The sequence below is a fragment of the Saccopteryx bilineata genome, chromosome 4 (genome assembly GCF_036850765.1).
Source record: "Saccopteryx bilineata isolate mSacBil1 chromosome 4, mSacBil1_pri_phased_curated, whole genome shotgun sequence".
In the NCBI taxonomy this organism is placed as follows: Eukaryota; Metazoa; Chordata; class Mammalia; order Chiroptera; family Emballonuridae; genus Saccopteryx; species Saccopteryx bilineata.
The window spans coordinates 127813249-127884894 of NC_089493.1; the positions used below are offsets into that span (position 1 = coordinate 127813249).

Sequence of the window (71646 nt, forward strand, 5' to 3'; positions counted from 1 at the left end):
ACCATGCCACAGTCACAGAGCTCCAGGGAAAAGCAACCTGGTCTCAACTCTCCAGGCAGAGGAGAACAGAAGCTCCATATCCATGCATACTGCAAATGGCTTTTTCCAGTCTACCTGAATCATTACCAGCTAGAAGCAGTGGTCATTGGGACTTGGACATGAGCTGCAAAGTGTAGAATGGTGACAACAATTCCAGTGCCACACGGACTTTTCCTGTGGGGAACTTTCCTGGACTCCTGCTCCCTGTGACAGATCCTAACAGACTGAACTGTGGTTGGGTTGCATTTTTCAGGGATTTGGCATGGTGATGGGGCCAGCTTGGACTTGGGGAACATGTTAAGGACACTACTCTTTTAGGGATTTTTGCTGTATTGGCCAAGAGTTTGCTTAAAGGCTTTTAATTACTGTAAAAAAAAAAATAGAGGACTGGATGAAGAAGATAGGGCACATATACACCATGGTATATTATTCAGCTAGGAGAAATGGTGACATCGGATCACTTATAGCAGAATGGTGGAGTCTTGGTAGCATTGTGCGGGGTGAAATAAGTGAATCAGAAAAAAACAGGAACTGCAGTATTCCATACATTGGTGGGACATAAAAGTGAGACTAAGAGGCATGGACAGGAGTGTGGTGGCTATGGGGGGTGGGGGGAGGGAAGGAGAGAGGGGGGGAGGAGGAGGGGTACAGAGAGAACTGGATGGAGGGTGGCAGAGGATGATCTCTCTTCGGGTGATGGGTATGCAACAGAACTAAATGACAAGATAACCTGGAAATGTTTTCTTTGAATGTATGTACCCTGATTTATTGATGTCACCCCATTAAAATAAAAATTTATTTATAAAAAAAAAAAAAGGGCCTGACCAGGCGGTGGCGCAGTGGATAGAGCGTCAGACTGGGATGCGGAAGACCCAGGTTCGAGACCCTGAGGCCGCCAGCTTGAGCGTGGGCTCATCTGGTTTGAGCAAAAATTCACCAGCTTGGACCCAAGGTCACTGGCTCCAGCAAGGGGTTACTCGGTCTGCTGAAGGCCCGCGGTCAAGGCACATGTGAGAAAGCAATCAATGAACAACTAAGGTGTCGCAATGCGCAATGAAAAAACCAATGATTGATGCTTCTCATCTCTCCGTTCCTGTCTGTCTGTCCCTGTCTATCCCTCACTCTGACTCTCTCTCTCTGCTCTGTAAAAAAAAAAAAAAAAAAAAAAAAAAAAAAAGGGAAATTTTGAACATGGAGACAGACACAGACACCGGGAGAACACCATGTGAAGATGAAGACAGAGATCAGGGCAATGCATCTATCTAAAAGCCAGGGAATGCTGGAGATTGTTAGCAAACCACCAGAAGCCAGGAGAGAAACATCATCAGATTCTCCCTCACATACCTCAGATGGCATCAACATGGTCAACCTCATGATCTCAGACTTCAGAGATAGAACAATAAATTTCTGTTGTTTAAGTTCATAGTCTGTAGTACCTTATTACAGCTGTCTTAGCAAACTACTTCAACTGGTAGGGAACAGAAGGCTTCCTTACTTATCCTGGGACATTAGCACTATCAGATAGCTGTAGATTATAATAGTTGGCAACAAAGTGATGTTATGATAAAGTTAACCAAGCAAGAGCTTTCTAATGGGAAGGTGCTAAGGTGGCTGATGCCAGATTTAGAAAAATAAGGTGACCAATCGTACTCCTTTAGAAAGGACAGTCCTTCTTTTGTAAGTTTTGTCCTCCTTCAAAAAGTGTCCTTCTACATGTTTTCCTTTTTGACTGAAGACTAATCTGTAAATATCTGTATTTGATCGATGCCGAGTTGATCCATTGCATATGATGTGACATATTTGTATCTAAATGAGTACTTTTTTCTTACAATTATTATTAAAAATTATAGGCATTTAAGCATAATTACAATATAAAATATTACCAATGTTTTTATTTTGCATTTATCATATTATAGTGTATTATTGTTGCAATGAATAAAACGTTTCTTTTATTTAAAAAAAAAAGTCTTGGTTGTAGGTTCTTGTTCTACATTACTTTGAATATTTTGTGCCATTCCCTTCTGACCTAAAGTGTTTCTGTTGAAAAGTCAGATGTCATCCTTATGGGTGTTCCTTTGTAGGTGATTGACTGTTTTTTTCTTGCAGCTTTTAGTATGCTTTCTTTATCTCTTAGCTTTGACATTTTCTGATTATGATGTGTCTTGTTGTGGGTCTCTTTGGGTTCTTTTTTAATGGGGTTCTCTCTGCTTCTTGAACCTGTGTGACTCTTTCCTGCATCAATTTAGGGAAATTTTTAGCTATAATTTCTTTAATCAGGTTCTCTATCTCTTGTTTTTTCTCTTCTCCTTCCAGAACCCCTACTATACAGATATTGTTTCTCTTCATGTTGTCACAGAGTGAGCTCTCTTAGAGTTTCTCAGACTTTTTGATCCTCTTTTCTTTTTGCTGTTCTGCTTCTGTGTTTTCTCTTATCTTGTCCTCTAAGACGCTGATTCAATCCTCTGCTTCATACAGCCTGCTTTTAATTCCTTCTAGTGTAGTCTTCATTTATGATATTGTGTTTGTCATTTCTGTCTGGTTCTTTTTTTATGATTTCTGTGTCCTTTTTGATGCTTACAATTTCTTTATTGAAGTGTTCATTAAGTCCATCTATTGTAGCTTTGAAATCCTTAAGCATCCTAACAATCAGTATTTTATACTCTGCATTTGGTAAATTGATTACTTCCATTTCATCCAGATCTTTTTCTGGGGATTATTTTTGTTGATTCATATGACTTAAGTTTCTCTGTCTTCCCATTGTTTCTGTGTGTGGCTTACAGGCTTGTTCCAGTTGTGGTCTCCTTAACTAGTCAAGCCACTTTAAAGTCTTGATTGTTCTGTTTTAAGTTTACTTAACTCAGCAGGGAGCTTGTTCACTGATCTCAGCAGGGGGCTTATTTGAAACTGTATCCAGGAATGTGGTGGGTGTAACCTCTGAGAATCTGAAGACTGTTCTACCAGCTGCTCTCTGGGGGTGGGGCACATTCTCAGTATCAGTAGGGGGAAGTGTATCTCAGATCTCCCTGGAGACCTGAGTTACTGCCCCTCCCCTTACTTCCTGCTTTTGGCTGTGTCTTTCATGCTAATTAGAGCTGGAGAGCTTTTTGGAGGTGAGTCACCTGGAACCACTTTAGGCTTGTGCTGTGTGGAGGGATCAACCCCTCCCCCAGCTATGGCTGCCTCTGCACTGGAGAATGAGTCAGCTTCTCAGGTCAGCCCAGGCATTCCTCTCCCTGTCACCATCTGTCTTGCTCTACCCACTTTCCTCGTGGAAGACAAGCCAGTCCTCTCAGCCAGCCTCGCCCCCGAAGCCCCAGACAAGTGGCTGTGAGTGATATTTTCTGCTCTGTCCCTTTAAGGCACCCCCACCACTTCCCACATACAGAACTTTCTCTCTTCTCCCCACTTAATACTTTCCACCTGTCTCCTCCAGTCCCTGGATTACTAAGGTTATTCTCTGTTTCTGAGACTAAAGGCCCTTGTCTCTCAGGGTCTTTCTCCTTGTAATGAGAGCTCTTCTGGATCAGCCTCAGCTTCCCCTTGCTCCTGAGAGCAGGGTAGCCCCCACTGTGCCCCCACACTCCCTACCAGGATCAGTGTGGATTCTTCTTTGCTCCTTGATTTTTGAGACCTGTTATTTTAGTCCAAGGTTGGTTTTTCATGATGACTGTTCCTAAATTAATTTGTAATCGAGTTTCATGGCGTGAGCTGACAGTCTGTGTGTCTGCCTACTCCACTGCAATCTTGGAATCTTCCTTCCCTCAGTTTTATAGAGGTTTAACTCACAGACAGCATTGTGTAAGTTTAGGTTGCACAGATTGATGATTTGACTTACAGATAGCATGCAGTGATTACCATCATACTACATAGGTACAAAAATATATGCATATTGCCTGACCTGCAGTGGTTCAGTGGGTAAAAGCATCAACTTGGAACACTGAGGTTGCCGGTCCAAAATCCCGGGCTTCCCTGGTCAAGGCACATATGGGAGTTGATGCTTTCTGCTCCTCCCTCCCTTCTTTCTTTCTCTCTCTCTCTCTCTCTCTCTCTCTCTCTCTCTCTCTGTCTCCTCTCCTTAAAATTAATAAATAAAATCTAAAAATAAATAAAAAAATTAAAAAATATATATGCATATGTATTTTTTCTTTGTAAGAGAATTCTTAGTATCTACTATTTTAACAACTTTCATACACATCTCACAACAGTGTTCACTGTGGTCATCATACTATACTTACCTATCTTATAACTGGAAGTTTGTGCCTTTTGACTACTTTTCTTCTATTCCCCCTCTTGCCACCCCCATTGTATTATTTTTAAAACCTGAATAATAATAACAATAATGATAGCTAACATTTACTGTGCACTTATCATGTGCCAGACACGTGCTATGTAGAAGGCTGTACATACATTAATTTGTTTAAGCCTTACAATAACTTTATGGTTGATACGGGTGTTCTTATTATTTCCAGTTTATAGATAAGGTAATCAGAATTGAGGGGTTAAATAACTTGACTAACATTATGTAGAGAATTGGAATAGTGTGGCTGTTCCATCATTTTTTTTTTTTTATAATTTTATTTTTTTAATGGGGTGACATCAATAAATCAGGATACATATATTCAAAGATAACAAGTCCAGGTTATCTTGTCGTTCAATTATGTTGCATACCCACCACCCAAAGTCAGATTGTCCTCTGTCACCTTCTATCTTGTTTTCTTTGTGCCCCTCCCCACCCCCTATCCCTCTCCCATTCCCCCCTCCCCCCCGTAACCACCACACTCTTGTCAATGTCTCTTTGTTTCAGTATTATGTCCCATCTACGTATGGAATAATACAGTTCCTGGTTTTTTCTGATTTACTTATTTCGCTTCGTATCATGTTATCAAGATCCCACCATTTTGCTGTAAATGTTCCGATGTCATCATTTCTTATGGCTGAGTAGTATTCCATAGTGTATATGTGCCACATCTTCTTTATCCAGTCATCTACTGATGGGCTTTTTGGTTGTTTCCATGTCCTGGCCACTGTGAACAATGCTGCAATAAACATGGGGCTGCATGTGTCTTTACGTATCAATGTTTCTGAGTTTTGGGGATATATACCCAGTAGAGGGATTGCTGGGTCATAAGGTAGTTCTATTTTCAGTTTTTTGAGGAACCACCATACTTTCTTCCATAATGGTTGTACTACTTTACATTCCCACCAACAGTGTATGAGGGTTCCTTTTTCTCCACAGCCTCTCCAACATTTGCTATTACCTGACTTGCTAATAACAGCTAATCGAACAGGTGTGAGGTGGTATCTCATTGCCGTTTTGATTTGCATTTCTCTAATAGCTAAAGAAGATGAGCATCTTTTCATATATCTGTTGGCCATTTGTATTTCTTCCTGGGAGAAGTGTCTATTCATATCCTCTTCCCATTTTTTTATTGGATTGTTTGTTTGTTTGTTGTTGAGTTTTATGAGTTCTTTGTATATTTTGGATATTAGGCCCTTATCTGAGCTGTTGTTTGAAAATATCATTTCCCATTTAGTTGGCTTTCTGTTTATTTTGTTATCAGTTTCTCTTGCTGAGCAAAAACTTCTTAGTCTGATGTAGTCCCATTCATTAATTTTTGCCTTCACTTCTCTTGCCATTGGAGTCAAATTCATAAAATGCTCTTTAAAACCCAGGTCCATGAGTTGAGTACCTATGTCTTCTTCTATGTACTTAATTGTTTCAGGTCTTATGTTTAGATCTTTGATCCATTTTGAGTTAATTTTTGTACAGGGAGAGAGACTGTAGTCCAGTTTCATTCTTTTGCATGTGGCTTTCCAGTTTTCCCAGCACCATTTATTGAAGAGGCTTTCTTTTCTCCATTGTGTGTTGTTGGCCCCTTTATCAAAAATTATTTGACTATATATATGTGGTTTTATTTCTGGACTTTCTATTCTGTTCCATTGGTCTGAGTGTCTATTTTTCTGCCAATACCATGCTGTTTTGATTGTCGTGGCCCTATAATAGAGTTTGAAGTCAGGTATTGTTATGCCCCCAGCTTCATTCTTTTTCTTTAGGATTGCTTTGGCTATTCGGGGTTTTTTATAGTTCCATATAAATCTGATGATTTTTTGCTCTATTTCTTTAAAAAATGTCATTGGAAGTTTGATGGGAATTGCATTAAATTTGTATATTGCTTTGGGTAATATAGCCATCTTGATTATATTTATTCTTCCTAGCCAAGAACAAGGTATATTCTTCCATCTCATTATATCTTTTTCGATTTCCCTTAACAATGGTTTATAGTTTTCATTATATAAGTCCTTTACATTCTTTGTTATGTTTATTCCTAAGTATTTTATTTTTTTTGTTGCAATCGTGAAGGGGATTATTCTTTTGAGTTCCTTCTCAGTTGTTTCATTGTTGGCATATAGAAAGGCTATTGACTTCTGTATGTTAATTTTGTATCCTGCGACCTTACTGTATTGGCTTATTGTTTCTAGTAGTCTTTTTGTGGATTCTTTGGGGTTTTCGATGTATAGGATCATATCATCTGCAAAAAGTGATACCTTTACTTCTTCTTTTCCGATATGGATGCCTTTTATTTCTTTGTCTTGTCTGATTGCTGTGGCGAGAACCTCTAGTACCACATTAAATAAGAGTGGAGAGAGTGGACAACCCTGTCTTGTTCCTGATTTAAGGGGGAAAGCCTTCAGTTTAGTGCCATTTAATATGATGTTAGCTGATGGTTTATCATATATGGCCTTTATCATGTTGAGATATTTTCCTTCTATACCCATTTTGTTGAGAGTCTTAAACATAAAATTGTGTTGTATTTTATCGAAAGCCTTTTCTGCGTCTATTGATAAGATCATGTGGTTTTTGTTCTTTGTTTTGTTGATATGGTGTATTACATTAACCGTTTTACGTATGTTGAACCATCCTTGAGATTCTGGGATGAATCCCACTTGATCATGATGTATTATTTTTTTAATATGTTGTTGTATTTGATTTGCTAGTATTTTGTTTAGTATTTTAGCATCTGTATTCATTAGAGATATTGGTCTGTAGTTTTCTTTTTTTGTGCCATCCTTGCCTGGTTTTGGGATGAGGGTTATGTTGGCCTCATAAAATGTGTTTGGAAGTATTGCTTCTTCTTCAACTTTTTGGAAGACTTTGAGTAGAATAGGAACCAAGTCTTCTTTGAATGTTTGATAAAATTCGCTGGTATAGCCGTCAGGGCCTGGACTTTTATTTTTGGGGAGGTTTTTAATGGTTTTTTCTATTTCTTCTCTACTGATAGGTCTGTTTAGGCTTTCTGCTTCTTGACTCAGTCTAGGAAGGTTGTATTTTTCTAGGAATTTATCCATTTCTTCTAGGTTGTTGAATTTAGTGGCATAAAGTTTTTCATAGTATTCTACAATAATTCTTTGTATATCTACAGTGTCCGTGGTGATTTCTCCTCTTTCATTTTGGATTTTGTTTATATGAGTTCTTTCTCTTTTTTCCTTGGTAAGTCTTGCCAAGGGTTTGTCAATTTTGTTGATCTTTTCAAAGAACCAGCTCCTTGTTCTATTAATTTTTTCTATAGTTTTTCTGTTCTCTAATTCATTTATTTCTGCTCTGATTTTTATTATTTCCTTTCTTCGGCTGGTTTTGGGTTGTCTTTGTTCTTCTTTTTCTAGTTCCTTAAGGTGGGAAGTTAAGTGGTTCACTTGGGCTCTCTCTTGTTTGTTCATATATGCCTGAAGCGATATGAACTTCCCTCTTATCACTGCTTTTGCTGCATCCCATAGATTCTGATATGTCGTATTGTCATTTTCATTAGTCTGTATATATCTTTTGATCTCTGCACTTATTTCTTCTTTGACCCATTCATTTTTTAAAAGTATGTTGTTTAGTTTCCACATTTTTGTGGGATTTTTTTCCTCTTTTTTGCAGTTGAATTCTAGTTTCAAGGCTTTATGATCAGAAAATATGCTTGGTACAACTTCAATTTTTCTGAATATGCTGATGTTGTTTTTGTGGCCCAACATATGGTCAATTCTTGAGAATGATCCATGTACACTGGAGAAAAATGTATACTCAGTCACTTTGGGATGAAATGTCCTGTAGATGTCTATCATATCCAGGTGCTCTAGTGTTTTGTTTAAGGCCACTATGTCTTTGTTGATTCTCTGTTTGGATGACCGATCTAGAGCCGTCAGTGGTGTATTGAGGTCTCCAAGTATGATTGTATTTTTGTCAGTTTTTGTTTTAAGATCAATAAGTAGCTGTCTTATATATTTTGGTGCTCCTTGGTTTGGTGCATATATATTAAGAATTGTTATGTCTTCTTGATTCAGTGTCCCCTTAGCCATTATGAAATGGCCATTTTTGTCTCTGAGTACTTTTCCTGTCTTGTAGTCAGCATTATCCGATATGAGTATTGCTACACCTGCTTTTTTTTGGATGTTATTTGCTTGGAGTATTGTTTTCCAGCCTTTCACTTTGAATTTGTTTTTATCCTTGTTACTTAGATGAGTTTCCTGTAGGCAGCATACAGTTGGATTTTCTTTTTTAATCCATTCTGCTACTCTGTGCCTTTTTATTGGTGAGTTTAATCCGTTTACATTTAGTGTAATTATTGATACTTGTGAGTTCCCTATTGCCATTTTATATCTTGCTTTCTGTTAGTTTTGTGTCTTGTTTGATCCTTCTCTTTCGTTTTTCTATCTTTTGTTTTTATTTGGTTGTATTCCATACATCTTTCCTCTGTTGCTATCTTTTTTATCTCATGTGCTTCTGTGGTGGTTTTTTCAATGGTGGTTACCTTTGAGTAATGAAAAGGGTCCCTACCCTGTTCATTGTAGCGAACTATTTTGTGAGTACTTTTGCACTCCATCGTCCTTTGCTACTGTTAATCTCCATCTTCTCCCCCTCTTTCTTTTTGTTGTTGTCACAGTTTAAATTTGGTTTTATTGTGTTCTTTTTGGAGCTTTTACTTGTGGCTCTGTTTTTTTTTGTTCTTTGTATCTGATTGGAGAACCCCCTTTAGTAATTCCTGGAGTGGGGGTTTTCTGATGATAAATTCCCTCATCTTTTCTGTATCTGTGAATGTTTTTATTTCTCCTTTGTATTTGAAGGATAGCTTTGATGGGTATAGTATTCGTGGCTGAAAGTTCCTCTCTTTCAGGACTTTAAATATTGGGGTCCACTCTCTTCTAGCTTGTAGAGTTTCTGCTGAGAAATCTGATGATAATCTAATGGGCCTTCCTTTATATGTTGTATTCTTCTTTTCCCTGGCTGCCTTGAGAATTTTTTCTTTGCTGTTGGTTTGTGTCAATTTCATTATGATGTGCCTTGGAGTAGGTTTGTTGGGGTTAAGAAAACTCGGAGTTCTGTTTGCTTCTTGAACTTGAGGCTTTAGTTCTTTCCACAGGCTTGGGAAGTTCTCATCTATTATTTGTTTGAGTATGTTCTCCATTCCATTTTCTCTCTCTTCTCCCTCTGATATACCTATTATTCTTATGTTATTCTTTTTGATGGAGTCAGATAATTCTTGTAGGGCTATCTCATTTTTTTTAATTTTTGAGTCTCTTTCTTCTTCTCTCTGTTGTGCCTCAAGTTGCTTGTCTTCTATTTCACTAATCCTCTCTTCTATCTGACCTGTTCTATTAGCTAAGCTTGTTACTTCGTTTTTCAGCTCGTGAATTGAGTTTTTCATCTCTGTTTGATTTGTTTTTATAGTTTCAATTTCCTTGGACATATATTCTTTGTGTTCATTGAGTTGTTTTCTGATCTCCCTATATTGCCTTTCTGTGTTTTCTTGTATATCTCAGAGGATTTTTAGGATTTCTATCTTGAATTCTCTGTCATTTAGCTCCAAGGTTTCCAATATATTAAATTTTTTCTCCATAGATTTTTCCTCATCTAGCTGTGTTACCTCTCTTTCTTTTGTATCCATGATATTCGATTTTCTCTTCCTTAATGGCATCTGAGGGTGGTTTTGTTGATAGTATTAATGAGATTTAATAAAGAATAAAAAGTTAAAAAAAATAAAAAAAAATAAAAAATTGAAAAGAGTTTTTTTTTTTTTAAAAAAATTAATAATGAAATAAAGAAAAATAAAATAAAATAAAAATTTTTTAAAAAAAGGAAATTATTCCCCCCCTCCTTTTTTCCTCTCCTCTCCTCTCCCCTCTTTCTTGAGAAAATCTTGTGGTGGACTGTGAGTTATAACAAACAATGCCTGTGATGGAGGGCCTGAATTGGGGAAAAGTAATAAAGGGGCAAAAAAGAAAAAAAGAAAAAAAAAAAAAAAAGGGGGAAAAAAAAAAGAGCGTATGGACCCACAAAAAGCAAATAAGGAAAAAATTTGGGTCAAGAATAAAATGATTTGCTTTTAGGTGTTGGTTGTCTAAGAGTTATGATGAGAGGAATAAGAGGAAAACGGAAAAATGGGGGGACAAATTTAAAACTTACTATTGTATTTAGTGGAACAAGAACTAGATAATATGGAGAGCCAGGGATGGGAGCACTGCTAGTGAGTTAAAAAGGTGAAGTAAAAACCCCCCAAAATGCCACAAACATAGGTTTGAGTCCCAGATAAGATAATTTGTTTGTTATTGAGGTTTGAATGAGAGGAGATGTAAAGGAGAAAGGAAGAAACTAATATAGAGGGAGAAAAGAAAGAGAGAGAGAGAAAAAAAAGAGGGAACCACTAAAAGAAGAAAAAAGAAAGGAGAGAGAGAGAGAGAGTTAAGGGTTTTGGAGTGCAACCCTCATAGAGAGAAAGGAAGAGAAGAGAAAAGATAATGGGAGATGTAACACTTATGGGTAGTGTAGTTCAAGGAGAGGAGAGAGTAAGACCAGTAGAGAGTTAATCGGCCAAATTGGAGGAAGAAAAAAAAGTATCAAGAATGAAGATAAGAGAAACAAACGAACAAATATAATAAAATGTGATAGGTTATAAAGTCTGCAGATTATTCTTGATTTTGAGAGGTTATCTTCTTGCTTTTTCTTTTCTCTCCCTCTTCCTGGTCGGTGACTCTGTACCCCGGGTTCTGCCCCTTTGGCACGCTCAGGTAGAGGCTTGCAGTTGATAAGTCTCTATGGCAATGTCATGTATTGTGCTTTAGTCTCGTGGGAGTCGAGGCTCATTAGCATTTATAGGCTCCGACAGTGAGAGAGTCCGTGTTCCTGGAGCCTTTCTCCTAGTCTTTCCTTCCTCAATTAGTAGCCTGATAATCCAGCTATGGGTTTGTTGCTGCCTCTGCCTGGATAGTAAGAGGCTCAAAGAGCTGGCAACTCCCCACTCTATTTCCACTCAGCACAGGGCTCTGGGTAAGGCTCAGTCAGTCAGAGCTGCTAGCATAATCAGGCGGGCTTTCCGCCCACTCAAAGACCACTGGCTCTGCCACTCTGTCCGGTAACACAAGCGGGCGCCCACTTCTGGGGGGCGCTTGGAGGAAACTCTCACTCACTGTCTGCGACCAGGATATCCAGCCAGCAGTCTCACGCTCTGAGTGAAACCCCCAACCGCAGGGAAAAGTTGCAGCATTGGAATTGAGTCTCGCTCCGTCCCCGTGCGCGGCTTTTGCAAGGTGCTGGGGCGGCTCGAGATTCCGCTTTGGCCCACACAAAGGCCCCTGACTCTGCCCCTCTCTGCGATAACACGGGCGCGCACTGCGGAGGCAGTCGGAGGAATCGCTCACTCCTTATCTGCGCGCGCAAACCAGGATATGAGGCCGGCCGCGGTTCCCTCTGAGTGAAACCCTCACCAGCAAGGAAAATCTCCACCGTTGGAAGTAGTTCTCACTCCCTCCCGTGCGTGGCTTTCCCAGGGCGCTGGGGCTGCCCAGAGACTCTGTCCTCGGCCCACAGAAAGGCCTCTGACCCTGCCTCTCCATGGGGCAACACGGGCACCCACTCTCGGGGCCTAGGAAGAAATTCTCGCCCACTAACTGCGCACCGACCAGAAGACCGGGTAAAATGGCCGCTCCGCTTGTCTTTCTTTGTTTGGGTTTGGCGCGAGTGTTAGCTTGTATTGCCCGGGTTGCCACAGGATCAGATTTTCCTCGGCTTGGATCTGTATGCCACAGCCTGGTTCGGCCGTTTGTGCCGCGGCGGCCTGGATCTATTCACCCCCTTTGCCCGCCTCAGTTTCTATATTCACAGTTACCAGAGAAAGCCACCCTGTTTAGGTTAGTGAGGAAGGCGGAGCATTTCTTACTCCCTTTTTCCTTCGGGGTTTGGTTATATATTTAGCCAATTTTTCACTCAATCATACCTTTGGGTGTATTGCGAAGCATCTGGAAGCTCCAAGTATAGGTTTTTCTGTTTCTGGTTGAAGATCTTGTTGAGTTTTGGGGGAGATTTATCGGTATCGCTTCCTACCCCGCCATTACTCTGACGTCATCTCTGTTCCATCATTTTTTACCCACTTCCCTATTTGTGTGTGTGTGTGTGTGTGTGAGAGAGAGAGAGAGAGAGATAGAGAGAGAGAGACAGAGAGAGGAATAGATATGGACAGAAAGACAGGAAGGGAAAGAGATGAGGAGCATCAATTCTTTGTTGGGGCACCTTAGTTGTTCATTGATTACTTTCTCATATGTGATTTATCATGTGCTGTAGCCGGTGGGCTACAGAAGAGCAAGTGGTGACCCCTTGCTCAAGCCAGTGACCTTGGGCTCAAGCCACAAGCCAGCAAACTTTGGGCTCAAGACAGTGACCATGGGGTCATGTCTATGATCCCACACAGCGACCCTGATCTTAAGCTGGTGAGCTGCACTCAAGCCAACAACCTTGGGGTTTCAAACCTGGGTCCTCTGGGTCCCAGTCTACTGCTTTATCCACTGCACCACCACCTGGTCAGGCTACCCAATTTCCTATTAATACACATTTAGGTTACTTCCCTATTTTCTCAGTTATAAACAATACTATAATGACCATTATAGAGGATATTGGTTGTCATATGTTGGGCAGATAAAATATATTATGCTCACTTTGTTAAAGACCGTGCTGCCCATGAGGAAGCCATCACCCAGGTGATATTAATGTGTGTCTCTGTGGGCAGGTAGAATCCTTGTAGCCTGGGGCTTGGTTTTGGGATTAAGCCTTTCCCACCCTTTTTGATGTGGGGTGGTACAATCCAATCATGCCTCAGAGAAGTGACTTCGTATTAGAGACTTCCCTGTTTTGTATATTGGATTAAGGGATTTTGGTTTTCTACACTATAAAATGGGGACGGAGCAGGAGCTTGCGCTCTTGGTTCCTGAGATTATCATTAGAAGAGAAAGCAGAGGAGAGCAGAGAAAGGCCACGTGGAGGAGGCCAGGAGAAGCAGCCAAGATGGCGGAGTGCTGAATGAGATGCCAGTTTGTGTAGAGTTTGTATCTGGGATAAGGAAGGAGATGGGGAACTGAGGAGAATAAGGCTGGTGAGCTAGAAACCTTTGATTCTAGGAAACTCGGATAAGTCAGTGGCTTTGTGAGCACTGAATGTGATTGGGTTTTGGAGTCCAGTGTGTATTTTTTACTTGCCCGCTGGGTGCAAGCTAGGATTAAAGAATATGGCCCACCAGTTTGTGGCTCCGTTGTTTCTTTACCGACTGTCCGAATCCAATGCGAACCTGCATAGGCCAGAAGGCTGCTGTGATAGTTGCCCTGGCCTTAGATACTGGCTTTACATCATAACAGCATTTATTTTCATCTTTTATCACCATTAATACCTTATTTTTCACATGGAACTTTTATCCTTTAGTTTTACAGCTTGGATGAGATTGACTACAGTCTCAGGCCGTGTGATCAGGGCTACATTCCATATCCCCTCAATATAAACACTTGGAAACCTGGGATAAAAATGTACATTTTAGGCCCTGGCCAGTTTGCTCAGTGGTACAGTGTCAGTGGCCCAGCATGTAGAAGTCCCGGATTTGATTCCCAGGAAGGGCACAGAAGAGAAGCGCCCATCTGCTTCTCCACTCCTCCCCCTCTCATTCCTCTCCGTCTCTCTCTTCCCCTCCCGCAGCCAAGGCTCCACTGGAGCAAAGTTGGCCTGGAAGCTGAGAATGGCTCCATGGCCTCCATCTCAGGTGCTAGAATGGCTCCGGTTGCAATAGAGCAACAGATGGGCAAAGCATCACCCCCTGGTGGGCTTGCTAGGTAGATCCCAGTCGGGCACATGTGGGAGTCTCTCTGCCTCCCTACTTCTCACTTCAGAAAAATAAAAAGAATTTACATTTTAACCACTAATATGTGAAAATGTTCATTTCATTATTCTCTGACATTGGAGTTATCTTTTCATTGCTACTGTTGATGCCTTGAAATTAATTTTTAAAAGGATATAACTAATAGCTTGACCATGTGGTGACACAGTGGATAGAGTGTTGGACTGGGATGCAGAAGACTGAGTTTCAAAACCCCGAGGTTGCTGGCTTGAGCATGGGATCATGGTTATGACCCCATGGCCACTAGCTTGAGCTCAAAGGTTGCTGGCTTTAAGCCCAAGGTCGCTGACTTGAGCCTAAAGGTCACTGGCTTGATCAAACGGTCACCCACTCTGCTGTAACCCCCCAGTCAAGGCACATAAGAGAAAGCAATCAAGGAACAACTAAGGTGCCACAATGAAGAACTGATGCTTCTCATCTCTCTTCCTTTCTATCTGTCCCTATCTGTCCCTCTCTCTGACTCTCTGTCTCTGTCAAAAAAAGGATGTAACTGATAAAATTGATAGATAAGTTCTCGCAAGACAGAAACAGAATATATGACCTGCACATCATTATAGAAAAGGAAAAGGACCAAAGAAAACTGGATCATTCTGGCAAAATAAGAGGAAAAGAGGGAAAGGGCAATAGAATGTGTAATTAACAGAAAACACAAAGATTAAGAGGATAAGAATAAGCCCAATCTATCTTAAATATCACACTAACGTAAGTAGATTAAATTTCCCCCATTAAAAGGTAAAGACTCAGATTGAGCAAAGAATAGTCTAAATGTTAAGAGACATTTAAAATGATAGCAAAATAATGGCAGTGAAAGAATGGAATAGCAAAGATATACCAGGAGGATGCAAACAAAAGCAGAGCAAGGGAAGCATTTACTAACATCTGGCAGAACCCAATGCAAAAAAAAAATTAAGTGGAACAAATATTTTTAATGGTAAAAGATACAGTTCACAAAGAAGACAAACATGGACCATTATCTATGTAACAACCAAGAAACGAATATATATAAAGCAAAAGTCAGACGAAATACAAGGGAAAAGAAAAAGTATAATCATAGTGTGAATATTTTATCAAGTACAGAAAAAATAAGAACATCTTTCATAACATCATTAATTTATTTTATTATTATTATTATTATTTTATTCAGTGAGAGGAGGGGAGGCAGAGACAGACTCCTGCAGGTCCCCCAACCAGGATCCACCCAGCAAGCCCACTAGGGGTTGATGCTCTGCCCATCTGAGGTGTTGTTGCTTTGCTCTGCATCCAAGCTCTTCTTGGTACCTGAGGTAGAGGCCATGGAATCATCCTTGGCATCCGGGGCCAACTCACTCCAATTGAGCCAAGGCTGTAGGAGGGGAAGAGAGAAAGAGAGAAAGAAGTGAGGGGGGAGGGATGAAGAAGCAGATGGCCACTTCTCCTGTGTGCTCTGACTGGCAATCGAACCCAGGACATCCACATGGCAAGCAGATGCTCTACCACTGAGCCAACTGACCATATTTATCATTAATCATTTAAATATAATAGATTTAGAAGCTTACCTCCTACACAAATATATTTAAGTTTGTATCTATACATGTGTTGGGCAGATAAAATATATTATGCTCACTTTGTTAAAGATGGCACTGCTCACATGGAAGCCCATCGCCCAGGTGATATTAATGTATGCTGGGGGTGGGCTCTGGGCAGGCAAGATCCTTGTAGCCTGGGGATTGGTTTTAGGACTAAGCCTTTCCCACCCTTTTTGATGTGGGGTAGTGCAATCCCATCATGCCTCAGATAAGTGACTTTGTATTAGAGACTTCCTATTTTGTATATTGGATTAAAGGTTTTGATTTCTACACTATAAAATGGGGGCAGAATGGGAGCTTGCTGTCTCGATTCCTGAGATTAGCATTAGAGAGCAGAGCAGAGAAAGGCCCTGTGGAGGAGGCCAGGAGAAGCAGCCAAGATGGTGGAGTGCTGAGTGAGAGGCCAGTTTGTGTAGAGTTTGTGCAGGGAGAAGGAAGGAGATGGGGAACAGAGGTGAATAAGGCTGGTGAGCTAGAAACCTTTGATTCTAGAAACTTGGATAAGTCAGTAGCTTTGTGAGCACTGAATGAGTGGGTTTTGGAGCCCAGTGTGTGTTTTTACTTACCCACTGGGTGCAAGCTAGGATTAAAGATGATGGCCTACCAGTTCTTGGCTCCATTGCTTCATTACCATCTGCCCGAATCCAATGCGAACCTGCATGGGCCAGGCAGCTATGATGGTGGCTGTGGATACTGGCTTTACATTTGGCGTAGTCTGTGGCAGGATTCGATACAGATGAGTATGGAGCCACCTTTGATTGGTGGAGTAGAGCAGTGGTCCCCACCCCCCAGACTGAGGACCAGTACTGGTCCGTGGGCCATTTGGTACCAGTCCATAGAGAAAGAATAAATAACTTACATTATTTCTGTTTTATTTATATTTAAGTCTGAATGATGTTTTATTTTTAAAAAATGACCAGATTCCCTGCCTGACTAGACGGTGGCACAGTGGATAGAGCATCGGACTGGGATGCGGAAGGACCCAGGTTCAAGACCCTAAGGTAGCCAGCTTAAGTGTGGGCTCATCTGGTTTGAGCAAAAGCTCACCAGCTTGGACTCAAGGTCGCTGGCTTGAGCAAGGGGTCACTCGGTCTGCTGTAGGCCCGCAGTCAAGGCACATGAGAAAGCAATCAATGAACAAATAAGGTGTCACAATGAAAAACTGATGATTGATGCTTCTCATCTCTCTCCATTTCTGTCTGTCTGTTCCTATCTGTCCCTCTCTCTGACTCTCTCTCTCTGTCCCTGTAAAAAAAACCAAACAACCAGATTCCCTCTGTTACATCCATCTAAGACACACTCTTGACGCTTGTCTTGTAAGTTCGACAATTATAGTATTTAAAAATACCACAGTTTTTATGCCGGTCGCATAACTTTATTTTGTGCATTTATCCGTCTCACCCTAAAGGCTGGTCTGTGAAAATATTTTCTGACATTAAACCGGTCCGTGGCCCAAAAAAGGTTGGAGACCACTGGAGTAGCGGACTGGCTGCTGCTATGGTTCCCCATGGCTGTCCTTTTGGGGACCATAGGCTGGCTGACTTTTATTTTTTATTTTATTTATTTTTTTTACAGAGGCAGAGATAGACAGGGACAGACAGACAGGAACAGAGAGAGATGAGAAGCATCAATTATCAGTTTCTCGTTGGGCGTTGCGACTTCTTAGTTGTTCATTGATTGCTTTCTCACACGTGCCTTGACCGCGGGCCTTCAGCAGACCGAGTAACCCCCTGCTGGAGCCAGCGACCTTGGGTCCAAGCTGGCAAGCTCTTTGCTCAAGCCAGATGAGCCCGCGCGCGACCTCTGGGGTCTCGAACCTGGGTACTTCCACATCCCAGTCCGACGCTCTATCCACTGCGCCACCGCCTGGTCAGGCGGCTGGCTGACTTTTACAGCCATACGTGAGGAAACCGAGAGCTCTGTGGAAGAGGCTGCCCAGGTCCTGCAAACTGAGCAGTGGAAGGAGCTGGAGCAAACGTGGGAGAAACAGATGCTGACCCTGGAGCTGGAGGAAGCGCTGGAGGAGGAGGTCGATCAGGTTTGCGAGGTTCACCTGGAAATGGAGCAGCTGCTGGAGTAAGAATCACAGGTTCATGAGTTGTAGCTTGTCTTGGATGTTGTGAAGAGCCAACAGCGGCAGGAGGCCGGGGCTGAGGCCGGAGCTGGAGCTGCAAGGTCTGCGGTGCAGAAGGCGACAGCAGCCCGGGACTCGAGCCCGGCAGTGGCTCAGGACTCGAGCCCAGCAGCGGGAGCTGGTGTTTTCAGTTCCTCTTTGGAGAATCAGGCTGGAGTTGCAGTCCGCAGTCTCCAGAAGATGAGAGCCCAGCTGGAAGGAGCACCTACTATGGCCTTGGTAGGTCTGCGATTTTGGGACATAGGAGTGCATGCCATCATGCTCTCTGGAGCAGAGATGGAAATGCTGACTGCCATTGCCATGTACTCCTCTATGGGACAGTGTAAGACTGGAATGAGGGGAGTGGCTGAGGCCTCATGTGCATGAACTGATTTCTTGGACTACTACCAGAGTGGGCACTGGCTCCTTTGTTGGATGGACTTACGGATTTTGGACAATGTGAAATACCCTGATGGCAGTGGGGGATGGCTTTGCTGGAGGCCCTTCCCCTGCCCTGAGAAGCTTTTTCCATGGCTAGAAAGAAGTCCGAGGACATTTTGCGCTTTTGGCAAAGTGCTCAGAGCCTGGTGAGGTGCACCTTTGTAAATGTTGAAATTGTATGATTTGTCATGTTGTTGTAATTTGTGTAATGTGCCTAATTTCCTTACACAGGGATGCTGGTGGTGTAGATTGTGAATAGTAAAGTGAGCATAGGGGTGGATTTTTGGGCAGATAAAATATGTTATGCTCACTTTGTTAAAGATGGCGCTGCCCACATGGAAGCCGTCACCCAGGTGATATTAATGTTGCTGGGGGTGGGTTGTGGGCAGGCAGGATCCTTGTAGCCTGGGGCTTGGTTTTAGGACTAAGCCTTTCCCACCCTTTTTGATGTAGGGTAGTACAATCCCATCATGCCTCAGATAAGTGACTTTGTATCAGAGACTTCCCCTATTTTGTATATTGGATTAAAGGTTTTGATTTCTGCACTATAAAGGGGGGCAGCCCAGGAGCTTGCTCTCTTGATTCCTGAGACTATCATTAGGGAGGAGGGCAGAGAGCAGAGAGCAGAGCAGAGAGAGTCCATGTGGAGGAGGCCAGGAGAAGCAGCCAAGATGGCAGAGTGCTGAGTGAGAAGCCAGTTTGTGCAGAGTTTGTGCAGGGAGAAAGAAGGAGATGGGGAACAGAGGTGAATAAGTCTGGTGAGCTAGAAACCTTTGATTCTAGGAAACTTGGATAAGTCAGTAGCTCTGTGAGCACTGAATGAGTGGGTTTTGAGCCCAGTGTGTTTTTACTTTCCCACTGGGTACAAGCTAGGATTAAAGATGATGGCCCACCAGTTCTTGGCTCTGTTGCTTCATTACCATTTGCCCGAATCCAATGAGAACCTGGATGGGCCAGTGTTGGGCAGATAAAATATATTATGCTCACTTTGTTAAAGATGGCACTGCCCACAAGGAAGCCCATCGCCCAGGTGATATTAATGTGTGTTGGGGACGGGCTGTGGGCAGGCAAGATACTTGTAGCCTGAGACTTGATTGTAGGACTAAGCCTTTCCCACCCTTTATGATGTGGGCTGGTGCAATCCCATCATGCCTCAGATAAGTGACTTTGTATCAGAGACTTCCCTATTTTGTATATTGGATTAAAGGTTTTGATTTCTACACTATAAAATGGGGCAGAACGGAAGCTTGCTGTCTCGGTTCCTGAGATTAGCATTAGAGAGCAGAGCAGAGAAAGGCCCTGTGGAGGAGGCCAGGAGAAGCAGCCAAGATGGTGGAGTATTGAGTGACAAGCCAGTTTGTGCAGAGTTTGTGCAGGGAGAAGGAAGGAGATGGGGAATAGAGGTGAATAAGGCTGGTGAGCTGGAAACCTTTGATTCTAGAAAACTCGGATAAGTCAGTACCTCTGTGAGCACTGAATGAGTGGGTTTTGGAGCCCAGTGTGTGTTTTTACTTGTCCACCAGGTGCAAGCTAGGATTAAAGATGATGGCCCATTAGCTTTTGACTCCGTTGTTTCTTTACCGACTGTCCGAACTCAATGTGAACCTGCATGGGCCAGGCTGCTGTGACGGTGGCCGTGCCTACTGGCTTTACAGCCAGGCAGCTATGATAGTGGCCGTGTATACTGGCCATACAACATGGTTTTTAAATGCCCATAGGACATTGAGAAAAACTACCAAAAAGACAAATATCTCTAAATTTCAAAAAGTAAGATTCTTTTTTACCTTATATTTTATTTATTGAGGTATAATTGACATACATTACATTAGTTTCACGTGTAAAATATAATGATTTGACACTTGAATATATTGCAAAATGATCACAATAGTGCAGTTAAAATTCACCACCATACATAGTTTAAAAAAGTTATTTTTTTGTGCTCACTTCAGCAGCACATATACTAAAAAATTGGAACGATACAGAGAAGATTAGCATGGCCCCTGCGCAAGGATGACACGCAAATTTGTGAAGCATTCCATATTTTTTTTAAAAAAGTTATTTTTTTCTTGTGATGAGAAGCATGACATGGTAACAACCAATTTGTACTTCTTAATCCCTTCACCTTTCCCACTCATCTCACCAACCCCCCTCCCTTCTGGCAACAGACAAAATATTCTCTGTATTTATGTGTTCATTTCTGTTCTCTTTTTTCATTTGTTTTGACTTTTAAATTCAGTTGTTGATAGATATGTATTTATTGCCATTTTATTGTTCATATGTTGGGCAGATAAAATATATTATGCTCATTTTGTTAAAGATGGCACTGCCCATATGGAAGCCCGTCTCCCAGGTGATATTAGTAGCCCTTATGCTTGGAATGGGCATAATTATATTAATGTGTGTTGGGGGTGGGTTGTGGGCAGGCAGGATCCTTGTAGCCTGGGGCTTGGTTTTAGGAGTAAGCCTTTCCCATCCTTTTTGATGTGGGGTGGACTTTGTATCAGAGATTTCTCTATTTTGTATATTGGATTAAAGGTTTTGATTTCTGCACTATAAAGTGGGGCAGACGGGTAGCTTGCTTTCTTGGTTCCTATGATTAGCATTAGAGAGGAAAGAGCGGAGAGCAGAGAAAGGCCACGTGGAGGAGAGGAGAGGCAGCCAAGATGGCAGAGTGCTAAAAGAGGAGCCAGTTTGTGTAGAGTTTGTGCAGGGAGAAGGAAGGAGATGGGGAATAGAGGTGAATAAGTCTGGTAAGCTAGAAACCTTTGATTCTAGGAAACTCAGATAAGTCAGTAGCTTTGTGAGCACTGAATGAGTGGGTTTTGGAGCTCAGTGTGTGTATTTCTTGCCCACTGGGTGCAAGCTAGGATTAAAGCTAATGACCCACCAGTTCTTGGCTCTGTTGTTTCATTACCGTCTGTCCAAATCTAATGTGAACCTGCATGGGCCAGGCGGTTGTGATGGTGGCCGCAGCCACTGGCTTTACATCATTTTTTTTTATTTTTTTCTTCTTCTTAAAGAAGACCCTTTAACATTTTATGTAATACTGGTTTGGTGGTGATAAACTCCTTTAGCTTTTTTGTTTTGTTTTGTTTAGGAAGCTCTTTATATATCTTTCTGTCTTAAATGATAGTTTTGCTAGGCAGCGTAATCTTGGTTGTAGATCCTTGCTTTTTGTCAATTTGAATATTTCTTGCAGTGGCCTTCTGGCCTACAAAGTTTCTGCTGAGAAATCAGCTGACAGTCTTATGGGAGTTGCCTTGTAGGTTACTTTTTTTTCTGCTGCTTTAAGATTCTGTCTTTGTTTTTAACCTTTGGCATTTTAATTATCATGTGTCTTGGTGTGGGCCTCTTAGGAAGTTTCCTGTCATTATTTTTTCACATAGGTTTTCAATTTCTTGCCCTCTTCCCTTCTAGCACCCCCAGGATGTGATTGTTGGTATAACTGAAGTTGTCCCAATGGCTCCTTACTCTGTCTTCATTTGGGGAGACATTTTTCTTTTTGCTGTAGTGATTGGGTGTTTTTTGCTTCTTTATATTTCAAATCACTGATTTAATTTTTGGCTTCATCTACTCTACTGTTGAGTACCTGTAAATTATTCTTCATTTAAATTATTGTATCCTTTATTTCTGCTTGGTTCCTTTTTATGGTTTCTGTGTCCTTTTTCATGCTGTTGAAATCCAAGTTCCTTGGGCATCCTTGTAACCATCATTTTGAACTCCGTACTAGTAGTTTGCCTGCCTCATTTTCATTTAGTTTTTTTCTGGAGATTTCTCCTGTTCTTTTGTTTGTGACATGTTTCTTTATCTTTGCATTTTGGCTGCTTCCCTATGTTTGTTTCTATGTATAAGGTAGAGCTGCTATGCCTCCCTGACTTGACACAGTGGCCTTGTGTAGTAGGCATCCTGGAGGGCCCAGTGGCACAGCCTCCCCAGTCATCCAAGCTGGATGTTCCAGGTGTGCCCCTGGGTGGGCTGTGTGCACTGTCCTGTTGTAATTGAGCCTTGATTGCTGTTGGTGTCGCTTGACGGGATTGACCCCCAGGCCAATTCTGTGAGGACCAGCTGTGACTGCAGCAGAGGAGGTGCTCTGCAGGAGTCTACCCTACAGAGCAGAACTTCTTCAGTGGGGCTGTGGTGCCACTGAGTCTGCTTCTTGAGTGTGTTTCCCATGGAGGTGGTAGGGTTGTAATCCAGTGTGGTCTAAAGCTGTACCTGGTGCACTGGCTTTGGGGCCTCCCAGGAGGTGCAAGGTCAGCCTCTGATTGCACCCTGCCTGGGACCTCCTGGCATAAGTTACAGAGTGATCTGCAGATGGCAGCTACTTGTGCTGGGCTTGGGGGAACCCAGGAGAGGCCAAGCTATGAACCAAAGTGGGTTGCCACTAGTGACACATGGGGCCACTTAGAGATACGAGGTATGCAGAGGCCAGATGCTGCTTGTCTGAGAGATTTTGAAGCATGAGGCAAGAGAAGCCAGTTGTATGGAAAAGCCATTGGGAATGGCTTAGGTGGGCCCACAAGTTGGGTGGTGTAGGGTCTCAGGGAATCACCAGGGTAGGGTGAATAGTGTGAGCCAATTTGATAGAGACCCAGATATAGCACCCACCTGTTGGCTCTGTTGGGGGGGGGGCTGTCTCAGAAAAGGAGCAATGTCCTCTGCCAGCACTATTATCTGTCAAAAAGCTTCCCCCTCCCAACTTTTGTCCTGATGCCAGATAATTCAGCTCCTCCCTGTATGTCCATGGTTCCTTTTAAGCTGCTTCCCCAGTGCTGGAGCTCACAGGGAGTGTCTGAGTAAGCATGTGTGTGTGTGGGGTCCTTTAAGAGAAACTGCCTCACACTCCAGCAGCCCTCCTCCTCATTCAGCCACAGTCCCTGCTGGGTTTTACAGCAAAGGTTATAGGGACTTCTCTTCCTGGCATTAGAACCTTGGGCTAGGAGACCTCGTGTGGGGCTGGGACCCCTGGTTCCTCAGAGGGAGGCCTCACAACCAATCCCTTCTGATTTTAAACTGCCACATGTGGGTGTGGGACCTGCCAGTTCTGCATCTCTGCCCCTCTTACCAGTCTGGTTGTGGCTTCTTTAATTCCCTATTTGTAGGACTTCCATTCAGCCAGATTTCAGGTGGTTCTGAATGATAGTTGTAATTTTGATGTGGTTGTGAGTGAGTACCACATTTACCTACATTGCCATCTTGACTGCAAGTCCCAAAAAGTTGAATTCTTATAGGACATGGTCTTTGTCTATAATCTATTTAAACTGGGGGGAAAAAATCTAAATATGTGGATATACTTTTCAAATTCTAAATAACTCTTGGATCAACTATGAAAACAAATAATCCTAATAACACATCAGAAGAATAATATCCTGTCCAAATATTTTATTACAGGAACACAAACATAGATAAACATTAGGAAATGTATTAAGGCAATGTTTACATTAAATAGATTAAAGGAGAAAGCCTATAGAGGTTAGAAAGGAATTTGAGTCAGTCATTGTAAATTTAAAATATAAAAAAGGAATAGTATGATACTTCTTTAACACAAAAATGAATGAACACATGAAACAAAAACGCAATAAAGTTGGTCAAGTGGCTTGATAAAAGATAAATACATAGAAAAAATAGCTTGTTTATGTCAGCAACAACAAATGAGAAAATAAAAAGGAGACATTTGATTCAGAAAAGCATGTGCATGCATGTAAAGCACCTAGTATAATTCCTAGTAGATAAGAGGCTATATAAATAAGGTGTAAAGATATTGGTATTATGCCTAGAGGTAAAATTACCAAGAGAAAAAAGATACACTTTAAAGATTCTTTTCTTTTTTTAATTCAGTGAGAGGAAGGGAGGCAGAGAGACAAACTGCATGCGCCTCAATGGGGATCTGTCCAGCAAGCCCACTGGGGTGATGCTCTGCCCAACTGGGGCCCTTGCTCTGTTACAACCAGAGCCTTCTTTTAGTGCCTGAGGCAGAGGCCATGGAGCTGTCCTCAATGCCTGGGGCTAACTCACTTCAGTTGAGCTATGGCTTCAGGAGAAGAGAAAAAGAGAAAGGAGAGGAGGAGGGGTGGAGAAGCGGATGGGCACTTCTCCTGTGTGCCCTTACCGGGAATCGAATCTGTAATATCCACACACCGGGTCAATGCTCTACCACTGAGCCAACTGGCCAGGGCCTAAGATTCTTTATTTAAATTGATTTTAGAAAGAGGAGAAAGAGAAAGGTGGTGGATAGCAGTGGGAAACATCAATTTGCAGTATGTGCCCTGACTCAGCAAGTCCAGAGTTTTGAATTGGTGACTGTAAAGCCAGTAGCCAAGGCCACTATCACAGCCGTCTGGCCCATGCAGGTTTGCATTGGATTTGAACAGATGGTAATGAAAAACAGAACCAAGAACTGGTGGGTCATTAGCTTTAATCCTAGCTTGCACCCCATGGGCAAGTAAAAACACACACTGGGCTCCAAAACCCACTCATTCAGTGCTCACAAAGCTACTGACTTATCCGAGTTTCCTAGAATCAAAGGTTTCTAACCTCACCAGTCTCATTCACCTCTGCTCATCTCTCTGCACAAACTCTGCACTAACTGGCTTCTCCTTCAACACTCAGCCATCTTGGTTGCTTCTCCTGGCCTCCTCCACATGGCCTTTCTGTGCTCTCCTCTCTAATGCTAATCGCAGGAACCCAGAGAGCAAGCTCCCCGTCTGCCCCACTTTATAGTGCAGCAATCAAAACCTTTAATCCAATATACAAAATAGAGAAGTCTCTGATACAAAGTCACTTATCTGAGGCATGATGGGGTTGTACCACCCCACATCAAAAAGGGTGGGAAAGGCTTAGTCCTAAAAACAGGCCCCAGGCTACAAGGATCCTGCCTGCCCACAGCCCACCCCCAACACACATTAATATCACCTGGGCGATGGGCTTCCATGTGAGCAGTGCCATCTTTAACAAAGTGAGCATAATATATTTTATCTGCCCAACAGTGACCTCAGCATTCCAGGCTGATGCTTTATCTACTGCACCACCATAGGTCAGGCTAAAATTCTTGATTTTTATATCCAAGTTATTCTTTTTTATTATTATTAAAGTATAATATACATCTAGAACTCTGGTAATAAGTGCACAGATCAAGAAAGCAACACTTTCAGCACTCTTAAGCCTCTTGGATTTCCCATCTTAATTCTTAGTCATCTTCCTCCCAGGGGTATTTCTGACTTCTGCTAATACGGATTAATGTTGCCTGTTTGTGATTCCTATGAATGGAATCATGCATATATACTCTTGTGTCTGACTTCTTTTGCTCACCATTATATTTATCAGATCACCCTTCTTGTTTGTGTGTGCTTGTGGATTGTAAAGCCAGTAGCTGCGGCCACCATCACAGCCGCCTGGCCCATGCAGGTTCGCATTGGATTAGGACAGTTGGTAAAGAAACAACGAAGCCAAAAACTGGTGGGCCATCATCTTTAATCCTAGCTTGCACCTGGTAGGCAAGTAAAAACACACACTGGGCTCCAAAACCCACTCATTCAGTACTCACAAAGCTACTGACTTATCCGACTTTCTAGAATCAAAGGTTTCTAGTTCACCAGACTTATTCAACTCTGTTCTCCATCTCCTTCCTTCTCCCTGAACAAACTCTGCACAAACTGGCTTCTCACTCAGCACTCTGCCATCTTGGCTGCTTCTCCTAGTCTCCTCCACATGGCCTTTCTCTGCTCTCCTCTCTAATGCTAATCTCAAGAACCGAGAGAGAGCAAGCTTCTGGTCTGTCCCACTTTATAGTGTAGAAACCAAAACCTTTAATCCAATATAAAAACAAGGAAATCTCTGATACAAAGTCACTTATCTGAGGCATAATGGGATTCATCATGAGAGTGCACCACCCTACATCAAAAAGGTTGGGAAAGGCTTAGTCCTAAAACCAAGCCTCAGGCTATAAGAATCCTGCCTGCTTACAGCCTGTCCCCCCACATCCAATACAAACTATAAGTGAGCAAACATATATATCATATTTAAAATCTTATTTGACCAACATGGATTATTCATATTGCTGTATAGTATTTAATTATATGAATGTACCACAATTTTTCATTCTGTTGGGCAATTGGGTAGTTTCCAATTTGGGGCCATTATCAAAAGCTCTGCTATGAGTATTGTGATACATATCTTTTGGTGGACATATAGACACTTTTCTGTTTACTCATTTTTTCTCCTAGGTTGTTTCCCTTTTCTATTGATTCATAAAGGTTTTTTATATATTATTGCTGCAAGTCCTTTGTTAGATATACCTATTGCAAATATCTTACCCTACTTCACGGATTGCGTTTTTACTATCAATGGTATCTTTTGGTGAACAGAAGTCCTGTTTAAAGAAAAAATTTTGGCATACTTTAAGGTCACAGAGATGTTACTCTATATTTTCTTCTAACCAAATTGCTTTTATTTTCAGTGCCACAAATTTACTTTAATATATTTTTCTCAACCCTGGCTGGTTGGCTCAGCGGTAGAGCATTGACCTAGTGTGTGGTAGTCCTGGGTTCAACTCCTGGTTAGGGCACACAAGCAAGGCAACCATCTGCTTCTACCCCCTCCCTCTTCTCTCTCTCTCTCTTCCCCTCCCACAACCATGGCTCAATTCATTTGAACACATCAGCCCTGAGCGCTGAGGATGACTCTGTAAAGCAGGGTTTGGGAACCTTTTTGGCTGAAAAAGCCATGAACGCCACATATTTTAAAATGTAATTCCATGAGAGCCATACAATGACCTATGTACATTATGCATTATCCAATAAAAATTTGGTGTTGTCCCGGAGGACAGCTGTGATTGGCTCCAGCCACCCACAACCATGAACCATGAGTGGTAGGAAATGAATGGATTGTAATACATGAGAATGTTTTATATATATATATATATATATTTGTATTTTTCTGAAGCTGGAAACAAGGAGGCAATCAGACAGACTCCCGCATGTGCCCAACTGGGATCCACCCGGCATGCCCACCAAGGGGCGATGCTCTGCCCATCTGGGGCGTTGCTCTGTTGCAACCAGAGCCATTCTAATGCCCAAGGCAGAGGCCATGGAGCCATCCTCAACACCTGGGCCAACTTTGCCCCAACGGAGCCTTTGCTGTGGGAGGGGAAGAGAGAGACAGAGAGGAGAGGGGGAGGGGTGGAGAAGCAGATGGGCGTCTCCCCTGTGTGCCCTGGCCGGGAATCGAACCCTGGACTCTTGCACTCCAGGCCAACGCTCTACCACTGAGCCAACCGGCCAGGGCCTGTTTTATATTTTTAATGTTATTATTTTTTTTTATTAAAGATTTGTCTGCAAGCCAGATGCAGCCATCAAAAGAGCCACATCTGGCTCACGAGCCATAGGTTCCCAACCCTTCCACCTCAGGCACTAAAAATAGCTCGTTTATGAGTACAGCCCCAGCTGGGCAGAGCATCAGCCCCAGATGGTGTTCGGGACTGAAATATAAACAGGGTGTTTTTACAATCTGGATATCCAGGGGACAGAGGTGCTGGGCCTAACCCCCCACCTCACCTGCTCAGTTAAACAAAGAGCTATGGTCTTTGTTTAATGTTTTCTAAATGTGATTTTTTAATTTCTTGCATGCAAAAAATTGGAAATGCCTGCTTTAATATTGAAAAAACAAAATATCATCCCTGCAAATTTTTAATTTTAATTGGAACAAATATAGCATGCTAATTTAAATAGAATGGAATGTAGATCCTAAAGACTTGCTAATTTTGGCTAAACTGCTTCAAACTTCAGGCTGCTTGCTGCAGCTGCAGAGCTTGAAGCAGAGTAGATTTACATAACAAATGTAGATTTTTTACATAATATAGGAAAATAATGAAAGCCACACTGGAATTTTCCAGCTTTAATGTGCTTTTTAATTTGCCTGTTAATTAATGGGGTAGAAATGTTTTAATAAGTATAGGAATGTTACTTGAAAATGCATTTACTATGTTTTGTTAGAAGTTAACATGAAGACAAGTATTTCTTACAATTTTTTTTTCTTACAATATTTGAAGTCAAGGTATTATAAAGTGTGCTCAACAAATGCTTAAAGGTCAATTATAAATAATATACAAAAGGAGGGGGGAGTCATATCCTGGAACTCCTGCAAATCTATTTTATCATGCTTTTTACTTAAAAAAAATTTATTTTGAATGCTGATGTACAGGGTTATTCAGCAGCAGAGAGACTCTGGAATCCTACAGGAGATGCCAAAATTTTTTGTTTCTCCTGCAAACTTCTACCCTCTTTTATTTGATCCAGCTGATAACACTGTTTTGGTTTTTTTCCCAATTAGCTCCGGATATATGGGAAAAGTTTATATAGGCAGAAGAGGACCCTCAAACCCTTCAGCGAGATCTTCTGAGCATGGCTTTTAAGGCCTATAATGACCAAGAGAGGAACAGAAAAGGCAGACAGAGCCCAAAAAGAGATCAGGCAAAATACCAGCTCTTGGCATGTGCCCATAAAAGCTCCAAAGCCCCAAAGGGGCTTCATAGGACTCCATCAAGGCCCTGCTTCAAGATCAGAAAGGAAGGTCATTGATTTTGAGAGAGAGACATCAATTTTGTTGTTCTATCTATGTGTTCTCTGGTTGATTCTTATTTGTGCCCTGAACAGGGATTGAACCCACAACTTTAGCATATTGGGATGACACTCTAACCAACTGAGCTACCCTGCCAGGGTTTGTTGAATCTTTTAAAAATAATCCTTCAGAGAAACCCAAAGAGAAGTAGGAAATGCTTTCAGAAGGGTATGCCGTGGACCAGTGCCACTAGTAATTGTCCAGGTCCTGAGTGAAAACAGTGCAGAATGAAGAAATAAACTCTTGAGAGAAAAAGGATGGGATTGAGAAGCCTCTTTGCATAGCTGAGAGCTTACAAGAGTCTGTCTCCACCCCCAAACTGCTTTATCTATAGAGCAGAGCAAAGTTACTTTACAAAACAAAAGAGATCTCTGATACAAAGTCACACCTCCAAGCTACATCAAGAATTCTCACTAGCTACATTAGGAAATCTCTCCAGTGCAGAAAACCCTCCACCAAGCACAACATCTTTTTTTTCTTTTAAAGATTTTATTTATTCATTCATTTTAGAGAGTAGAGACAGAGACAGAGAAAGAGAGAGAAGGGGGGAGGAGCAGGAAGCATCAACTCCCATATATGCCTTGACTGGTCATCTTAACTTCACAAAACAATGGGTAAAAAGAAAACTGCCTCCAGTCTCTTGAGGGACATGGGAAATGGGACATGGGGGATGGGATGAGTGGAAACACAGCTAACACAGAGGTGTAGAGAAAGTCATAGCCTTTAGCAACTTAATCAAACAATCAGAGATTTGTAGGGAAGAGCTTATCCTTTTGGCTTAATTCTTTTTTTTTTTTATTGAACTCAACTTTTATTCTTCATAAAAAATTTTTATATAAATAAAATTTTATTTTAATGGGGTGACATCAATAAATCAGGGTACATATATTCAAAGAAAACATTTCCAGGTTATCTTGTCATTTAGTTCTGTTGCATACCCATCACCCAAAGAGAGATCGTCCTCCGTCACCCTCTATCCAGTTTTCTTTGTACCCCTCCCCCTCCCCCTCTCCCTCGTTTCCTCCCCCCACCCCCAGCTTAATTCTTAAACTGTGAGAGCTTTGCCAGCTTGTAGTCTCCCACAAGGGTACATTCGTGGAAGGACCCAGCATGCTTCATGTGCAGCTGTGCCTAGCTAGCAATGACATAAATTAGGTCTCTCATACTTTAATCTTGGCTTTTTTGTAGAAAAGCTCTTGTAAAACACCTTGTGTTGTATTTGTCAAACAATTATGGAAGGGAGGGAACATCCATCTTCTGCTAGCATGGTAGGACATTGCTTTTGAGCATGTGACAATGCCTCATGATTCTTCAGTGTGACTCACGGTGTCATCCTCAGGGAGATCCTTTATACCCAATATTTCTTGTTTTAAATAATTTTGTGCATTTTCAGCATAATTTACCAGTCCCTGAATATTATGATATGCTTTGTCATCCAAATGTTTATCTCCTTCACCAGTGATTTTCATAAGCCTTCTCTTAGTCAGATTTTCTTTTGACTGTAGCTTCCTATCCACTCTTTCTTCTCAGTCCCCAGCATGAGGGGTTTGGCTTTTCATCCTCCTTGGGGTTCTTTGAAGTCAGTCTAGGGCCCAGAAACAGGGCCAGCCTCCTCCAGTGTGCAGGCTTCCTATTGTTCCATAGCCACATGCCGACATAGTATACTGTTACAGTAAATAACGTCCATATTTTTCCCCCCAAAATTGCAGGTGTTATCAGAGACAGAGTCCTTAAGCTCCCTGAGCCAATTCCCACCTCCAAAGGCCTCAGTGTAAACGCTGAGTGCTGGAATTCTGCTGGAAACATCAGGTAGAGTTAAGAGCCTTCACAGTCTCTTCTCTGCAGCAGCTCCAGGTCATGTCCAGTCAGTGATGGAAACGCTGGGTCTGCTGGCAGCGACACTGCCCAACCAAGGGGCCATTATGCTTGCCCACAGGCTCTAATGGCCCTCACACAGGCCAGGCACCACAATTGCTTTTGAAGGTGGATGAATGGCAATAGACACAGCCACCAGGTATGAATAAATACTTGCTTTGTCATATGCATCAAAGGCCCTAACACGTGCCTAGCTGCCCATCCTTCCTACTGAGTGGGTGTGTCTCAGTAGAGCCCAAGATCTACATTGATCAGGCGTCCCTGATTCTACTTCCCCGAGCAGTGGGACACTCCTGCTTATCAGCAGATCTGGCAGCCTCTTCGAGACTACTCTTGAGGCGGCTATGATAAGTGCCGACACTAAATGCCACCGGAGAAAAAACATGAGACCAACACACAAAGTTAGTTGCAAGAATTACACAGGCAATTTATTACTTACAAATCCCTTTGGCATGCCTGGATACAGCTTAAGGGGGCCCTGTTGGCGTACTCCTCTCAGCTGTCTTTGGTCAGAGCTCAGAGCGGCGTGGAGACAGTCCACGTTCAAGTTGGAGTCTGGTTGACTACCTCAGCAGGGGCCCCTCAGCTTTAGTACCTTTTCTGGCCAACGCCTTCTAACAGGTGTCAATTTACAGGATTATCACCTCAAACCACCTTTTGGGGAGTTCCTCACTGGAAGCCCTTTTTATGTTAATTTACTGAAATGTTACATCAAGCCATTTTTAAGATGTTCCTAGGGAAGCTTCTTGTTTATGTTAATTTACAGAGTTATGACATCAAACTACTTCTTATCTATGTATAACTTCACACACACACTAACTGGGCCCTGCTCAAAAGTCAGTCTGTTTATCACATCTGCCCACACTATATATTAATTCCTATCCAGATGGCATATCCATATTTTTTTATATTTCTATATATTTAATTATTATAACATTATGTTACTACAACAGGGTGGCCTGAAATAGGCCTGCGGGTTGAATAGGCCTGACCCATTCCTTTAATGGCTAGATAGTTTCATCATTTACCAGCTCAGATGCTGTTCACACAATGACCCATTACCACACATTATAGCAAAATCACCTTTTTGCTAATGTACTTGTTCAGTGCCACTAGTGAAGGGTGAAAGGTGCCACATCTTTTCCATTGACTTTAGTATTTCATCTGTCTCAGGGTGGCCTGTGCCAAAGCCATGCTCAAGAAAACTTGCAAAGACCGTTTAAAAAATAATAATAGCATTTACTGAGCACCATTAATTGCTTGATATAGATGATATATTTGTCAATAATACCAACTTTCATTGATAATAGAATTGATAGAATACTCAAGGCATTGTGTAAAGAGCTATATGTGTTTTATTTCATTTAATATTAACAAAACTTCTGTGAAGCAGAAATGTTTTAGAGATGAAAAAACTGAGGGTCAGTGAGATTAAGGAAATTTCCCAAAGGAACCTTGCCAGCACATGTTGGAACTAAGTGAAGTGTTAGAACCAGGATTACAATGCAGGCCTACCTGTTCAAACTCTGCCTATAGCTCTTGAGCCAACATGTGTGTAAGGTATTTTTCCCCGCTGAGAAGGAAGGAAGGAACCGGAGCTGCAAAGTGTGGGATAACAAAAGACTTTATTGAGTACAGAGCGCATCCCACCCGATGAGGTTCCCTGGCCTCGAGGAAAGATGGAGGCCAGGGAAGTCGCAAGTGGTAACCCGCGTGGGAGATATTTAAAGGGTCCCTAGGGTGGTCGAGCTAACATGACGTGGTGAAATCTCATTGGCTGGCAGACAGTCACTTTTTTCCAAAGGGCTCCTTGGAAGTTGCTTTTGGTGTGCTTGGTTGTGGGCGGTCCTAGCCAAAGTTTGTGGGTCTGACCTTTCCCCATTATCCACCGACCTTACATTCTGACCTTTTGTGTTAAATAGAAAAGGGGCACCATTTATTCATCTGGCTACTTCCTGCTGATTAGGGGCATTGTGGTGAGGGGGAGATTGGAAGGTGGTGGTTTTGAGGGGTATCAGGAGGAACATCTGTTTTGCCATGAGTTGAGAAACTTCGTGAATGCGATCCTGTAAGGATTAAAAAAAAAAAAAAAAGAGGAGCAATAGGGGGATTTGCGGGGTCCAGCCTTTTGGTGAACTGGAGATGGATGGAGTCCGGTGGTTCTGACTGCCAGTGGTCCTCTATGGAGGCAAGTTTGAGGCAAAACTGCATGTCAGGAGTGGTGTAAAAGGGGAAAGGAAGGGATCCCATCCATTTCCATAAATGAGATTTGTGAGGGAACTAGAGGTCCAGAGTGTGATGACAAAACAGAGAAGGTAGCCCCCATGTCCACAAGAAATGAGATGGACTTACCCACTAGTTGCAGCTTACCCTGGGTTCTCTGAGTCCAGGCTATGTCCTAGGAGTTTGAGCGATGCCCCACCTGGCTGGATTGGCCTTCCCATTCGGGTAGCTTGTCCTCCATGAAGAGGCGCCGAGGAAAAGCCTGTTGCCCAAAATGGCAATTGCTCCACCAGTGACTGGGCTGTTTGCAGTCAGGGCAGGGCTCAGTGGGCAGCTGTGGGCAGGGGCCCTACTGGGACCAGTGACCCTGCTTGCCACACTTAAAGCAAGCTGCTGTTGGGATTTCTCTTTGTGGCTTAGACTTGGGTCGGGGCATCTCCTATGCCTTGCCCCTGTTGCTCTGCCAGCCTCAGGCTGCCACAAGAGCTTGGGTTTGTAGCGTTACCTGTTACCTTCTGCTGCATGCAGGCCTGGCGAACAGCCTTGGCCTGTTTCTACTAGTTGGGACCATTAAAAACTTTAAATGCGCCTGACCTGTGGTGGCGCAGTGGATAAAGCGTCGACCTGGAAATGCTGAGGTCGCTGGTTCGAAACCCTGGGCTTGCCTGGTCAAGGCACATATGGGAGTTGATGCTTCCAGCTCCTCCCCCCTGTCTCTCTCTCTCTCTCTCCTCTCTAAAATGAATAAATAAAATAAAAATTAAAAAAAAAATTAAAAAAAAAAAACTTTAAATGCCATGTTCACAGGTCCCAGATAGGGGTTTGGGGGTTGGGAATAAGAGGAGAGGGGCTCGTGGGGAGCCTGGCACCCAGATCCAGCAGGAAACGTTGGAGCTAAAGGCAGGACAGGGCCAGAACTTCCTGCAAGAAAATTGGGGTTGGGCCTTGGGGTCCTGCAAACCAGTGTAAGAGCCAATAGTAGGTGGAGAAAGGCCTGACGGAGGAGGGACTTAAGAACACAGTGGAGAAGGAAGGGGCCCCTGGACAGCAGGGGAGGAGAAAGAGAGAGAGTGATAGTGGTGAATAAGAAACAGGATTTTTCAAAGTGAGGGGAGGGGGCTCTCAGAGGGAAGAGACTCGAGCACAAAAGAGGTCCGCAGAGGGACCAGAGAAATGTCCCGAGAGAGGGGCGCCCCTGGAGGTCAGACAGGAGGGAGAGAGGGTTGGGAATCCACGGAGAAGGAAAGATCAGGATCGGAGGTTTTAGGTGAGGTTTCTCTGGCCAGAAAACGGACCTGCGTGGTGGAACAGGCGGCACAGAGATTAAGGACGGGTGCGCGAATAATTAGAAGCCATGTATGTAAGAGATCTCCAATCAGTTCCCAGCTTTTTTGGCGATAGTTATATTGGTGAGGGTGTTAACACCGAAAGTCCCTTCAGGAGGCTAATTCAGTAGGTTCTGTGGCCTGGCCACAGCAAAGAAGAAGAGCAGTTTCTTCTTCTTTAGGGAGGGAGATTCCTGTGCCCCCACAGCCGCCCTCAGTCCTCGGAGTGGTCAGATTTGAGTATCAGCATCCTAAAACTCAAGCTCTGGCCACGGACGGAAAAGGTAAAGTGGATGTGCTCAGGACGTCTCCACGAGCACACGCACTCGGAACAGAAAGACTTCCCTGACATAGCTTCGGTTTCAGACAGGGAGTCTCGGTGGAAAGAACTGAGAGGAAGGCTGGAGGCAGGGGACTTACTGCACTGTGCACCAAAGTGGGTGGAAGGTCAGACGTCCTGGTTCTTTCTCAGAGGGGAAGGGAAGAGGAGCGGTCCTTGTGGACTTCAAACTCCTCCCAGGTTTTCAGCACCAAAATGTAAGGTATTTTTCCCCACCGAGAAGGAAGGAAGGGGGCCAGAGCCGCAAAGTGTGGAATAACAAAAGGCTTTATTGAGTACAGAGTGCATCCTGCCTGATGAGGTTCCCTGGCCTCAAGGAAAGATGGAGGCCAAGGAAGTTGCAAGTGGTGACCCATGTGGAAGATATTTAAAGGGTCCCTAGGGTGGTTGAGTTAATATGACGTAGTGAAATTTCACTGGCTGGCAGACGGTTGCTTTTTCCAAAGGGCTCCTGGGAAGTTTCTTTTGGTGCACTTGGTTGTGGGCAGTCCTAGCCAAAGTTTGCGGGTCTGACCTTTCCCCATTATCCACTGACCTTACAATGTGTATCTGATAGTTAACACTGAATAGACCAGTTCTCTGCAGATGGAAAAGTCTTTCCTATAATTATGCAGTAAGGCTACGGTATTCCAGCAATTAAGACTTCACAATACAGCCTGACCTGTGGTGGTGCAGTGCATAAAAGTGTTGACCTGGAATGCTGAGGCCACCAGTTCAAAACCCTGGGCTTGCCTGGTCAAGGCACATATGGGAGTCGATGCTTCCTGCTCATCCCCCCTCCCCCCCCTCTACCTCTCTGCCCTCTCTAAAATGAATAAATAATTGAAAAAAAAAAGACTTTACAATACAACCACATAGCATGGCATACAAAACTCTGTAACCTAGTCCTTTCCTATATCTGCAACCCTCAACACCTACCTTTGATCAGAACCAAACTACTTCCTCTGATCCTCATGTTGGTTATGGGTTTCTGCCCTGGCTGGATAGCTCAGTTGGTTAGAGTATTATTTCAATATTAAAAGGTTGTGGGTTCTATCCTCAGTCAGGGTACATACAAGAGTCAACCAGTGAATGCATAATTAAGTAGAACACAAAATTGAGGTCTTTCCTTTCCTCTCTCTCGCAAAATAAATAAATAAATTGGTAAAAAAAAATCTGTTGTTGACTCATTCATTTGACATTAAATAGTATTTTTTTCTAAGCACTAGGCTAAGTATGAAGAGACAGAGTCTGATAACACTTTTGCAGAAGGAGGACCACATACTAGAGCATGGACATGTTACTGGCCACTGCCAATAGTCTTGGCACCTGGGAAGGGTGGAGATGGGGTTGTAAGGTATTCTTCCCTGCCAAGGAAGAAGGAAGGGGCGTGGCCTTGAAGTGTGGATAAGCAAAAGCTTTATTGAGTACAGGGTGCTTCCCGGACAATGTTCTCTGGTCCCGGGGACAGAGGCCAGGGAAGTCGCGTGGATTAAACCACATGGGGGATATTTAAAGGGTCTCTAAGGTGGTCGAGCTAATATGATGTGGTGAAATCTCGCTGGCTGACGGACAGTCACTCTTTTCCAAAGGGTTCTGGGAAGTTTCTTTTGGTACACATGGGTATGGGCGGTTCTAGCCAAAGTTCTCGGGTCTGGTTTCTCATGTGACCTTCACCCATTGCCCACCACCTTACAGGGGTGTGCTAGCAAAGTGAGATAGGGCATTCTCATTCAGCCCAGATGTAAGAATCGATGTCGACCTGTCTGTGGGAAAGGAAAGTTGGTGACCCAGCTGGGTGTTTATCTAAGCCAACGTTTGCGCTGCTTGGGCCATGGATGGGCTTCAAGCCCTTGAAGGGAGAGGAGTTAGGATCAACTCTGCATTGTTGGAAAAGGAGACTTTGAGATACTGTGGGCACACATTTTGCAGGCTGTGAACCAGCAAAGGCCATTCTCCTCACTGCACAGAGAGCCCAGCATGCTGCAGCACCCTAACTGGCAGCTTTTGGCGCCTGGGCTGGGAGCCCCTGGAGAGTAGCACTAGCCTTTCACAGTGGCCCTAGAAGCAGTAGCAGTGGTGTAGGGGGCGGCAGCACCCTTCACAAGCAGAGAGTGTCAAAGAGAGGGAACCAGAACAAAAAGGGAAGGAAAGGATGTCTGCAGCTTGCAGGGCTATGGCGGACAGATGGGTTCATGAGCCTGTTGAGATATGCTTGGGGCTTTCAACATAGAGCTGGGTGAGGGCATGGGCTCTGGGCTCTCACTGTATTAAAATCACATCTATAATCTTAATTATAACTTCACGCTGAGTCCTGGAGACGTCTCCATTATACCGTTTTTTTATTTACTGTTAGAGAACTGTGTTCTGTTCCTCTTTATGTCTCAGAACCTAAAACAAAGCCTGACACCCAGCCACTGCTGACAAAATATTCATGGATTTATTTACTAAAAGGAGTTGGGAGCTGTCGGAAGAGGGAGGGTGGGGGGCATCACACACATGGGATACGTGCCATGGGTTTTGGCCCCTTTCAGTTCTGCTGGCGTGTGGGAGGAGGAGCTGAGACAAGTTCCGTGGCAGTTAGAAAGTGAACTGGCTGCCAAGATGGAGAGGAGGGAACAATTAGTCTTGACCTTCTACAGTCCTGAGGTTCCCAAACTTAAGGATAACCGGAAATACCAAAGGGTGAGGAGGTACCTAACTGCAGGTCAGATGGGAGGAACAGGACTTATTCAAAGATGGACCTAGACAGCATGTCCCAAAGACAGAAAAGATCAACCCCTTTTTTTTAATAGAAGGGATAAGGATAGCTACCCACAAATCAAACCCACTTGGGGATAATCAAGGTAAAGAAGAGTAGGTGACCCTGGGGGTCAAGGGTTATCCTTTTGGGTAGGCAATATTTCCCTCATCCTTGTAGCCTACCCTCCCCACCAACAAACATCCGAGTTCCTCAATGCCACCCCAGAGGCGGCACCAGCATGTGGATCAGACACACACCTACATCCGAATGTTCTGTGGCAGCCTCTGTGGTTTTAGCCTCCTGATGCTAATCTGCTTGTCCCCGCTGAACTGGGTGCAGTTCCTGGTGATCAAGAATGGACTTGAGCTCTACGCGGGACTTTGGATCACATGCCACCATGAGCTGTGCTGGAGCCAGGCACCCAAGCTGCCCTGTGAGTGCCACTGCGTTCAGTGCCGCGGGCCCTACAGTTTCAGAGCTCTCTGCCACACTGGCCTTCATCTGAGATCCTTGGGCTCTCATGTCTTCAAGTCCAGGGTGGATCTCACCAGACTGTGAATATAGCCATCCTTCTCTGTGGTGTACCCTCTCTCCCTCCTATTGCGGGGTATTTCCTCTCTCAAATAATAAGCTGCTATTCTACTCTCTGGGAAGAATGCTTTTATCATGTACAAGCTGTTACCATGAAGCAAGGTAATTGGTATTCTAAGGCTGCTTGTACAAACAGAAGCGATTGACTCGCTGGGAGATGAAGCCAACCCAGCCTCTCAAACTCTGTCAGACTTGACTTTCAAGGTCAATTTCTGCAGTGGAAGAGAGCTTCCATGCATGTCAGATATGTAGTCTAACAAATGCCAGCTGTTTAGAGCAAAGGATGTCAAATTTCTGTGAATTTAAGTAAATTTGAAAATGCAGAATTGTCAATTGCGATAAACCCAAGAACACCAGCAAGGATCTTATGGAATTTTCAAATGATTTAGACTTGTGTGTGTGTGTGTGCACGCGTGTGTGTGATAGAGACAGAGAGAGACAAAGAGAGGGAAAGATAGAGAGAGACAGACAGGAAGGGAGAGAGATGAGAAGCATCAATTCTTTGTTGTTCATTGATTGCTTTCTCACATGTGCCCTGACCGGGGGAGGGGGGGCTACAGCAGACTGAGTGACCCCTTGCTCAAGCCAGCGACCTTGGGCTCAAGCTGGTGAGCCTTGCTCAAACTAGATGAGCCCGTACTCAAGCCAGCGACCTAGGGATTTCGAAACTGGGTCCTCTGTGTCCCAGTCCGACGCTCTATCCACTGTGCCACCATCTGGTCAGGCTGATTTAGACTTCTTCATCTTCAAGTTGAAAGTAGCATTCCTCTCTTCCCCGGGTATTAGCTCTGTTGCCTTCAGAAACTGGGAGGCTTGCCTTGCTGTTCCTGCAACCTAAGTCTGTATCACAGTGTATCATTAAGGAAAGCTTCAGAAATGTTTAGAAGCAGGTGACCCACGTGGATGTTCCTTGTATCTAGGGTGCTCCTCTCTCCCTGAACAAAAGCTTCTTAGTATAATATACAAGTAGGGCCTTTTGTAACCTAGGTTTTAAGATTTTTGAAACTTTGATGGGTAAATTTTTGTAAAAACTGTCATTTAAAAGCTGAAATGGGTTTTGGTCTTAACATGAGATTAAGATTTAAGTTCAGGTTTGGAACCTTTATTTTGTTTTGTTAAAATGAATTAAAAAAAACAATGCAGCTGTTTTAAACTCTGAATCTAAGTATTTAGTTTAATTAGGTGATTTATTGTGGGTGAATATGACTAGTAGACTTGGTTCCTTTGAGTGGTTAGATTGTTCTATGCAGAAATCTTTCATTGTTCCTTTGGAGTTGTGAGTGGTTTTAGTTGCATGGTTTTCTGGAGGTAAGGAGCTGAGACAGAGAAAACTGTAAGAAGAACAGGAAGGCACAGACTTCCCCTCATGCTGCATGAAAGGTGAGACTATAACACATCTTACGCAGGAATTGGACCGGATATCTTATACAGTGTGCTTTTGTGGATTTTCTTTTTTTTTGTATTTTTCTGAAGTGAGAAGCAGGAAGGCAGAGAGACAGACTCCCACATGCGCCAACACGAATCCACCCAGCATGCCCACCAGGGGATGCTGTTCCACCCATTTGGGGCATTGCTCCACCCATCTGAAGCAATGGGAGCCATTCTAGTGCCAGAGGTGGAGGTCATGGAGCCATCCTCAGTGCCCAGGCTCAGCACCAGGCCAACTTTGCCCCAATGGAGCCTTGGCTGTGGGAGGAGAAGAGAGATAGAGAGAAAGGAGAGGGGGAAGGGTGGAGAAGCAGATGGGCACTTCTCCTGTGTGCCCTGGCCGGGAAGCAAACCTGGGACTTCCATACACTGGGCCGATGCTCTACCACTGAGCCAACCGGCCAGGACCTGTGCTTTTGTGTTTTAACTTTCAGAACCAATTTTAATTAGCAGAAGCTAAAGAATAAATTTAATTATAAAGATTAAAAAGAATCTAGTAGATACCCAAAGGTAGGAAGTTTGCTGGACTTTAGGGGATTTCAGAGGAGAGTGGGACCAAGCCTACCAGTCACTTTGTGTCCCTAGAGTTGCTTTGTCACTCATCTTTGTTTATGCTTTATTTTATCTCTACAGCTCAATTTTTTGTGTTTATTGGTGTCCATGTGCCCAAAAAGTGATTTCCCAGCATAGCTTTATACATTCTTGGTTCAAGCAAGCAAAAGGGGAAATTAGCATTGGGTCAGTCCTAAATCCACCTTTCCAAGCATAATAGCCAAATTGGACCAACATGGGTCAGATTTCTTTACTTGGTCCAATTAGCTATAACCAGGAAGCACTAAGTAAGGGTTGCAGGCTATAGACAAAGGCTGTAGGGCCTATGGAAGATTGTGGGCTAAATACTACAAAGATTCCTACCACTGAGCTTCCTGCAAATCAGTCTGGGCTGGTAGGTCTGACTGGGTACATATAACTGCTACTTCTGAATGAAACAGTGTTCAGAAAATGTGCTGCTCTTGGGTTATTATATTTTCATGTGGCTGACTTGCAGAGCAACTCACCTGTGTGACTAGGGGTGCAGCTCCGCTTAACGGACATAACTATTACTGATGGTGTTAGTAAGTGGTAAGTTCTAGAAAACAAAATAAAACTTTAGTGGCAGATCTTAGACTGAGGTAATCTTGGTGCATAATTTTGTGTCTTGGGGCTACTTGGAGGCTGGATTGGGATTCTTAGGCATTGACATGCTCAGAGAACTTTCAGTGGGGCAGATGAGTCCCCCCCCCCCCATTCTTTTCTTTCCTTCCTTCCTTCTTTCCTTCCTTCTTTCCTTCCTTCCTTCCTTCCTTCCTTCCTTCCTTCCTTCCTTCCTTCCTTCCTTCCTTCCTTTTTAAAATTTTTTTACAGTTTTATAACTTTTTTCACAATCAGCAGTTAGTTCTCATTCACATGAACTAACTGTTTGGAGATTTTTAAAAATGGTGACAGGTATGTAGGCAACCAACATATAAAGCTTGTTTGATGAATCTTCATCTTCATTACATTTCCGGACAACTGTACCTGGATATGGTATGGGACATTCCTTATTCCTGTTGCCAGATAGCTTTGTTGAGGCTGGTGTCAGCGTGCACATCTGGAGTTTCTATTTCCTTTGTGGCAAATTTCCAGGTCTCTCTGAGTACCTGAGGGGTATGCTTCTTGAAACTCACTCCAGGGATGTACTTGTGAATGTTGATGGTGTGTTCTCTGGTTCTCTGGTCATGATCTCATCAATGGCAGAATAACCCCTTCTTCTTCTAGCCACCTTTTTTTTTTTTTTTTGTATTTTTCTGAAGCTGGAAATGGGGAGAGACAGTCAGACAGACTCCCGCATGCGCCCGACCGGGATCCACCCGGCACGCCCACCAGGGGGCGATGCTCTGCCCCTCCGGGGCGTCGCTCTGTTGCGACCAGAGCCACTCTAGCGCCTGGGGCAGAGGCCAAGGAGCCATCCCCAGCGCCCGGTCCATCTTTGCTCCAATGGAGCCTCGGCTGCAGGAGGGGAAGAGAGAGACAGAGAGGAAGGAGAGGGGGAGGGGCGGAGAAGTAGATGGGCGCCTCTCCTGTGTGCCCTGGCTGGGAATTGAACCCAGGACTTCTGCATGCCAGGCCGATGCTCTACCACTGAGCCAACCGGCCAGGGCCTAGCCACCTTTCTTTATAGGAGCCGGCCTGTGGGGCCCAGGTTGGAAAAGCTAGCCTCTGCTTCTTAAAACATTGTGGGGAAATCAAGAAAGATCTGTTCCACATCAAAAAATGAGGTTTAGCATGCTCCCTGCCATTCTCTCTTACCAACATCCTCTTTGCAGTGACAGAGCCAAAGAGAGCAGAGACCCGGGGCTACTAGAAGGGGACAGGAGTGTATGGAACTTGGGTAACAGCTTTGGAGTAAAAGAACTTCTCCTTGAACAAACAAACGTGAGATAGCACCTTGAGGGGATTTCAGAAAAAAAATGGGAGATATTATGGAGGTGTTAACTCCCTGTACTCCAGTAAATTGAGGGCATGGAATTATTACAATATAGGAGTTAAAGTAACTATGACTTCATTTTGTAGTCACAGCCTAACAAGGCCTATACATGTCAGATACATTCAACAGAGAAAAAAAAGAAATGAACTCCACCAATGGTTTAATCATTAAATCAGTATAACATACTGTTTTATAGCTAATAAAAATGATGTTTACAATGTGATCTGGAAAAACTGTTACCAATAGTCTTAAGGGAAAAATTACATGATATTGAGTAATATATCTACTATGCACAGAAGATAGAAAAACACTAGAAAAAAATATTTACAATGGTTGCCTCTGGGTAGTGGGATAGTGGCTGATGTTCCTCCTCCTTCTTGGTACTTCTAGTTTTTCCAATTTTTTTCTTTTTTATTTATTGATTTTTTTTTTAAGAGAGAGAGAGAGAAATGGGGAGGGGGAGGAGTGGGAAGCATCAACTCATAGTAGTTGCTTCTCATATGTGCCTTGACCAGGCAAGTCCAATTTTCTGAATGGGCAACCTCAGTGTTCCAGGTCAACACTTTATCCACTGTGCCACCACAGGTCAGGCATAAATGTTTTTTGTTTGTTTGTTTGTTTGTTTTATTTTGAAGTGAGAAGCAGGGAGGCAGAGAGACAGACTCCCGCATGTGTCTGACAGGAATCCACCCAGCAAGCCCACTAGGGGGTGATGCTCTGCCCATCTGGGGCATTGCTCCATTGAGGCCAGAGCCATTCTAGCACCTGAGGCAGAGGCCATGGAGCCATCCTCAGTGCCCGAGCCAACTTTGCTCCAATGGAGCCTTGGCCACAGGAGGAGAAGAGAGAGAGAGAAAACAGAGAGGGAAGGGTAGAGAAACAGATGGGTGCTTCTCCTGTGTGCCCTGGCCAGGAATCAAACCCGGGACTTCCACGCGCTGGGCCAATGCTCAACTGCTGAGCCAACCGGCCAGGGCCAAATGTATTTTTTTTTAAGATTTTCTTTTTCTTTTCCTTTTTTTTTTTTTTTTTTTTTTTTGTATTTTTCCAAAGCTGGAAACGGGGAGGCAGTCAGACAGACTCCCGCATGCGCCCGACTGGGATCCACCCGGCATGCCCACCAAGGGGGCGATGCTCTGCCCATCTTGGGGCATCGCTCTGCCACAATCAGAGCTATTCTAGCGCCTGAGGCAGAGGCCACATAGCCATCCTCAGTGCCCAGGCAAACTTTGCTCCAGTGAAGCCTTGGCTGTGGGAGGGGAAGAGAGAGACAGAGAGGAAGGAGAGGGGGAGGGGTGGAGAAGCAGATGGGCGCTTCTCCTGTGTGCCCTGGCCAGGAATCGAACCTGGGATTCCTGCACGCCAGGCCGACGCTCTACCACTGAGCCAACCGGCCAGGGCTTAAGATTTTCTTTACTGATTTTAGAGAGAGAGAGAAAAGGGGGAGGAGCAGGAAGCATCAACTCAGTAGTTGCTTCTTGTATGTGCCTTGACCAGGCAAGCCCAGGGTTTTGAACTGGTGACCTCAGTATTCCAGGTCTACACATCTGCTGTGTAACCACCGGTCAGGCAGTTTTTTCAATCTTTATATTGAACATGTATTACTTTTAGCGTTAGAATTATAAAAAAGAAAACGTTTAATCTGTGTTGAGATGTTCAAATCATACCTCCTATTAGCTAATGTATATATAAGTTAATGGGTTAACATAACCAGAACAATTTGTATATTATCTTCAGTTTTGCAGTAAAGGCTTTGCAGTAAAGAAATTACAAGTATCAATGAATAGCTGAGAAAGAAGACCTTTATTAGTTCTCTGGATGCCAAACAGCAAGCTCAGCTTCATCTCCTTAGTACTTACTCCCTTCTCAAAGACTCTATCTGGGTTTTTTGAGAGAGGTTCCTGACTGGACTAACCACACCTTTCTCTTCTCCTCCTTGGCAGATTACCTCCACTATTCCAGGGCCTTCTTCCTCATCTCTGTCCTCACCATACTCATTGGTCTTGGCTGGCTCTTAAGCTCTTGCCTCCCTAGAAGAGGACGCACGACCACCAACTTGGATCTGAAAGTGTCCATGCTCAACTTCCTCTCAGGTACAAACAGGGCAAGGCAATGTCAGGGTAAACTTGCCAAAGGAAAAAAATTTTCTCTATGGGGCTTCCATTTTCTTTTTCTTGTCCCTTTTCTCTCTTCAATATTGCATCAAGTTGCTAGCTACCAACCCTGTCTTATTGTATAAAACACACTTTAGGTGACTTGTGCCAGGGGAGAGGTAGAAGCTCCCCCTTTCTCTCCCATCTTGGTCAATTCCCCAAATTTTTATTCTGCCATACCTGTGGCATCTAGAAGGAGAAGAAGAGTTGGGGGTGGCAATCAAGGCAGACTGTAGACACTGATGGGTTGTGACATCTTTTCTTCCGGTCCTAGCCATCTGCTTGCTCCTCTGCCTCATGCTATTTCTGGCACAGGTTCACTGGCACACCAGGGATGTCATGGAGTCGGATCTCCTGTGGGCCTATTATCTCAATTGGTGGAGTGACTTCTTACTCGTGTTTGCTGGTGAGTTGGTCCCCAGCCTTCTCCTAGAAGGATGGAAGGTGAAACCACTTCTTGAAAGGGAGGGAGAATCAAGGAGAAATAAAAGCACTGACTGTTCCTAGCTAGAACATTTATATATTGAGAGGCAGTATAGCACAAAACTGAAGACTTAGAATTAGTCGTTTGTTCTACCACTGACTGAGCCATAGACAGGTTGCATGACTTGCCTAAGACCACAGAGAAAGTAATGGGACCATGTTTTAGATCCAGGAGGTTCAAGCTCTGTCCTAACCATGTGAGAAATATGATAATGGGATGGGAGCACAGGGGGGTAGAGTAACTGTAGGGGGAAAGGCGGCTTAGCTTCACTGAATAGAGGCCTTTGGAACTGAATATTTAAAGGAAGAGAAAGAATTTTTTTAAAGGCAAAAACCAAGTGTCTATTGAAACTTACCTCAAATTCTTCTCTTCCCCTAGGTATCATCTCCTTCCTCAACTACCTAACTTTCAGATCTTGTCCCCTTGATCAAAATGTCACTGTGATTCCCATAAAAAAGTCACGGCTGGGGATTGGTCCAGTGACTGCTCCATCACCTGCTGAAGACGAAGGGTTGAGGTCTGAGAGAGTGTCTCCAAGTGATGGGGAGGAAACAGGACCAAGAGCAGAACTACCAGACGCAGAGATGTGATGATGACAGGAAAACTCAATTACTGCATGTCTTAAAAATGGGGGAGGAGCTAACTAAGTTGGAAATGATTGTGCAGATTCTTAAAAAACTTTCCGAATATCATGTCCATATTACTGAAGGAGACAGCATTAAAGCTGATGAAGTGTCCTTTGTGTGTGTTGCATCCAAAATATGTATGATAAAGAAAGTAATGAACTCTCACTTAAGAGAGAAATTGTGTAAGAAAACATCAGTTTGTAGGGTCCTGAATGAAAGAAACTAGCAATAAATGCAGTGTGTGGACCGGAGATCTCTTTGGGCATCAGGGATATCATGGACCAAAGTGGTTTGTGTAGAAAAATGTCACCTAATTCTTTTTGAAAATTTCTTCATTATGCATGGCTGTGGGCACACTCGAAATGGAAGTCCTTGGACAACATTGTTGAGAGTGAATTGGAAATCATTACCAGAAATGGAATGAACACTGATAGAGATAATACCTATCACCCAAAGGTATTGAGAGGCACCATGGGTGGGGTATAGATTCTGAAGAATCCATTAGGTCTTATTTCCTAGAAGAAATGGTAGTCTAAAACCTTTAGTATATTATGTGAACTAATTGCTTCTCCTTAGGCTGGGAGTTACTTAAACTGACATCCACAAATTCTCTGAAATTGTATACAAAACTTGTGTTTGCACTCTTCTGTGAAGAGAGCCATAGCCTACAACAGATTCTTGACAAGCCTGTGACTCTCTCTCTCTCTCTCTCTTTTTGTGGCAAAGACAGAGAGAGTCAGGGAGAGGGACAGACAGACAGGAAGGGAGAGAGATGAGAAACATCAACTCTTTGTTGCAGCTCCTTAGTTGTTCATTGATTGATCTCTCGCATGTGCCTTGACAGGGATTGGAGGGCTACAGCAGACTGAGTGACCCCTTGCTTGAGCCAGTGACCTTGGGCTCAAGCTGGTGAGCCTCTCTCAAACCAGATGAGCCTGTGCTCAAGGTCAGGGTCTCCAACCTGGGTCCTCCACATCCCAGTCCGATGCTGTATCCACTGCGCCACCACCTGGTCAGGCCTGTGACTCTCTTGATTCCTTAGGCATCAAATACGTTTCACTGAGCTAAATGAGGCTAAAAGTCTTTCTTCAGCCTAAGTACATATGTTTTATATACCCTGGAAGATTTAAATAAGTGTGTGGGGGGGTGCTGGGAGGGGGTTCCAGCAATCACACAGATTTTTTTTTTTTTTTTTTTACAGAGGCAGAGATAGACAGGGACAGACAGACAGGAATGGAGAGAGATGAGAAGCATCAATCATTAGTTTCTAGTTGTGCGTTGTGACTTCTTAGTTGTTCATTGATTGCTTTCTCATATGTGCCTTGACCATGGACCTTCAGCAGACCGAGTAACCCCTTGCTGGAGCCAGCGACCTTGGGCCCAAGCCAGTGAGCTTTTTGCTCAAACCAGATGAGCCCGCGCTCAAGCTGGCAAACTAGGGGTCTCGAACCTGGATCCTTCTGCATCCCAGTCCGACGCTCTATCTACTGCGCCACCACCTGGTCAGGCCACACAGATCTTTTGATGGCTAAATATTCCTTTCAAACCCAGACCAGCTTCCATGCAGAAGACTCCTGACATTATTTTGTCCTTGACTCCTTTAGTGGCTGCCACTACTATGTTATCCACCGAGAACCACTCTTCTCCTTCCTGAGCCTGGCAGTGAAGTGGAGTACAGTGCCCAACTTTTCCCCTTGCTCTTCTTAAAGACAAGACCTCAGGTCTCTGTGGTTTAAATAGAGAATCACAAACAATCTTCATAGAAAACAAAACAGAAATGGAGCAACTATGTCATTCTTATAATCCTGAGTCCTGATCAATAATTCCCCAAAATTTCCAGATGGTACCTGGAGTTCAATAGGTTAATATTTCTGTTTTTATTTTTAAGGATAGGAGTTTCACAGCATATACATGTGGGCACCCACACTCAAAGACACATACATACGGAGATACACATATGCATGCACCTTGTTGTGACTCTGCCTTAAGAAACCCTTTTCTTAATGGTGGCTCCTCCTCATAGCAGGTGATCTTGGGACAGAATGACGGTGGATCCTTACTCCAAGTGGTTTCATTTCATAGGTACAAACAGCTGTGTAGTCAAGTCTAAAGCACCTACCTCCCATCACCACTCACAAATGAAGTACACCCTGAGTGTTGACTGACTGAGGACTCATTGGGTTCACAAGCTTTATTTATATTTCAGTGTGAATATTTTAATCATATGACTATATTGACAGGAAGCTGAGTGGTAATGACTGTTCAGGGAATGAAAAATTTTTTTTTAATTTTTTTTATTTATTTTTAGAGAGGAGAGAGAGGGAGAGAGAGAGAGAGAGGAGAGAGAGACAGAGAGAGAGAAGGGGGGAGGAGCTGGAAGCGTCAACTCCCATATGTGCCTTGACCAGGTAAGCCCAGGGTTTCAAACCAGCGACCTCAGCATTTCCAGGTTGACACTTTATCCACTGCGCCACCACAGGTCAGGCCAGGGAATGAAAATTTTAAGTGGAGTGGGGAAAAGGAAGCAGGTCTGAGAGTAGAAGATATTAGATAAGAAAGTAATGATAAAGGGGAGATAGGCAGTAATCACAACTAAGTTCCTACTTTGCTAGCAGAGAACAATCTTAGAAGATTGTTCAAGATCCTTTAGAATCTGAATGCTTTGTTTTCTTCTGTCTTCTTTGCTTGTAGAGAATTCCTTAAAAAGCCTAAATGGATTTCAATAAGATGGCTCCATAAATGCCCCTTTGATCCATCCCCTATGCTCCAAATACATTGCATGATAGATGGAGGGGAGAGGAGAGAGATTATGAGAATTCAGGTGATAACAAGGCAAGCAGTTTCACCAACCAGAAAAATAACAAAAACACAAGGCTATGATTCAAGGTAAGCCATAGATTTAATGGGCTCCAAGTTGAAAAGCAAGCAGAGGTGGATAGGACAACAACTCCTATGGAGCAAAAGGGATTGTCTGTGCTTCTCAAGGCATGGACCAGAACCAGGGTCACAGCTCTAACGCAAACTAGGGACTTATGAAAAACAAAACAAAACAAAAAACCCCACAAAACAAACAAAACTATTGCCAAGCACTTACTGGGGCTGCAAATTATTTGGAACCACAGACCTAAAGAGGTTAAAGGAGACAAATACAATGTTGTTTGATTAAGCAGCCATTCACTGGGTCTGTAATCTTCCCTGATAGCACAACACAACAGGGAATCTAATATATCATATTATGAGATCTGATCCTGGACTAGGGTCTCTGGCTAACATGAAGAAACCCCCAAATTATCAATGGAATAAGCATAGAATGAGAGAAACAAACAAATAAAAAAAAAGAAACAAAAATAAAATGTTGTGCCTGCAAATAAGAATTCTAATCATGTATAAAAATGTTCAGGAAAAAACCCCTCAGAGTCAACAATTTGTTTCAGATTATTTGGGGTATAGTATGACAAAGATGTTAAGTATTCTTAGGATGCACAAAGAGATATGATGGGATCATAGATTACAGAAAAAGACTCAAAACTTTGAAACAAAAACATAGAGAAATAAAACAAAAGCAGGTTTAAGTGAAAAAAGAATCAATTAAAAATCATGAGTATAAAAAAATATAGTCATCATAAGAAATAGAATCAATAATATTGTAATAACTATGTATGGTGTTAGATAGGTACTAGACTTACTGGGGTAATCACTTCATAAGCTAAATTAATGTCTAAGCACTCTTTTGTATACTTGAAACTAATATAATATTGTATGTTAACTATAATTAAAAAAATATTTAAGAATATATTACCATAGCCTGACCAGGCAGTGGCACAGTGGATAGAACATTGGACTGGGATGTGGAGGACCCAGGTTCGAGACCCCAAGGTTGCCAGCTTGAGCGCAGGCTCATCTGGCTTGAGCAAAGCTTACCAGCTTGGACCCAAGGTCACTGGCTCGAGCAAGGGGTTACTCGGTCTGCTGAAGGCCCGCAGTCAAGGCACATATGAGAAAGCAATCAACCAACAACTAAGGTGTCACAATGAAAAACTGATGATTGATGCTTCTTATCTCTCTGTGTTCCTGTCTGTCTATCCCTCTCTCTGACTCTCTCTCTGTCTCTGTAAAAAAAAAAAATTTCTAGCACTATAAAACACTACAGCTGAAATAAAATAAATAAATAAAAAAGAATATATTACCATAGATTGACCAGGCAGTGACGCAGTCGATAGAGTGTCGAACTGGGATGCAGAGGACCCAGGTTCAAAACCCTGAAGTCGCCAGCTTGAGCATGGGCTCACTAGCTTGAGCATGGGGTCACTGGCTTGAGCGTGGGATTGCTGGCTTGAGCATGGGATCATAGACATGACCCCACAGTCACTGGCTTGATGCCAAATGTTCCTGGCTTGAGCAAGGGTCACTCACTCTGCTGTAGTCCCCCGTCAAAGCACATATGAGAAAGCAGTCAATGAACAATTAAGGAGTGCAACAAAGAATTGATGCTTCTCATCTCTCTCCCTTCCTGTCTGTCTGTCTCTCTCTCTGTCTTTGTCACAAAAAAAAGAATATATTACCATTAAAATAAAAAATTCAATAGATAGAATAAAATCTAGATAGCACATGCAAAAAAAATTGAAAATATTTTGTTTTCAGATATATCTAGAATATTAGCAGAAATTGGCCAATATTCTGTCTGAAACTTTCAGCCCTGGACAGTTAGCTCAGTAGAGTGTTGGCCCAGCATATGAATGTCCCAGGTTTAATTCCTGGTCAGGGCACTCAAGAGAAGCAACCATCTGCTTCTCTCCCCCTCCCTCTTTCTCTTCCCTTTTCACAGCCAGTGACTCAATTGGTTCAAGCATCAGCCCCGAGTGCTCAGGACAGCTTCAGCCTCAGGTGCTAAAAATAGCTCAGTTGATTTGTACATCGGCTATAGACGAGGGTTGTCAAGTAGATCCCAATGAGGCACATGAGGGAGTCTGCTCTATCTCCCTTCTTCTCACCTAAAAAAAAGTTTCAATAATTTATTTATTTATTTATTTATAGATAAATTTTTATTAATGTTAATGGGGTGACATCAATAAATCAGGGTACATATATTCAAAGAAAACATGTCCAGAGTATCTTGTCATTCAATTATGTTGCATACCCATCACCCAAAGTCAGATTGTCCTCCGTCACCCTCTATCTAGTTTTCTTTGTGTCCCTCCCCCTCCCCTTCCCCTCTCTTCCTTCCCTCCTGTGCCCTCCCTCCCCCCCACCCCCGGTAACCACCACACTCTTGTCCATGTCTCTTAGTCTCGTTTTTATGTCCCACCAATGTATAGAATCATATAGTTCTTGGTTTTTTCTGATTTACTAATTTCACTCGTATAATGTTATCAAGATCTAACCATTTTGTTGTAAATGATCCGATGTCATCATTTCTTATGGCTGAGTTGTATTCCATAGTGTATATGTGCCACATCTTCTTTATCCAGTCTTCTATTGAAGGGCTTTTTGGTTGTTTCCATGTCTTGGTCACTGTGAACAATGCTGCAATGAACATGGGGCTACGTGTGTCTTTACGTATCAATGTTTCTGAGTTTTTGGGGTATATACCCAGTAGAGGGATTGCTGGGTCATAAGGTAGTTCTATTTGCAGTTTTTTGAGAAACCACCATATTTTCTTCCATAATGGTTGTACTACTTTACAGTCCCATCAACAGTGAATGAGGGTTCCTTTTTCTCCACAGCCTCTCCAGCATTTGCTATTACCCATCTTGTTGATAATAGCTAATCTAACAGGGGTGAGGTGGTATCGCATTGTAGTTTTGATTTGCATTTCTCTAATAACTAATGAAGCTGAGCATCTTTTCATATATCTGTTGGCCATTTGTATTTCTTCCTGGGAGAAGTGTCTGTTCATGTCCTCTTCCCATTTTTTTATTGGATTGTTTGTTGTTGAGTTTTATGAGTTCTCTGTAAATTTTGGATATTAGGCCCTTATCTGAGCTGTTGTTTGAAAATATCATTTCCCATTTAGTTGGCTGTCTGTTTATTTTGTTGTCAGTTTCTCTTGCTGAGCGAAAACTTTTTAGTCTGATGTACTCCCATTCATTTATTTTTGCCTTCACTTCTCTTGCCTTTGGAGTCAAATTCATAAAATGTTCTTTAAAACCCAGGTCCATGAGTTTAGTACCTATGTCTTCTTCTATGTACTTTATTGTTTCAGGTCTTATATTTAGGTCTTTGATCCATTTTGAATTAATTTTTGTACAAGGGGACAAGCTGTAGTTGAATTTCATTCTTTTACATGTGGCTTTCCAGTTTTCCCAGCACCATTTGTTGAAGAGGCTTCTTTTCTCCATTGTGTGTTGTTGGCCCCTTTATCAAAAATTATTTGACCATATATATGTGGTTTTATTTCTGGAATTTCTATTCTGTTCCATTGATCTGAGCGTCTATTTTTCTGCCAATACCATGCTGTTTTGATTGTCGTGGCCCTATAATATAGTTTGAAGTCAGGTATTGTAATGCCCCCAGCTTTATTATTTTTCCTTAGGATTGCTTTGGCTAATCAGGGTTTTTTATAGTTTCATATAAATCTGATGATTTCTTGTTCCATTTCTTTAAAGAATGTCATAGGAATTTTGATGGGAATTGCATTAAATTTATATATTTCTTTGGGTAATATGGCCATTTTGACTATATTTATTCTTCTTATCCATGTACAAGGAATATTTTTCCATCTCATTGTATCTTTTTCGATTTCCCTTAACAATGCTTTGTAGTTTTCATTATATAGGTCCTTTACATTCTTTGTTATGTTTATTCCTAGGTATTTTATTTTTTTGTTGCACTCGTGAAGGGGATTATTTTTTTGAGTTCATTTTCTAATATTTCATTGTTGGCATATAGAAAGGCTATGGACTTTTGTATGTTAATTTTGTATCCTGCGACCTTACTGTATTGGTTTATTGTTTCTAGTAATCCTTTTGTGGATTCTTTGGGGGTTTTGATGTATAGGATCATATCATCAGCAAAAAGTGTTACCTTTACTTCTTCTTTTTCAATATGGATGCCTTTTATTTCTTTCTCTTGTCTGATTGCTCTGGCCAGAACTTCTAGCAATCACGTTAAATAAGAGTGGAAAGAGTGGACAACCCTGTCTTGTTCCTGATTTAAGGTGGAAAGTCCTCAGTTTTATGCCATTTAATATGATGTTAGCTGATGGTTTATCATATATGGCCTTTATCATGTTGAGATATTTTCCTTCTATACCCACTTTGTTGAGTGTCTTAAACATAAAGTTGTGCTGTATTTTATCGAATGCCTTTTCTGCATTTATTGATAAGATCATGTGGTTTTTGTTCTTTGTTGATATGATGTATTACGTTAACTGTTTTATGTATGTTGAACCATCCTTGAGATTCTGGGGTAAATCCCACTTGATCATGATGTATTATTTTTTTAATATGTTGTTGTATTTGATTTGCTAGTATTTTGTTTAGTATTTTAGCATCTTGTATTCATTAGAGATATTGGTCTGTAGTTTTCTTTTTTTGTGCTGTCCTTGCCAGGTTTCAGTATGAGGGTTATGTTGGCCTCATATAATGTGTTTGGAAGTATTGCTTCTTCAATTTTTTGGAACACTTTGAGTAGAATAGGAACCAAGTCTTATTTGAATGTTTGATAGAATTCACAAGTATAGCCATCTGGGCCTAGACTTTTATTTTGGGGGAGGTTTTTAATAACTTTTTCTATTTCCTCCCTGCTAATCGGTCTGTTTAGGCTTTCTGCTTCTTCTTGACTCAGTCTAGGAAGGTTGTATTGTTCTAGGAATTTATCCATTTCTTCTAGATTGTTGAATTTGGTGGCATATAGTTTTTTGTAGTATTCTACAATAATTCTTTGTATATCTATGATGTCTGTGGTGATTTCTCCTCTTTCATTTTCGATTTTGTTTATATGAGTCCTTTCTCTTTATTCCTTGGTGAGTCTTGGCAAGGATTTGTCAATTTTGTTGATCTTTTCAAAGAACCAGCTCCTTGTTTTATTAATTTTTTCTATAGTTTTCCTGTTCTCTATTTCATTTATTTCTGCTCTGATTTTTATTATTTCCTTTCTTCGGCTGATTTTGGGTTGTCTTTGTTCTTCCTTTTCTAGTTCCTTAAGGTGTGAAGTTAAGTGGTTCACTTGGGCTCTCTCTTGTTTGTTCATGTGGGCCTGAAGTGATATGAACTTCCCTCTTATTACTGCTTTTGCTGCATCCCAGAGATTCTGATATGTCGTATTGTCATTTTCATTTGTCTGTATATATCTTTTGATCTCTGCGCTTATTTCTTCTTTGACCCATTCATTTTTTAAAAGTATGTTGTTTAGTTTCCACATTTTTGTGGGGTTTTTTCTTCTTTTTTGCAGTTGAATTCTAGTTTCAAGGCTTTATGATCAGAAAATATGCTTGATACAATTTCAATTTTTCTGAATTTGCTGATGTTATTTTTGTGGCCCAACATATCGTCAATTCTTGAGAATGTTCCATGTAAACTAGAGAAAAATGTATACTCTGTCGCTTTGGGATAAAATGTCCTGTAGATGTCTATCATATCCGGGTCTCTAGTGTTTTGTTTAACGCCAATATATGTTTATTGATTCTCTGTTTGGATGACCGATCTAGAGCCGTCAGTAGTGTATTGAGGTCTCCAGATGTGATTGTATTTTTGTCAGTTTTTGTTTTTAGGTCAATAAGTAGCTTCTTATATATTTTGGTGCTCCTTGGTTTGGTGCATATATATTAAGGATTGTTATGTCTTCTTGATTCAGCATCCCTTTAATCATTATGAAATGACCATTTTTGACTCTGAGTACTTTTGCTGTCTTGTAGTCAGCATTATTAGTTATGAGTATTGCTATACTTGCTTTTTTTTGGATGTTATTTGCTTGGAGTATTGTTTTTCAGCCTTTCAATTTGAATTTGTTTTTATCCTTGTTGCTTAGATGTGTTTCTTGTAGGCAGCATACAGTTGGATTTTTTTTTTTAATCCATTCTGCTACTCTGTGCCTTTTTATTGGTGAGTTTAATCCATTTACGTTTAGTGTAATTATTGCCCCTTGTAAATAATTAGATTCCCTACTGCCATTTTATAAATTGCTTTCTGTTAGTTTTGTATCTTGTTTGATTCTTCTCTTTTGTTTTTCTATCATTTGTTTTTTTTGTTTATGTTCCATACTTCTTTCCTCTGTTGCTACCTTTTTTAAGTCATGTGCTTCTGTGGTGGTTTTTTCAAGGGTGGTTACCATTAAGTAATGAAAAGGGTACCTACCATATTCATTGTAGTACCCTATCCTGCGAGTGTTTCTGTGCTTCATCGTTCTTCGCTACTGTTAATCTCCATCCTCTCCCCCCTTTTTTTGCTTTTGTTGTCACAGTTTAAATTTGGTTTTATTGTGTTCTTGGTGGAGCTTTTACTTGTGGTTTTGTTTTGTTTTGTTCTTTGGATCTGGTTGGAAAACCCCCTTTATATTTCCTGGAGTGGGGGTTTTCTGATGATAAATTCCCTCATCTTTTTTGTATCTGTGAATGTTTTTATTTCTCCTTCGTACTTGAAGGATAACTGATGGGTATAGTATTCTTGGCTGAAAGTTCCTCTCTTCCAGGGCTTTAAATATTGGGATCCACTCTCTTCTAGATTGTAGAGTTTCTGCTGAGAAATCTGATGATAATCTAATAGGCCTTCCTGTATATGTTGTATTCTTCTTTTCCCTGGCTGCCTTGAGAATTTTTTCTTTGTTGTTGGTTTGTGCCATTTTCATTATGATGTGCCTTGGAGTAGGTTTGTTGTGGTTAAGAAAACTCGGAGTTCTGTTTGCTTCTTGAATTTGAGGCTTTAGTTCTATCCACAGGCTTGGAAGTTCTCGTTTATTATCTGTTTGAATAAATTCTCCATTCCATTTCCTCTCTCTTCTCCCTCTGATATGCCTATTATTCTTTTTTTTTTTTTTGTATTTTTCTGAAGCTAGAAACGGGGAGGCAGTCAGACAGACTCCCGCATGCACCCGGCCAGGATCCACCCAGCACGCCCACCAGGGGACGATGCTCTGCCCATCCGGGGCATCGCTCTGTGGTGACCAGAGCCATTCTAGCGCCTGAGGCAGAGGCCACAAAGCCATCCTCAGCACCCGGGCCAACTTTGCTCCAATGGAGCCTTGGCTGTGGGAGGGGAAGAGAGAGACAGAGAGGAAGGAGAGGGGGAGGGTGGAGAAGCAGATGGGCGCTTCTCCTGTGTGCCCTGGCCGGGAATTGAACCCAGGACGCCTGCACACCAGGCTGATGCTCTACCACTGAGCCAACTGGCCAGGGCCATACCTATTATTCTTATGTTATTCTTTTTGATGGAGTCAGACAATTCTTATAGGGTTTTCTCATTTTTTAAAAAATTTTTGAGTCTCTCTCTTCTTCTCTCTCTTGTGCCTCAAGCTGCTTGTCTTCTATGTCACTAATCCTACCTTCTATATGGCCTGTTCTATTAGCTAAGCTTGTTACCTCGTTTTTCAGTTCATGAATTGAGTTTTTTATCTCTGTTTGATTTGTTTTTATAGTTTCAATTTCCTTGCTAATAAATTCTTTGTGTTCATTGAGTTGTTTTCTGAGCTCTCTAAATTGCCTTTCTATGTTTTCTTGTATATCTCTGAGTATTTTTAGGATTTCTATTTTAAATTCTCTGTCATTTAGCTCCAAGGTTTCCAATATATTAAATTTTTTCTCCATAGATTTTTCCACATCTATCTGTGTTACTTCTCTTTCTTTTGTATCCATGATATTTGATTTCCTTTTTATTAATGGCATCTGAGGGTGGTCTTGTTGATAGCACTAATGAGAATTAATAAGGAATAAAAAGTAGAAAAAAAAGAAAAAAAAATGAAAAAAATTGGAAAAAAAACCCAATAATAATTTATTATTTCCCTCCCCTTTTCCTTCTTGTCTTCCCCTCCTCTTCCCTTCTCCTTAGGAAAATATCATGATAAACTGTGAATTATATTATGCTAAATGGAACAAAAACTGCCTATAACAGAGGGCCTGAGTTGGGAGGAACTGTTCAAGAAACAAAAAAGGAAGTAGGGACCCACAAAATGCAAAAAAGGAAAAAATTTGGGTCAAGTATAAAATGATTTGCTTGTAAGTAATGGTCAACTAAGAGATATAATGAGAGGGAGAAGAGAGAAATGAGAAAAAGGGGGGAAAAACTATTGTATTAAGTGGAGCAAAGACTGAATAAAATGGAGATCCTGGGTTGGGAGGAATGCTACTGAGTTAAAAAGCGAAGTAAAAAGCACCCAAAATACCACAAAAAAACCAAAAAAAACTTGAGTCCCAAATTAAATAATTTGTTTGTGGTTGAGGATTTAATGAGAGGAAAATTAAAAGGAGAAAAAAAGAAACTAATAGAAAGGGAGAAACAAGAAAAAGGGGGAAAGGAAAGGAAGAAAAAAGAAAAAAAACAAAAAGAGATAGAATTAAGGGTTTTGGAGTGTAACCCTCATGGAGAGTTAAGGAAGAAGAAAAGAAATAAAATGAAACACTTATGGGTAGTGTAGTTCAAGAAAAGGAAAGAGTAAGACGGGCAGAGAATAAAAGGACCACGGTGGAGGAAATAGAAATAATACTAATAAAGGCAAGAAGATGAAAGAAACAAACAAAAAAAATAGTGGAACAAATTATAAAGTCTGTGGATTTTTCTTGAATTTGAGAGGTTAACTTCTTCTTCCCTTTTCTTTCCTCTCCCTGTTCCTGGTCAGTGTCTCTGTACCCCAGGCTCTGCCCCTGTGGCATGCTTAGGTAGGGATTTGCAGTTGATGAGACTCTATGGCCATGTCATATATTTGGCTTCAGTCTCGTTGGTAGTCAAGGCTTGTTAGTGTTTGCAGGTTCCAACAATGAAAGAGTCCATTTTCCCAGAGGCTCTCTACTAGTCTCTCCTTCCTGAATTAGCAGCCTGATGATCCAGCTATGAAGTTGCTGCTGCCTCCGCCTAGGGAGTAAAAGGCTCAGAGAGCTGGTAAATCCCCACTCTATCCCCACTCAATGCAGGGTAAGGCTCTGGCAGTCAGAGCCGCCAGTGTAATCAGGCGGGGCTGTGAGCCAATTGCTCTCAAGGTGACTTTCTATGAGACTCCAGGCCTGTTCAGCACACCTAGCACTCTGTGGAACCACTCTCCCCAGGCTTTCCGCACTTTGTAGCCTGTTTTGGCTGGGAAGAAGATGCACTAGTCGCTGCCTGCAGTACAGGAGGTCTTAATACTGCCAAGTCCCTCTTTTTAGCATATATCCCTGAGTATGAGAGCTCTGCCAATCAGAAGTTGCCCCCACCCCTTTAGCAAGAGGCACTAAAAAATATCATGCCTCTTGTCTTGGATGCTGAACTAAGAGAGATCTTGTCAATTAGAGCTGCGTAGGTCAGTTGGGAGGTGAGCAGCCTGTGGGTTAAGCTAATTTCAGCGATTGGATCTGCGGAATTTCTCCAGAATGAACTGCAAGCTGTGCGCATGCCCCTCCCCCAACGCTTGATTGTTAGCTCCCTATGCGCTGCTGGCAGCTGCTGCTCGTGGTGCAGGCGGTCACTCGCACGGGTGGTTGCTCTCAGCGCGGGTGGTCGCTCTCGGCATGTGCGAGCTGCTGGGCTGCTCATGTGTGGGAGGCTGGGCTGCTCACTGCGCATGTGGGGTGGCCGGGATGCTCACGGCATTTTCTCGCATGGGCTGATTCACCACAGCACACTTTTTCTTTGGCTTGAACAGATGTCCGTGCTTCAGTCTAGCTACCTCCACACCCTTAGCTCCTCCCACCTCTCAGTTCCAAGTGAAAGCAGCCTTTGCTCAGGTTAGTGAGGAAGGCAGAGAGTTTCTTTGTCCGACTTGTTTCCTTCAGGGTTGATTATATATTTAGTCAATTTTTTTTGCTTGACCCTACCTTCGCCTTCAGGGTGTGGAACTCTCGGATGCTCCAAGGATAGATTTTTCTGTCTCTGGTTGATGAACTTGTTGAAATTTTGGGGAGATTTTTCGGTCGCATTCCTCACGGAGCCATCTCTATAACGTCACTCTCCTATTTTTTAATTTTTTTTTAAGATTTTTATTTATTCAGTATAGAGAGGGAAGAGAGAGAGAGAGAGAGAGAGACCGAGAGTTGGGGTGAGGAGCAGGAAGCATCAACTCCCATATGTGCCTTGACCAGGCAAGCCCAGGGTTTTTTGAACTGGCAATCTTGGTGTTTCCAGGTTGATGCTTTATCCACTGTGCCACCACAGGTCAGGCAATTTTCAATAATTTAAAGGCAATCAATCAGCCCATATAATAAAACCCAACCACAATAAAATTAAATTAGAATTTAATTAAAAAATTGTAAAACTTCTTGATACTTTTTTCTTGTGTGACAGAGATAGAGAGAGAGGCAGAGAGAGGGACAGATAGAGACAGACAGAAAGGGAGAGAGATTAGAAGCATCAGTTCTTCATTGTGGCACTTTAGTTGTTCATTGATTGATTTCTCATATGTGCCTTGACTGGGAGGCTACAAAGGAGTGAGTGACCCCTTTCTCAAGCCAGAGACCTTGGGCTTCAAAACAGAAACCTTTGGGCACAAGCCAGCCACCATGGGGTCATGTCTATGGTCCCACGATCAAGCCAGTGACACCCATACTCAAGCTGGTGAGCCCATGCTCAGGCCAGATGAGCCCACGCTCAAGCCAGGAACCTTGGAGTTTGGAATCTGGGTTCTCCGCATCCCAGTTCAATGCTCTATCCACTGCATCACTGCCTGCTCAGTCAAAACTTCTTGATACTTTTGAGGACTTAAAATTGCTCCCTAAAATTCATGAGGAAAACAGAAATCACAATGAAAATTAACATATATTTAGAACCAACAACTACAATCAAAACCCATAGGTGCATTTATTTAAAACAAAATAACAACAAAAATAGTTTAAAATAAATGATTATGCATTTAACTCATGAACCTGAAAAGAAGAAAGAGATTGTTTAAATTAAACATTAGTAAAATATGAAAAAGTCTTCAGATTCAAACAGTCTAAAATCCAGTTTTGGCCCTAGCTAGTCAGCTGAGTTAGTTAAGAGTCATCTCAAAACAACAAGGTTGCAGGTTCAATTCCCAGTCAGGGCACACATGAAAAGCAAATAAAAATGCACAACTGAGTCAAACAACAAATGCTTCCCTTCCCCCTCCTCTTTCTCTCCCTTTCTGTCTCTGTCCCTCTTTAAAAACAAAACAAAAAAATAATGAAAAGCCATGGCCAGAGAGCTTGGTTGGTTGAAGCGTCATCCTGGAGTGCAGAGGTTGCTAGTTTGATTCCCCGGTCAGGACACATAAAAGAGGAGCTTGATGTTCCTGTCTCTCTCAATAAATAAACAAATAAATAAATATAAAAATAAAATCTAGTTTTTTGGAAAAAAATGAACTAAAAGACAAACTACAGTACCTATAGACAATAAAACACTACTCAGTCATAAGAAAAGATGAAATACTGCCTGACTGGTGGTGGTGCAGTAGATGGAGCATTGACCTGGAATGCTGAGGTCGCTGGTTCAGAAACCTGGGCCTGCCTGGTCAAAGCACATATGAGAAGTAACTACTATGACCTGACCAGGCAATGGTACAGTGGATAGAGCGTCGGACTGGGACACGGAGGACACAGGTTCGAGACCCTAAGGTCGCCAGCTTGAGTGCGGGCTCATCTGGTTTGAGCAAGGCTCACCAGCTTGAGCCCAAGGTCACTGGCTCAAGCAAGGGGTTACTTGGTCTGCTGAAGGCTCGCAGTCAAGGCACATATGAGAAAGCAATCAATGAACAACTAAGGTGTTGCAATGCACAATGAAAAACTAATGATTGGTGCTTCTCATCTCTTCGTTCCTGTCTGTCTGTCCCTGTCTATCCCTCTCTCTGACTCTCTCTCTGTCTCTGAAAAAAAAAAAAAAAGAACAACTAAGGAACCGCAATGAAGAATTGATGTTTCTCATCTCTCTCCCTTCCTGTCTGTCCCTATCTGTCCCTCTCTCTGACTCTCTCTGTCTTTGCCACACACAAAAAAAGAGAAGCAACTACGAGTTGATGTTTCCTATTCCTCTCCTCCTTTTTCTCTCTCTCCTCTCCTAAAAATGGATAAAATCTTAAAGAAAAAGAAAAAAATCATTGCCAAGAAATCCAAGATGGTAGGTAGAAGCTACAATCACCTGCTTCCAGTGCCAAACTGGATTTACAGCTAAATTCTAGAGCAATAAACCTGAATAACCAACTGAACCCTAGCTGAAATGAAATATCATAACCAAGAATTTACAGAAGAAGCCACATAGAGGCTGGTACAAATGGTGGGGACATAAAAAGGTATGGCCCCCACACCTACATGCCATGGCTGAGAAGCCAGAGGAATATCTCAGCTGTAAAAGTCCCTCCTCCCGAGAGTGTAGGGTCTCCACCTATGCAGGAATCCCCAACCCAGAACAACAGAGATGGGAAGAGTAGCCTGTATAGCATTTGGTGGTGAAAATCAGTATGGACTCAGTCTGTCTGGAGAGAAGGAAGTCTGTTAAAGACCCAGACACCACCTTCCCAGGGTCAAGCACTTCTATTGTTATAGAGTACCAGCCTGGGAAGCACACTGCCTGGTCCACACAGCCATGCTGGACTGCAAAGGGATCTGCTGGCTGTATGCAGCAGGAACATTTGGGGAGCTCTTTTTAAAACACTTTTTATTTATGTATTTGCTTATTTTAGGGAGAAATGAAGGGAGAGAGAAACAGACATCAATTTGTGTTCCACTTATTTATGCATTGGTCGGCATGTAGGTGTGGGGGCCATACCAGAGCTTAACCCTGCTAGACACATTTATTCTTATATTTACCTTGACCACAGATCAAATCTACAACCTTGGCATATCGGAACAACATTCCAACCAACTGAGCTACCTGGCAAGGAGCTTTTTATCTGGATGAGTTCTTGGCGGAGATTCAAAGAGTGATTGGACTGTGTAGCTTTGGAAAGGAAATCATTCTTCTCCACCTCAAGTGCACAGCAGGCATTCCTCTCCCAACAGTCCTGTTGAATCACTTGTTCTGCCTTTCCACTCTCTGTGGCCACACCTTGCTGAGTTCAGTCCTTCAGGGGAATCGGAGCTGGGACTTTTGGAGTGCAATCTCTGAGAAGGCTTTGTCTGGGAATAAAATGGGGTGAGAGCTGAGTTGTATGCCTACGTCATGGAGATAGGATCACCTCTATCTCCCCTGCAAGCTCAGCCCATGCTGTTCCCCTAGTGGGAGTCTCATTTGACTTGCCTTTCTGGCAGCTGGACACCACACCCCTGCTGAGCTCAGTCCCACAGGGGGATCTGAAAACTGCTCATATCTGTAACCTTTGATACACAACCTTTGGAGGTTTTTGATGGGGGGGGGGAAGAAGTATCCCCTTCCTATAAGCTGGCTGGCACAAACCCCAACAGAAGACTGTTTGAATCTTCCCTCCTAAGTCCTGGTGACCGTACCCTGCAGAGGAAGGGAAGAAGAGAGTGCTGCTCAGAGCTGAGATATTTGAAGTGTCTCCCTTGGAGGCTATTGTCTGGGACCAGGAAAAACTGCTTGGCCCCCTCCAGCAAGCTCAGCTGGCACTACTCCCAATGGGAGATTCTTTTGATCTGTCCTCCTGAGTCCTGGTAGCTCTGCCCTGCTGAGCTTTCTCATGCAAAGGGGACAGCTGGCTGCACCCACATGAACCTGACATGCACCCTTCTTGGGAGAGCTAGGGTTGAAGACTCTGGCAGAGGCTGAGTTGTATGGCTCTGGAGTAAGGGCTACTTTCCCCTCATTAAGTGCCTGACTCTTGGCCTCCAAGTAGAAGACTCATTTGCTCTGTTTTCCAAACACCAGTCACCCTGCCCTATTGAGCTCCAGACCTGTGAAAGGGTCTGAAGATCATGGCCAGTCTATCCTCACTCTACAGTCATTCTTTGGAAGGCTCTGGAGGATGACCAGGTAACATTAGGGGGAGGTGAAGTAGCTGACAAGAGGAGATGGACCTTAGGGAGCCGTAGGCCTTTTATAGATCTTCTCCCAGCTCTAAGCTGGAGAAGCTTCCATGTACATCCAGGCCCAGTAGATGCAACCACTGTGAATAATAGTGTGGTAGCTTCAGACAGGTAGTCAAAGGCCGGTTATATATAACATCTAACATTGACTTGTACCTGAACCCCTCCCAAGAGGACCCAGAACCAGTGGTGGGCTTTAAACCATACCAGAGCTTAACCCTGCTAGACACATGAACAGCACATCCAAATGGGGAGTCAGGCAGGCACCTGACCTTGCTGGGAACAATACCACCTAGGGGACAACCCCTGCATAGCAACTCATACACAGTGATTAAGGTTTACCCTTACAGTCAGTCAGCCTGAAGGGTTAACAGCACCCATAAAAGCACCAACAGCATTCAAGACTCACTACAACAAGAGGGTGCACATATTCTACAAGAAACACTCCTGAAGCACTGAGCTCAGGTGATTTAAAAAATTGTGCCACTGAGCCCAACAAAACACCTACATAATAAAGTCATTGTAACAAGTTTGGGAGTCATAGTAGATCTATCTAACACACAGAGACAAAATGGGGACACAAAAAAGTATGCCCCAAATAATTGTGGTGAGCAGAAAGGCAGGAACGGGTGTTAGGGAAGATACAGCTAGGTTGCAATTGAGAAAACAGTGAGCCAGGAGCTGGGCTGGAAGGAAGGCAAGAAAATGTGGTGACCGTCAGAAGTGTTTACCATGCCAGCATACCTGGTTACCCAACTTACAGGTGAGAAAACCTTTTGTAAGGTGCAGACAGGGAAGTCCTTTTGAAGGAAGCTGCTTATGTATTGCATGGGGAAAAACATCAAGATGGAAGAGTAAAAGGTCATTCCATTTTTTTTAACCAAAAAGGGGATATATTAAGAAAATGTTAGTATTTTTATTTATTTATTCATCTTACAGAGGAGAGGGAGAAACAGAGAGAGAGAGAGAAAGAGAGAGAGAGAGAGAGAGAAGAGACAGAGAGAGAGAAGGGGGGAGGAGCTGGAAGCATCAACTCCCATATGTGCCTTGACCAGGCAAGTCCAGGGTTTTGAACCGACGACCTCAGCATTCCAGGTTGACGCTTTATCCACTGCGCCACCACAGGTCAGGCTAGAAAATGTTAGTATTAAAAAATAAAAACCTGCCTGACCGGTGGTGGCACAGTAAAGAGAGCATTGACCTGAGATGCTGAGGACCCAGGTTTGAAACCCAGAGGTCACCAGCTTGAATGTGGGGTCGCCAGATTGAGCATGGGGTCTTCTGGCTTGAGTACAGGGTTTTCTGGTGATAAATTTCCTCAGCTTCTGTATGTCTGGAAAGGTTTTTATTTCTCTTTTATATTTGAAGGATAGCTTAGATGGATATAGTATTATTAGCTGGTTATTCCTCTCTTTCAGCACTTTGAATGTTTGGGTCCACTCTCTTCTGGCTTGTAGAGTTTCTGCTGAGAAGTCTGATGATAACCTAATGGACTTTCCTTTATGTGTTATGGACTTCTTTTCCCTAGCTTCCTTGAAGATTCTTTCTTTGTCATTGATTTTTGACAATTTTATTACAATGTGCCTTGGAGTAGGCCTGTTTGGGTTGTAGTAATTCGGCGTTCTGTTTGCTTCTTGGATTTGAGGCTCTCTTTCCACAGGCTCAGAAAATTCTCATTAATTATTTGTTTGAAAAGGCTCTCCATCCACTTCTTCCTCTTTTCTTCTTCTGATATACCCATTATTCTTATATTACTCTTTCTGATGTAGTCAGACAATTCTCTTAGAGCTCTCATTTTTTAAAATTGTGAGTCTCGCTCTTCTTCTCTTTGTAGCATCTCTCGTACCTGTCTTTGGTGTCATTTATTCTCTCCTCTATCTAGCCTGTTCTGTTAACTAAACTTGATAGCTCATTTTTCAATTCATGTATTGAGTTCTTCATCTCTGTTTTTAAAGTTTCAATTTTATTGATGAAGTACTCGTTTTGTTTGCCAGTTTGTTTCCTGAGCTCATTAAATTGCCTACCAGTGTTTTCTTGCATCTCATTGAGTATTTTAAGAATTTAAATTTTGAATTTTTTATCATTTAACTCCAAGGTTTTCATGTGACTGAAATTGTTTTCTGGAGATTTTTAATTTTCTTTCTGAACAGTGTCTCCTTCTTATGTAGCCATCATATTAGTTTTCTTCTGCCTTGATGGCATTTGGGAGTGGTATTGTTAAGAAATCAAATAGAAATAACTACAAAAAATAAAAGAATGCAAAATAAAAGAAAATAATAAAAAGTAAAAGGGAAATAACACTAAAACAAGAACAAAACAAAAAAACAATAATCAAAGACAAGTCAAAATGACAATAAATAAATAAAAATGACAAATAAATAAACCAAAAGTAAAAAACAGAAAAAGATTGTGCTTCTGAGAGGGTTTAGTGTTTTTTGTTCCAGTAGGTGGTGCTGGATTACAAGTTTTAGCTCTGTGAAATTCCCAGGCTGGCCTCTGCTGAGACATTGCTGTCTGGAAGATGAAAATGGGGTTGCAGTTGTGATGATGGGTGGGGCCACATTGTTTTCCTGTCTCCCTCCCAAGTGAAGGCAGCTGGCAGACTGCAAGAACACTGGTAGTGACCCCATGCTTTGCTGCCACTTGGGTTCAGTATCTCTCCAACTTTCCCCAATATCTCCACTCCTTCTGGCAGAAGAAGACCCAATAACTCTGGGTTTACCCCTGTCCAGAGACCCACTGCAGGAATGTCTTATCTTCAGCCACCCATTTTTTCCACCTTTAGTCAATTTGATGTACAGAACCTTTACACAAGATGGCGAGCCCAGCCGGGGTTCCTTTGCTGGGTTATAGCTGTTTAATTTGTTGAAATTTCTTTTTTTTAATTTAGTGAGAGGAGGGGAGGCAGAGAGACAGACTCCCACACATGGCCCAACCAGGCTCCACCTGGCAAGCCTACTAGGGGGTCAATGCTCTGCCCATCTAGTGTTGCTCTGTTGCTCAACAACAAAGCTAATCTTAGTGCCTAAGGCTGAGACCATGGAGCCATCCTCAGTGCCAGGGATCAACTTTGCTCAAACTTTGGAGCCATGGCTGCAGGGGAGCCTTTAACAGCCTACTCTCTGCTTAAGTAATTTTGAGTTGGGCTTTTGTCATTTCAAACAAAGAGAATCCTGACTGATACATCTCTATGAAATATATGTATGGATAAAGTAAGGTTTTGTTGGAGGAATAATAATCTATCAATATCAGGGAGAGATGAACCATGGTTAAGCATTCCATAGAATAGAGCATTCTTTTCCCCAGAAGATTTCAAAAATAAAACAATTTTTATTTTATGTATTGTACTAAAATAAAGAAGCACAGGAAGAAGAAGAAGGAAGAAGAGGAAGAAAACAGAAAGAGAGAAAGAAGAAGGAAGAAGGAAGAAGGAAGAGGAGGATGAGGAGGGGAGAGGGGAGAGTAAGAAGGGGAGACTTCATGTACTGTCATTTGTGCTAATAAGGACATTTTTGAAGGTATTATGGCAGAACCTGTCAAAAGTTAAAATGTGTAATCAGATATCTAGCCTACAGAAATATTAGCATTTAAAGACTCAAGGAATTGATTACAACCAAACCAATACTGCAAGAAATGTTAAGGGGCCAGCTATAAACAGAGCAAAGGAAAAAAGAAATTGAGAAAAAGAGGAATGTAGATTTTAAAAATAAAATGGCAATAAATAAGTACATGTAAATAATAACCTTAAATGGAAATGGATTAAATGCTCCAATCAAAAGACAGAAGGTACTTGCATGGATAAGAAAACAGGACCCATACCTATGCTGTCTACAAGAGACCTGCCTCAGAACAAAAGATACAGATAGACTGAAAGTGAAGGGATGGATAAAAGTATTTCATGCAAATGGAAATGAAAAAAAGTTGGAGTAACAATAGTTATATCTGACAAAATAGCCTTTTTTAAAATAAATTTTTATTAATGTTAATGGGATGACATTAATAAATCAGGGTACATATATTCAAAGAAAACATGTCTAGGTTATCTTGTCATTAAATTATGTTGCATACCCCTCGCGCATAGTCAGATTGTCCTCTGTCACCCTCTATCTAGTTCTCTGTGCCCCTCCTCCTCCCCCTAACTCTCTCCCTCCCTCCCTCCTATGTCCTCCCTCCCCCCACCCCAAGTAACAACCACACTCTTGTCCATGTCTCTTAGTCTCATTTTTATGTTCCACCAATGTATGGAATCATGTAGTTCTTGTTTTTTTCTGATTTACTTATTTCACTCCGTATAATGTTATCAAGATCCCATCATTTTGCTGTAAATGATCTGATGTCATCATTTCTTATGGCTGAGTAGTATTCCATAGTGTATATGTGCCACATCTTCTTTATCCAGTCTTCTATTGAAGGGCTTTTTGGTTGTTTCCATGTCTTGGCCACTGTGAACAGTGCTGCAATGAACATGGGGCTACATGTGTCTTTACGTATCAATGTTTCTGAGGTTTTGGGGTATATACCCAGAAGAGGGATTGCTGGGTCATAAGGTAGTTCTATTTGCAGTTTTTTGAGGAACCACCATACTTTCCTCCATAATGGTTGTACTACTTTACAGTCCCACCAACAGTGGATGAGAGTTCCCTTTTCTCCGCAACCTCTCCAACATTTGCTATTACCCGTCTTGTTGATAATAGCTAATCTAACAGGGGTGAGGTGGTATCGCATTGTAGTTTTGATTTGCATTTCTCTAATAACTAATGAAGCTGAGCATCTTTTCATATATCTGTTGGCCATTTGTATTTCTTCCTGGGAGAAGTGTCTGTTCATGTCCTCTTCCCATTTTTTTATTGGATTGTTTGTTTGTTTGTTGTTGAGTTTTATGAGTTCTTTGTAAATTTTGGATATTAGGCCCTTATCTGAGCTGCTGTTGGAAAATATCATTTCCCATTTAGTTGGCTGTCTGTTTATTTTGTTGTCAGTTTCTCTTGCTGAGCAAAAACTTCTTAGTCTGATGTAGTCCCATTCATTAATTTTTGCCTTCACTTCTCTTGCCTGTGGAGTCAAATTCATAAAATGCTCTTTAAAACCCAGGTCCATGAGTTTAGTACCTATGTCTTCTTCTATGTACTTTATTGTTTCAGGTCTTATATTTAGGTCTTTGATCCATTTTGAATTAATTTTAGTACACGGGGACAGGCTGTAGTCGAGTTTCATTCTTTTGCATGTGGCTTTCCAGTTTTCCCAACACCATTTGTTGAAGAGGCTTTCTTTTCTCCATTGTGTGTTGTTGGCCCCTTTATCAAAGATTATTTGACCATATATATGTGGTTTTATTTCTGGGCTTTCTATTCTGTTCCATTGGTCTGAGTGTCTATTTTTCTGCCAATACTATGCTGTTTTGATTATCGTAGCCCTGAAATATAGTTTAAAGTCAGGTATTGTAATATCCCTAGCTTCATTCTTTTTCCTTAGGATTGCTTTGGCTATTCGGGGTTTTTTATAGTTCCATATAAATCTGATGATTTTTTGTTCCATTTCTTTAAAAAATGTCATAGGAATTTTGATGGGAATTGCATTGAATTTATATATTGCTTTGGGTAATATGGCCATTTTAATTATATTTATTCTTCCTATCCAAGAACAAGGAATATTTTTCCATCTCATTGTGTCTTTTTCTATTTCTCTTAATAATGCCTTGTAGTTTTCATTATATAGGTCCTTTACATTCTTTGTTATGTTTATTTCTAGGTATTTTATTTTTTTTGTTGCAATCGTGAAGGGGATTATTTTTTTGAGTTCATTTTCTAATATTTCATTGTTGGCATGTAGAAAGGCTATGGACTTTTGTATGTTAATTTTGTATCCTGCGACCTTACTGTATTGGTTTATTGTTTCTAATAATCTTTTTGTGGAATCCTTCGGGTTTTCTATGTATAGGATCATATCATCAGCAAAAAGTGATACCTTTACTTCTTCTTTTCCAATATGGATGCCTTTTATTTCTTTGTCTTGTCTGATTGCTCTGGCCAGAACTTCTAGCACCACGTTAAATAAGAGTGGAGAGAGTGGACAACCCTGTCTTGTTCCTGATTTAAGGTGGAAAGTCCTCAGTTTTATGTCATTTAATATGATGTTAGCTGATGGTTTATCATATATGGCCTTTATCATGTTGAGATATTTTCCTTCTATACCCATTTTGTTGAGAGTCTTAAACATAAAATTGTGTTGTATTTTATTGAAAGCCTTTTCTGCATCTATTGATAAGATCATGTGGTTTTTGTTCTTTGTTTTGTTGATATGGTGTATTACGTTAACCGTTTTACGTATGATGAACCATCCTTGAGATTCTGGGATGAATCCCACTTGATCATGATGTATTATTTTTTTAATATGTTGTTGTATTTGATTTGCTAGTATTTTGTTTAGTATTTTAGCATCTGTATTCATTAGAGATATTGGTCTGTAGTTTTCTTTCTTTGTGCCATCCTTGCCAGGTTTTGGTATGAGGGTTATGTTGGCCTCATAAAATGTGTTTGGAAGTATTGCTTCTTCTTCAATTTTTTTTTTATTTATTCATTTTAGAGAGGAGAGAGAGAGAGAGAGAGAAGAAAGAGACAGGGGGGAGGAGCTGGAAGCATCAACTCCCATATGTGCCTTGACCAGGCAAGCCCAGGGTTTCGAACCAGCGACCTCAGCATTTCCAGGTCGACGCTTTATCCACTGCGCCACCACAAGTCAGGCCTCTTCTTCAATTTTTTGGAAGACTTTGAGTAGAATTGGAACCAAGTCTTCTTTGAATGTTTGATAGAATTCACTAGTATACCCGTCTGGGCCTGGACTTTTATTTTTGGGGAGGTTTTTAATAACTTTTTCTATTTCCTCCCTGCTGATTGGTCTGTTTAGGCTTTCTGCTTCTTCTTGACTCATTCTAGGAAGGTTGTATTGTTCTAGGAATTTATCCATTTCTTCTAGATTGTTGTATTTGGTGGCATATAGTTTTTCATAGTATTCTACAATAATTCTTTGTATATCTATGATGTCTGTGGTGATCTCTCCTCTTTCATTTTGGATGTTATTTATTTGAGTCCTGTGCCTTTTTTCCTTGGTGAGTCTTGCCAAGGGTTTGTCAATTTTGTTGATCTTTTCAAAGAACAAGCTCCTTGTTTTATTGATTTTTTCTATAGTTTTTCTGTTCTCTATTTCATTTATTTCTGCTCTGATTTTTATTATCTCCTTTCTTCGGCTGGTTTTGGGTTATCTTTGTTCTTCCTTTTCTAGTTCCTTAAGGTGTGAAGTTAAGTGGTTTACTTGGGCTCTCTCTTGTTTGTTCATATAGGCCTGAAGTGATATGAACTTCCCTCTTATTACTGCTTTTGCTGCATCCCAGAGATTCTGATATGTCGTATTGTCATTTTCATTTGTCTGTATATATCTTTTGATCTCTGCGCTTATTTCTTCTTTGACCCATTCATTTTTTAAAAGTATGTTGTTTAGTTTCCACATTTTTGTGGGTTTTTTTCCCCTCTTTTTTGCAGTTGAATTCTAGTTTCAAGGCTTTATGATCAGAGAATATGCTTGGTACAATTTCAATTTTTCTAAATTTGCCGATATTGTCTTTGTGGCCCAACATATGGTCAATTCTTGAGAATGTTCCATGTACACTAGAGAAAAATGTATACTCTGTCGCTTTGGGATGAAGTGTCCTGTAGATGTCTATCATATCCAGGTGTTCTAGTATTTCATTTAAGGCCACTATATCTTTATTGATTCTCTGTTTGGATGACCGATCTAGAGCCGTCAGCAGTGTATTGAGGTCTCCAAGTATGATTGTATTTTTGTTAGTTTTTGTTTTAAGGTCAATAAGTAGCTGTCTTATATATTTTGGTGCTCCTTGGTTTGGTGCATATATATTAAGGATTGTTATATCTTCTTGATTCAGTGTCCCCTTAATCATTATGAAATGACCATTTTTGTCTCTGAGTACTTTTTCTGTCTTGTAGTCAGCATTATTAGACATGAGTATTGCTACACCTGCTTTTTTTTGGGTGTTGTTTGCTTGGAGTATTGTTTTCCAGCCTTTCGCTTTGAATTTGTTTTTATCCTTGTTGCTTAGATGTGTTTCTTGTAGGCAGCATATAGTTGGATTTTCTTTTTTAATCCATTCTGCTACTCTGTGTCTTTTTATTGGTAAGTTTAATCCATTTACATTTAGTGTAATTATTGACACTTGTGGGTTCCCTACTGCCATTTTATAAATTGCTTTCTGTTAGTTTTGTATCTTGTTTGATTCTTCTCTTTTGCTTTTCTATCATTTGTTTTTGTTTGTATTCCATACTTCTTTCCTCTGTTGCTACCTTTTTTAAGTCAAATGTTTTTGTAGTGGTTTTTTTCAAGGGTGGTTACCATTAAGTAATGAAAAGGGTACCTACCATATTCATTGTAGTACCCTATCTTATGAGTATTTCTGCACTTCATCGTCCTTTGCTACTGTTAATCTCCATCCTCTCCCCCCCTTTTTTTTCTTTTGTTGTCACAGTTTAAGTTTGGTTTTATTGTGTTCTTGGTTGAGCTTTTACTTGTGGTTTTGTTTTGTTTTGTTCTTTGAATCTGGTTGGAAAACCCCCTTTAGTATTTCCTGGAGTGGGGGCTTTCTGATAATAAATTCTCTCATCTTTTCTGTATTTGTGAATGTTTTTATATCTCCTTCGTACTTGAAGGATAGCTTTGATGGGTATAGTATTCTTGGCTGAAAGTTCCTCTCTTTCAGGGCTTTAAATATTGGGGTCCACTCTCTTCTAGCTTGTAGAGTTTCTGCTGAGAAATCTGATGATAATCTAATAGGCCTTCCTTTATATGTTGTACTCTTCTTTTCCCTGGCTTCCTTGAGAATTTTTTCTTTGTCATTGGTTTATGTCATCTTCATTATGATGTGCCTTGGAGTGGGTTTATTGGGGTTAAGAAAACTCGGTGTTCTGTTTGCTTCTTGAATTTGAGGCTTTAGTTCTTTCCACAGGCTTGGGAAGTTCTCGTCTATTATTTGTTTGAGTATATTCTCCATTCCATTTTCTTTCTCTTCTCCTTCTGATATACCTATTATTCTTATGTTATTCTTTCTGATGGAGTCAGACAATTCCTGTAGGGCTTTCTCGTTTTTTATTATTTTTGAGTCTCTTTCTTCTTCTCTCTGTTGTGCCTCAAGTTGCTTGTCTTCTATTTCACTAATCCTATCTTCTATCTGGGCTGTTCTGTTAGCTAAGCTTGTTACCTCATTTTTCAGCTAGTGAATTGAGTTTTTCATTTCTGTTTGATTTCTTTTTATAGTTTCAATTTCCTTGGTAATATATTCTTTGTGTTCGTTG

General features: G+C 41.9%; 1 protein-coding gene, 1 non-coding gene and 1 pseudogene across 2 annotated transcripts; 2 read left to right on the forward strand and 1 right to left on the reverse strand.

Moving 5' to 3' along the window:
- The first annotated feature begins 20280 nt into the window (after positions 1-20280).
- LOC136336919 (U6 spliceosomal RNA) lies at positions 20281-20389 on the forward strand. The gene has a single exon (XR_010731653.1). It is a non-coding gene; the product is annotated as a U6 spliceosomal RNA (small nuclear RNA).
- An 8655-nt stretch (positions 20390-29044) lies between these two features.
- LOC136335538 (NADH dehydrogenase (ubiquinone) complex I, assembly factor 6-like) lies at positions 29045-35676 on the reverse strand (annotated as a pseudogene).
- Positions 35677-37304: 1628 nt separating this feature from the next.
- Positions 37305-45195, forward strand: TMEM202 (transmembrane protein 202). Its single transcript, XM_066272585.1, has 5 exons — positions 37305-37385; positions 37621-37876; positions 43912-44061; positions 44396-44527; positions 44984-45195. Exons 1-5 carry the CDS (start codon positions 37305-37307, stop codon positions 45193-45195), a joined length of 831 nt encoding a protein of 276 aa, XP_066128682.1.
- Positions 45196-71646: the final 26451 nt, after the last annotated feature.

Coding starts and splice junctions, on each gene's coding strand:
- TMEM202 (XM_066272585.1), top strand. CDS start 37,305: ATGGAGAGGAGGGAACAATTAGTCTTGACCTTCTACAGTCCTGAGGTT. Junction 37,877..43,911: donor CCAGGCACCCAAGCTGCCCT/GTGAGTGCCACT, acceptor CCTCCTTGGCAG/ATTACCTCCACTATTCCAGG. Junction 44,528..44,983: donor CTTCTTACTCGTGTTTGCTG/GTGAGTTGGTCC, acceptor CTCTTCCCCTAG/GTATCATCTCCTTCCTCAAC.